This window comes from Xyrauchen texanus, chromosome 44, assembly GCF_025860055.1.
Source record: "Xyrauchen texanus isolate HMW12.3.18 chromosome 44, RBS_HiC_50CHRs, whole genome shotgun sequence".
Lineage (NCBI taxonomy): Eukaryota > Metazoa > Chordata > Actinopteri > Cypriniformes > Catostomidae > Xyrauchen > Xyrauchen texanus.
The window spans coordinates 5,154,705-5,226,793 of record NC_068319.1 but is presented as its reverse complement, the minus strand read 5'-3'; the positions used below and the strand labels follow the sequence as shown (position 1 = coordinate 5,226,793).

Genomic DNA, 72,089 nt, shown 5'->3' with positions numbered 1-72,089 from the left:
TTGCAATATTGTGAAGGAATCTAAGTGCAGCATCAGCTGGAGTATATTGCAAATCAATTCAGTCAAGCACTTATAGACAATTACTGACAGCAGAGGAGAGATTGTGCTTTTACAAACAATACTGAGGTGCAAAAGCTGGTAAATTTCCACAGTGTGTAGAACAAAAGCAGTTCTTGTATTTCATGAAATGTCATGCTCTACTGCAGTCTTTCTCTAAAGCATAACGTTCCCTCATCCTGATACTGTGGCTAAATTTACAAAAAGCATATTCACTCTCTAACTCTAAGCCTAAAAGGTTTTATGAAAGTGAACATGACAAATAAAACCAGTGTCATTCAAGACCGAAATACTGTTGTTTTAGCATGTCGATTGGTGTTAAGTTTGTTTGTTTTTATATTGTTTGATTATGTTTATATATTTGTGTACTCTCTTACACTTATCTAATTGCAAAGCACATTGGTTCAACTTTTGTTGTTTATAAATGTGCTTTAGAAATAAAGTTGACTTGACATGTGAATAGATGCTGTTGCTTGTATAACCTTAATGTAATAGTACACTGGGACCATTTAGATCATGGAACTGTTGGTGTCCGTGATGCCAAACGTTTATGTTATCGGATCAAAAGAAGAACATATGTTGTGCTGTCAGAAGCATTTGGGAACATTTGGAAATGGTGAAATGGTGTTTTGATTGAGTGAACGATCTTGACCAGATCTGCAATGAGGTTTATTCGTTGATTTGTTTTGTTTTGGTCCTACTCCATGCACCTGTCCAGACCGTCCCTGGTGGCGGCAAGTGTCCAACCAAATGAGAGTTATCAGTAACGACAGCAGGGAAATGGAAATTCAGTTTCACACGACACCTGCTGCCCACTAGAATACCAGAAAGTGGGTTAAGGAAAACAAGAACATTACTAATATCCTTACCACCTAAACGTTTGAGATGCTAAACTGCAGTACAGTAAAGTATTATAGTATCTTTGTATAACATTACCAGACACTACTCAACAATGTAAATATCTTGCATGGACTGTTCACTGCTTGACCCTGGAGTCATGTTGGGGTAATTGAATTTCAGAGAGGTTGGTTTGCAGAACAGTTATTCTGAATTGCCTTTAAGGCATGCAAAGAATTAATAAAGAGATTTCCCCTCTATTCATATTTAGCAATTGTTTTTACCAATGAGGCTCTTAAACATTGACTTATGGGCATAGCGGTAACATAGACATTTAAAGTAAAGGCATTTTCTCATCATTAAATTGTAGGAAAAAATACCGCATTAACACTTCAAATCAATAATCAAATTGTTGACCTGTGACATATGTGAAGCCTTATTGCATCAAAGGAATATTCCGGGTTCAATACAAGTTAAGCTCAATCGACAGCTTTTGTGGCATAATGTTGATTACCACAAAAAATATTTTCAACTTGAACCTCCTTTACTTTTAAAAAAGCAGAATCTAAGGATACAGTGAGGCACTTACAATGGAAGTGAATGAGGCACATTTTTGGAGGGTTTAAAACAGAAAAATGTTACTATTACATCAGAAATCAGCATAATTAATTCTGATTATAATTAATGGCCAGTATCGTCCAATCTCTGCCAACCATGTTAAAATACAATTATCATAAATTCTGGATTTATGTACTGATTATCATTATCCCATGTCTGCCAAACATGTTGAGTGGTCCAAACATCATCTGCAGCCTGAAAATGAACTTTTGATCAGATTTTAGGAGTGAATACACTTAGCTGCATAGAGTGCTATAGGATGCTCCCTTGCTCCCTATTTAGTGAATTACTTAACCTCCTGTGTGCTGTCTGTCTACACTGGTTGAAATGCACCTTATATTCATACTAACTCCATATAAAAGCAACTTTTTTCAGCTTTTAGATGAACCCATTAATTCTCAATGTGATAATGCACAGTGAATATAAAGGAATGCATTTACTAATGTTAATGCATAGAATCGTATCAAAATAAAATATATACAAAATGTATATTAAAATGAAACTATATTACCCACAGATGTGTTCATGTTTGAAATGTATTCAAAATAACTCAAATGTTTTTCAACTTTTGAGGGAATAATGTCCCAAAATCCAAGTATGTGGACATCATGTTAAAATGTAGTTTTTTTAAAGCGGCTTATCAAACAAAATGAGATGCTAATCTTTACACCCAAACAAGTTTCAATGAAAAAACTTTAAGACGTTTCTTACCAGAGGCACTTATGTTGGCTCTACACCCATAGACGTGCTTCACGGACATCAACGTCATGTTGTTGTGTTACGTGACTTGGTGCGCCTGAAGTTTAACCCGTAAATGACAGCCTAGAGTCTTGTAAACAGTATTCAGTCGGTTTAAAGAGTAGTGCCAAAAGCAAGTTGTATTTGAAGTCAACTGGAATGCATATTCTATGAACTCCACGCCCTTACCCAAACCCCAACCGTAAACCTAACCGACACTGCAGTGCAATTTTAATTTCTAAACTGAAATAACCTCCGAATCACACTTATCATTGTTTATGTGTACGTGATTACTTCCTGGTTCCCATGGGATCAGAGCCAGTGTCTCTGAGGTTGCTCGTGCAACACGCTGTCAGATGCCACTTGTCAGTAATTTGGCTGAATGGGGTTGATTTCATGGTACATGAACTGTCTGAAGCTACATTGAGTTTTGCATGGGTAATAACCACAAAATGTAATATCTACCTTATATACTGTGTTCAAATCATGTTTGGACCATTTTCAGTGAGACAGAATGCATCACATGGACAAATGCAGCATGTGTCTTTGAATATCTTTGAAAGCAGATATATGTATTCAGATGTATGTATATATTCATTCATTTTCAGGTTGATCTCTAAGGAGCTCATGGCTCTGACAGGTGAGGGTGACGTGTGATACAGCAGGACCAGGTGAGAGTTAACAGCCTGCCATTCACACACGATCTCCAGTAATGAAATGACAATTCCAATTTCATGCAGTAATAGGATGTACATGCTTTATATCAGGGTTCACACAAATTGATTTGGATTTGAAGTGATCTCTTGAAGAATGAAACCAAGCAATCGTTTCCGTCTCAGTGAGTGAACAAATAGATACAATTAATAGCATTCTCATCACAAACATAAAACCATCTTCTGCTGGTAGGTGTTTTAGTCTTTGTGAGAGTTTTCTGTAGCATAGTTGGAGAAACTTATAGTTGCTTATCTAATGTTTTGTATGTCGGTGGCACTTGCAAAGGCAATTTGAATCTGTTGCAAAATACCACCTTCACAATTGGATGTAAAAAAAATCCTCCAATCAGACTTTTGCCAGGAAGTTTTCTTCTAACTGTGTATAATTTAGCATTTTAAATTCAGGTTGTGTTTGAGGCCTAATTACTCTAGATACAACTGGATTCAATACAGTGTAAGAGCAGCCTCTCTACACTTGCAAAGAGGGGAAACTGTTAGGACTATTACAAACAAGATGTGAATAAGACTTGGATAATTAAGATGATCAGGGAACTGTGAATTTGTTGACTTGTTAATTTTTTTAATGAGCTTTTGCAAAGGCAACCAAACAGAAGATACCTCGAGGGAACTCGCTTGTTGGTGGCCTAAAAGGAAGAAGTTTCAAAATATTTATCTTTTAATTTCCCACGTGAGGACATTGTAACTCTTTTGTCACTGTCACTTATTTTCTAACGAATTTCAATTATTTCTACAAAATCTTTTGGTCTTGTAAATGTCTGCCCTTTTGGAATGAAAATGTTATTTACTCACCTTCATGATCTTCCAAACCCATACGACTTATTGTCTTCTGTTTAATTCAAAAGGAGATATTAGGCAGAATGTTTGCCTCAGTCACCATTCACTTTCAATGCACTTTTTCCCCCATACAAGTAATACAAGTGACTAAGGCAAACTTTCTACCAAATCTCTTCATTTGTTTTCCACGGAAGAAAGAAAGTCACACCAGTCCAGAGAACACGGGAAAATGCTTTTATCCATTTATTACAGTGACAACCCCCCTGGAGTTAAGTGCCTTGCTCAAAGACACAATTGTGGTGGCTGTGGTGATCAAACCAGCAACCTTCTGCATACCAGAATGTGCTTTAACTCACTACACCACCACCACTCTTAAGTGATGGTATTAAGACAGTTCCTGTGAAACATTTATTTTGGATCTCTTCTCTTTCTGGCAGATTGACTCAAAACAGGTGCTGGTCTGCTGCTGGCGGGACAGATAAATGATGGTCGATTTAATGTGCCAACAAGATTAAACAACAAGTTCTCTATTATCCTGTGGCTTGCTGGCAAGAATGATAGCCCCAAAAGTTCCAGATATGCCATAAAACTCTGCAACTAAATGAATAATATTATAGATTATCATGAAGCAGTGTTGAGCTCCAATGCAAATGTTTGAGTTTCTCCGTTACTCGTGTCAACAAATTTAATTAAAAATATTAATAATGTTGTTAAACAGGTTTCTTGAACATTCCAGGTTGTCTTCCATTGGTCTGCCAAACAGAATTGTTATGCCCCATTCACTTCCATTGTAAGTGCCTCACTGTAACCCAGATTTTTTTTTTTAAAGAAGGGATGAGTCAAAATAAATGTTTGTGGTAGACAACAGTATGCTACAAATGCTGTCGATTGAGCTCAACTTGTGTTGAACCTATAATATCCCTTTAAAGGTCCTTTAAGTATCACCTTAAACACATATTGTTGTCTTGAGGCTGTACTTTTGAAACGGTGAGTATTTTAATGTTTACAAACTGGCCCCATTCACTTCCATTGTAAGTGCCACACTGTAACCCAGATTTTTGTTTTTAAAGAAAAGGTGAGACATCAACATGAAGTCACAAATGCTGTCGATTGAGCTTAACTTGTATTGAACCTGGAATATTCCTTGAAACAAAAACTGCTCTCCATTTAATCTCATTGTGAGTTAGAAGAGAAACTTTGCAAAATTTTTGGATCTCATTTGGGATTTTTCCTTCTGACGGGTTTGAAAATTGTATTGACCACTAGCAACCAATTACGACAGACTTGGTCCACAAAGACCATAATAAACATAATTTTTATGACTAAAAAGAGTATTGTTAGTTACAATGACAAACCCACATCCCAAATCTGTCCACTAAAAATGGAAATTCTGGAATGTTTCCCAGTTGGCTGAATATAAAAGGGTGTTGTGGCATGTACTGTACCCATCACAAGACAGTCACATGACCCAATGTTGTTTGACATTTACACAGAAGCAGATGAACAAATACTCATCAATTCAGGAAGCTGTCAGTCTTTGTCTCCAGTGAAAACTGGTCCATATTATCGGTTTGACTTGTAGACAGCTAAGATGTGAGTATGTCTACTAACAGGAGAATAATCCTACTTTAGGATCTCTTGTCATTGAAATGGTCTGGTACTCATTATCCCGTAATCGTCATGCCATGAATGTTGCTCTGGCTTAAGTTTACCTCTAATCCCTGATTATTATGTCTCAAGTGAGTGGGTTTAAAGCAGACTTCCTTCTCACAAATCGTAGAACTTGGCCATATTCATTTGGAGGGACGGTCTTATCCTCTCCCTCTGCTTATCCACAAAAACATCTCAAACTTACAAGGTTTTTAATTTATTTTGTTCCAATAGAGAAAAATATATCTGTGTAGCACTCAAGAACATGAGTCTAGATTTGATTGAAAGGGGACATCATGATATTTTATTGGCAGTTAACTGGTTTACTTGAATCGCAAATCTCGATAATATTTTCTTATATGACCAATCCTTACAATTAATTTGATCAGTGTGTTCTAACAGACTCACCTTACTATACCAAATTTTTTACAAAAGGACTTTTACGTGGCTCATTGTACATATCGCGACCGTTTCTTGGTGAAATGACCACTAGAGGCGCAACAACACAACTTTTATTCACCTTCACACAAAGTAAAACAGCAGTTTTTCAGTTCTTAAACACTTGCTTTTGGTAAATGGTCTGCACTTATATAGTGCCTTTTTAAGCCTTAACGGTATTCAAAGTGCTTTACACTGCGTCTCATTCACCCATTCACACACACACATTCATACACCAATGGCAGCAGAGCTGCTATGCTAGGTGCTAGCCTGCCATTGGGAGCAACTTGGGGTTCAGTGTCTTGCCCAAGGACACTTCGGCGTGTGGAGTCGTGTGGGCCGGGATTCTAACCACCAACCCTGCGATTAGTGGCCAACCCAGTGACCAACTGAGCCACAGCCACCCTGTTCCTCACATGATGCTTTCATAAGACATCTAAACATTTCCCATTGCGCATGGCTTGTAAGGTGATATATCTTAATGTATGCATTACATATACAACAACATTTACAAGCTTGTTTCAACTGTGATCAAATTGCACGATAGCTCGACTGATAGAGCGTTTGCTCTTGCGATGCATTGGACTGGGGTACAAGTCCTAAAGAGCACATGAGTCGATACGTGAGCAGAAAGCGTCATAGAAGCACCACAAAGGGCATGGTTGCTGCAGCAAGTTCATGGAATGAACCACATAATATACTTTTGCAAAAATGTCACCAGTCACATCATTTATTCACAAACATCTTTAGGTCTGGGATTTGATCAAACCCTTAACCCCAAGGATTAAATATCTCATCCGGTGTCCTGAAAATAATGCTACCTTTCAGGATTAGCTACCAAAGCTATAATCGCATAGTTTTAGTGTTAGGGTTTGTGTTAGGGTTAAGGTTAATGTTAACCCTATTAGACTCACACCATGCCACACTACATGGTTGTTATGCTGGTAGCACATCCTGATAGGTATTATCTGCCTGAAAAGATGTGCTACCCATGTTTTTAACACTTTTCACACTGTTATAGTACATACCGACAGGCTCTCCCATGCGTCCTGACATTTTCTACCCATGTTTTAACTTTACATATCACTGTTGGTAACCCACCTGAGCAGGTAGCAGAACATCAGAACATCAACATTATTTGTGCTACAGAAATGAATAACACCTCGAATCGTACTCCTTGATGTGGAGAGGTGCACTCTTACTTTCTAAATGATTAGACTTACAATTGTTGCATGAAAGACAATAACACAGGCCTGAAGTGAATGTGGGCTCCGAGCCTTATAGGAACCAGAAGTTGTTTTTATATCTTTTGTCATTCCATAGAGCGTAACATTCGTTTAGAAGTGATGGAATGCTTCGACATTCTCTGTTTTTGTGAATGATTGAACTGCCTCACATTCAAACATTCATCAACATGGAATTGTTGGTTGTAATGATATAAATCATTTTGTTGTCAGTGTATTTACATATTCAATTCATATAGCAGATGTTTTATCCAACGTGATTTAAGGAACCTTACATGTTTATAGTTGTAGGCTGTTTTCTTTTTATATCTTCTGTTTTCTGAAATTAAAAGACATCAGTCATCAGCTCCACAGACTGTAGTCTGAAAGTCAAAGCTGATGTTTAGATGTTTGTCTCACATAAATGTATTATGAATCCTATAAAGAACATGAGCTCCAACACATTATCATGACACACGATTCTTTCTATGTATCACAGCAGCCCAGGCAGAATTTTAGGACTAGTTGATTTGCAGATTGCAATGTGGTGTTAGATGAGTTTGTGTTGCCATCTAGTGGCTCAGATAAATTACGTAGCCTGTTAAACAACTTTAATATATAGTGGTACTTATAAGGTAATCAAGGTAATCTAAAATCTAAATCTAGTTGTTTAGTGTGACACTATTATGTCTACTGTGCTAGTATTTAGAGTCCTTTTTCAAAAAGCCTTGAATAATTTACACATTAGGACTGTTTAAAGATATTTACGTATGCTGTGTTGGGTTGTAATTGGGCACCTGACCTACACTTTTACCTCTGCCAGCTAATCATGTGTAAGTTTGTACATTTTATTAGACATTTATTGATTTGTCCTTGTACATTAACCATACAGAGGTCTTCGGATCATTAAAGTTTACAACTCTCTCAATCAAAATGTAATTATGTTAATATCCACAGTAGTTTTCCCTCAAATCTGAATAGACTGCATTAATTGTGTATTATTGATTGTGGCCTTAATATGTATTTCTGTCATATTTTTCTGTTGCCAGAGGTCAAACCCTCAAATGAAAACTGTTCCATCAATGAATTATATATTTTGCTGCCATTTTAGCTAATCAATATTTTGGCTTGAATATTAATTCTATCTGTTTTGCTCCACATGAGACTCCTGTAAGCAACAAAATTATCTTTGAATCATGCATTCAGTAAAAAAATAAATCAAACAGATATGCACCAGAATAAAGAGAGATATATATATATATATATATATATATATATATATATATATATATATATATATATATATATATCCCTATCTGTTTCTTTCTATTCATCCTTTTTCCTCCATCTCTCTGTCATATCTGTCTATCTATTTATATATATATATATATATATATATATATATATATATATATACACTCACCTAAAGGATTATTAGGAACACCTGTTCAATTTCTCATTAATGCAATTATCTAATCAACCAATCACATGGCAGTTGCTTCAATGCATTTAGGGGTGTGGTCCTGGTCAAGACAATCTCCTGAACTCCAAACTGAATGTCAGAATGGGAAAGAAAGGTGATTTAAGCAATTTTGAGCATGGCATGTTTGTTGGTGCCAGACGGGCCGGTCTGAGTATTTCACAATCTGCTCAGTTACTGGGATTTTCATGCACAACCATTTCTAGGGTTTACAAAGAATGATGTGAAAAGGAAAAACATCCAGTATGCGGCAGTCCTGTGGGCTGAAAATGCCTTGTTGATGCTAGAGGTCAGAGGAGAATGGGCCGACTGATTCAAGCTGATAGAAGAACAACTTTGCCTGAAATAACCACTCGTTACAACCGAGGTATGCAGCAAAGCATTTGTGAAGCCACAACACGCACAACCTTGAGGCGGATGGGCTACAACAGCAGAAGACCCCACCGGGTACCACTCATCTCCACTACAAATAGGAAAAAGAGGCTACAATTTGCAAGAGCTCACCAAAATTGGACAGTTGAAGACTGGAAAAATGTTGCCTGGTCTGATGAGTCTCGATTTCTGTTGAGACATTCAGATGGTAGAGTCAGAATTTGGCGTAAACAGAAGGTTGCTTAGGAGACCTGGCTGGAGTCACTCCGCACGTCCTGGACTTGAACTCACGACTCCAGGGGTGGTAGCCAGCATCAATACTCACTGAGCAACCCAGGCCCCCACCATGGTCCCTTTTGTTACTTTGGCAATACCATCATACAATTATGGTATCAGATACCTTGGCACTTGTTATTTTTTATTTATTGATTAATGATTTCCATTATCATATTTATGTTCATATACCATGCTATTTACATGGTACTCAAATGGTACTTCAAAGAGTATCATTGTTCATGTCTAGAAAACACATTATTATCATGGTACCATTTTTTGTTATTTTTATTACATTCTATGTACATTTCTCATATGAAAATAACCATAAAAACAAACCTGACTTTATCAGTTGATCTGTAGCCATTCTCTTCCAAATATGCATGTAACATCAAGCATGGATAAAATGCACAATTACACTTTGGAATTATTTTGTTTGCAGAACTATCACAAAAGAGCCTACGGGATGTTCACCGTGAATGTGATGTGTGCATGTTATTGAATGCTCTACTGTATGTCACATGTCCACACCACCATACTGTGTTTCAGTTCTCATGGCCTGCAGCGTTTTACTGTTCAACCAATCACAAGTGACATGGAGAATGATGAAGGATCAGTGATGTTCTACTGTCTCTGAGTGTTTGATATTTTACAGAGAAAATAACCCTGATCAAAGCTGATACAGACAAATGCTCATCGCACTGCTTGAATTGTTGACCTCATCTCAACGTAACGTCTGCAACAAGGTAAGATCCGGTCTTCATTTCCTATTAAAGCTCTTCCAGAAGAGCAGAAAGGCTGCGTTTCCAAAAGGCTGTAATACATGCTACAATCTAATTGTTTTTAATGGTATTATTTACTATTATTAACTGTAGGAGTGGTGGTGGTGGCGGCGTGTAGAATTTTGGTGGTGGCGTAGTGGGCTAAAACACATAACTGGCCATCAGAAGGTTGCTGGTTCAATCCCCACAGCCACCACCATTGTGTCCTTGAGCAAGGCACTTAACTCCAGGTTGCTCCGGGGGGGACTGTCCCTGTAATAAGTGCTCTGTAAGTCACTTTGGATAAAAGCATCAGCAAAATGCATAAATGTAAATGTAAATTTTCTTAACTCCAGTAGTATTTAGTGTGCTTTTCCAAAAGTCTCTAATAAATGCCATTGTTTATTATGGTATTATTTAGTTAACCATAGTGGGATTTAGTGTGTTTTTTTTCCACATTAATAAATGCTGCATTTGGACTGTTTTAGGCCCTCAAGTTTTCCTCAACAGTTCTCAAATTTACAGTACAAACTACATTTAAAACGGTCTTTGAAATCAGACAGTTTTGAACTCTTTATGTGTGAGAGGCCATGAAAGTGTAAATGTGAAAATCTGTGAACATATCCCCCAATTTCCACATCATATAGACACAGTGGCATTTCCCAGTGGATCAATGATGCTGTCAGTCCTGATTATCTGTTTGTCCTGGAGTTGTTATTCATCTGGTGTGAAGGACATTGATCAGAGAGTGTTAATTGCACTATTATTGTACATGTACTATAGTCAAATATTAAAGCACCTAGGACTTGGGCGGCCATTGCTAAAAACGATTGCTCAGCATTCCATAGTTCTATATCTTCATGCTTTAGTGATCATTCAAAAAAATAAAGTTAATATTAAAGTTCAAAACACGATTAACTGGCTTAATAATTGTTCTCAGTGACACTGCCTCATTTAGCAAATTTGAATTTCTTGATCCACCAAATGCTAAATATCCTGCTGAGACAATAATCTTTTCAAGGCAAGTTTCATTATCAATGAACGACTTTTAAAATTGTATTAGTACATGTGGTCTTGTTTGACTCTTAATATGAAGAGAACTCTTTGCAAACTTGATGCAGTTTTTGCTTCTGAAGAAAGTAACTTATTGCAAAGCCAGAAGATGTGCAATACTGTAGTTTTATACTCTATAAGGAAAAAGACGAGCTCTGAACATCACCACACAACAAATAACTAATAGTGATGTAACAACAACAACAGCAGCTTAAATAAAGTCAGCAAACAGTAAAACAATCTTAGAACAGTAAACACAATGTTTATTCATTGTTGGGGCGGCTGTGGCTCAGGTGCTAGAGCGGGTTGGCTGCCAATCGCAGGGTTGGCGGTTCGATTTCTGGCCCACACGACTCCACATGCCGAAGTGTCCTTGGGCAAGACACTGAACCCCAAGTTGCTTCCAATGGCAGGCTAGCATCTTGCATGGCTGTCATTGGGGTGTGTGTGTGTGTGTGTGTGTGTGTGTGTGTGTGTGTGTGTGTGTGTGTGTGTGTGTGTGTGTGTGTGTGTGTGTGTGCTCACAAGCCATTAACAAATCAGCAACATTCTCCCGATAACTCTTTTAGATAAGTTGGGAAACCAATTGGGGGAATATGTTTGGTCTAATAGCACTATGTAGTTTGTTGTAAAATGCAAATAATTGAAAGTAAATTACATTGCGTAGTATCAGTGTCTCCAAAATCCCTGTTGCGAATTAGCATGAACCAGAGAGCAAACAAATCTTAACTGAAGTCACTGAAATGAATCTTTTTGGATTAATTTTTCTCTATGTTTAGTTAATATCTCATTAATTATTTTACTTTTATGTTACTTATTGGACTTTTCACTTTTAATGGATGGTACAGTGGAGAGAGGGGTTAAGAGGGACGTGACATAGGCCAACTTCGAACCTGAAGCCTCCTGAGCACAACTGTTGCAAGCATGTCTCACTCTGTCACGGCTTTGAATTTTAATGGAATATATTTAATGCAGATAATGTGGGACACTTCTCTTGTTTCTAAATGAATGATTCGATCAATGATTTTGGCAGCTTTACACTGTGTGACATAAGAGAGTGGTGTGCTTGTGTGTGTGTGTGTGTGTGTGTGTGTGTGTGTGTGTGTGTGTGTGTGTGTGTGTGTGTGTGTGTGTGTGTGTGTGTGTGTGTGTGTGTGTGTGCTGACGGTGAAAACCCTGCCGTAATTATGCCTCTGCATTGGGTTTTCCTTCCCCGTCAGCTACAGGGACATTGATCTAATGGAGCCGCATGTCCACGTGCTGCATCACGCTGGGGTTACTGAGGTCCTCTCACGGTCACTGAAGCAGAGACACTGAGACACAGCCTGTGACCATCCTGACATTGATTTCATTGACTGCTATAACTACTCAAAATGAATAATATTTCTAGTATGTACATTTGCATTAAAGGTATAAATTTTTTAATTCTCTAGAAAAGTTCTAAAAGCTTTGCAGGAACCATTTGTGTCCCAATGAGTAGCATTACCAAGGCCACCCTAATTTTTAACACTAAATTTATAGTTTACTGAATTATCGCTCTGTTTTTCTGGTCATCAGAATGGACCATGACTGGCATGGAAGCAGGAGAAGTGGTCGTCGCAGCAAACACTATGATGATGAGGATGGTGAGAGATTAGTTATATTTTGACATTTATTTGTTGGCAGATGTACACTTTATTAGCTACAAGTAACTCATAATTTAGAATATTTTATTTAAAGTCAAGATGCTATTTTTATAGCAATGACAGTTGTAGTGGACTTTAAGTCATTTATGTGATGTAAAACAAATTATATATCAGAGCAGTATTTGCAGTGTCTATCACAAAACAATCAAACTTAGCCTACTCAAAGATAACTATAATTTATATAACTAAAAAAAGGGATAGTGAAACGTACAATGCAGGGATGGCAGGAAGAATATTGAGTGTTGAATCATAAGTCTATTAATTGTTTTTGAACCAGCTCATTTGAATGAGCTGTCAGAACGAACTGATTCGCTGAAAGGAATCAGACTTGGGACGCTCAAGGTAAAAAAGTCCAAACCAACCAATTCCTTTTTTATCATAATTAGGAGGACATCCTATAAAAGATCAGCCCGAAGAAAGTGATTCGCTGAAAAGAATCATAATTAGGCTAAGACTTAGGAAAGAACCGATCGAACAAACCAATTCAATTAAAGGTATAATTTTTTTTTTTTTTTGAACGAACCGTCAGAACATACTGATTCAATGAAAGAAATCATAATTTGGAGGAAGTTCCTATAAAAGAACAGCCCAAAATCATACTAAAGACATAAGAATCGTTTGAACAAACTGATTCACTCAAATGAATCATAATTAGACAATAGAAAGAACTGTTCGAAAGAACCGATTCACACAACAAATAAAGTTTTTTTTTAAGGTTATAGAATGAAAGAACCATTCTATAACCGTTCAAACTGATTCGCTCAAAAGAGGACGTTACAGGGAAAAAACATTACTTAGACATTACAGGTAAGAACCGTCGAACCGTTGAACAACGGCTCATCACTAAAGTAGGTCATGAAATAATGTAAAGCTATATTATTTTGAAATTCACTGAGCTACTGTCGGACTGCTAAAATGTAGTTACGAAAGTGCCGTTGCTAACTGCCGACACCTCATAAGGCGATTAATCAAAAAGTGCAACTATTGGATGAAAGAAAAAAAGACCTTTGGATGACGGTTGCAGACATAAAAATTGGATAAAGCTAATATATATAATTATATATAACAGTGTATATTTAGGCCTATACTAGACAATACATATTGGGAAATTGGGATGATTTTAGTGGCAGGTATTGACAAGTTTTGTTTTGTTTTTTTGAAGTCCAGGGTAAAATAAGGTTAATGAGTTCATCGTATGGGTTAGAATAGGGGCAAATCTGAAAAACACATTATTTTCACACAGTAAACCTCTAGCAGGTTTAATGATTGACTGACTTGGCCTTAGAGTAAAAAAAAAACAGAAAACCTGTTGGTAACTATCGGCATAAATATTTAAACGATCATTCCAAAAAGCAACTACTGGCACAATCAATCGTAAAACTGATATATTGGTCTACCTCTAGTACCTACACCTACAAAAATACTGTGTTGGTATTGTACCATGGTACATTGATGATATCAGATGGTAGTACCATAATATCTTGATTTATACCATGATGCTAAATGATTACCTTTTTCATTTAACATGGTATTTATAAGTTATTCCAAATGTGCTTCAAAGAATACCATGGTGCATGTCCTTAACAACATATCCCATGGTACTTTTTGTTAGTGTAAGCACAAAATGCTTTTAAATACCCCTTTAAACTTAGGCAGAATCAATTTTATGATGTTTTAAAAAGTTGCATTTCACTTGTATTGAAAGGAAACTCAAAAGTCTTCCATTGTCTGGTTGTAGAGTCGGTCTTCGTTGGCATTCCAGTGTCACAGGGTTACAGAAGAAAGCGCAGACGTCGCAAGCACACGTCACGGCATTCCCATGACCACAACGGTCAGGACAGACACCACAATCACCATGACCAACAGGATCGAGAGAAACTATGTGACCCAGATGAAGAGGAGCAGGACTCAAACGAGCAGTTATCCAACATCAACTCCAACAGTGAGTAATAACGGTTTCTCTTAACCAGTTATTGTTACGACAACATGGCTCACTGCAGTCCTATTGAATGGAATATTCATGTCTTTTCACTAAATGCATGAAACATGAGACTTCCTTGGTTAACCAGCATTACCAAAAAAAAGCATATGGGACAACCTGCTGGTAAACAACAAGGCTTTGATGGTCCATAAGCCATTCGAGCACAAAAACAGCACTTGCTAATTTCAACCAGCCTAGATCGTTGAAAAGCAGAAACCATATTCTTGAAAGGTCCCTGAGCAGTTTTAAGCCTGTAAGCCTGTAAACTGCATACTTCAAACTCCATTTTCACCACCTACAGTGATTTGTTGTCAGGGGAACCTGCCTTTAAACAAATTTACCATGGTAACCATAGTTTCTGCCAATTATAGCTTCTACTGTAAAATCACTTCACCTGGAAAACAGAAACCAATATACTGATCTCATGGACTTAGAATAATATAGGATGAACAAATGATTGAGTCTCCAAAGAATCGTATAGCAACTTAAGAACCATATACAGTGAAAAATTGTTCTTGATAAGAAGATTAAAATGCCTCAAATAACTTTTGAAGACCCTTTATTGTTTTTAAGAGCAAATCAGTGATTGTTACTGGATGCAGAAGCATTCATTTTACCTTCAAACACCATCCATCACTGTGTATTATTGATGGAAACATCTTGCATAACATTTTTTTAAAAGCCCTTGAGGTTAAAGACAGAAAAATAAGAGAGAGAAAGGGAGGGATCAGTGAATTTGGAGGAGGTGAAAAGCTCTTGTTGGGCCTTTCATGCGTGAGGTACTTTGCCCTGCTGTAGTTTCAGCTCTGGAAAGAACAACCTTACAGACAAGAGAAGTTCAAGATCAAGAGCACTAAGTAGCATGTTCATAAGAAAGATGCATGAACCATGTAGAGCGGAAAGGAATATCACAAAGAAATAAATTGAAGGTTGAGCTTAGGGAACTGTAGGAGTAAACAGGGTCATTAAGGAAGCTCTGCAATTAGACATCTTAGAAACATTCTTTCAGACCTTTTTCTTTCAATGAAAAACTAAGCGTTGGAGTATCTGAAGGATGGAGCAGAAACACTGTGGTCTGGTTAGGTCTTCATTTAATATTCAGGACTCTATGCAGTCGTTGTCGTCTAGTCTGGGTACTCAAAGCACTCTACTGAGCAGTTGCACAGGTAAATTCAAAGGTCTCAAAACTTCTGTTTGTTCTTTGCTAATTTCCTTACTCTTTCCAAGAATTATACCATTTCTTCTTTCTCACACATGCACAAGAGAGTTTTGGTCTGTGATTTTTAATCAGAGCGCATTTGGTTTAGCTGAGTATAAATTTGTTTTGGTTAATATTTGTAAGGGAAGGCTAGAGTTAGGTTTAGGGTTCGAGGTTTGGTGTTGGTGTAGGGTGTCTGTGGGACTCTATATAAAACAGTAAACATTCAGCAGTGATGTCCCTATAATGTGTGTTAGTATTAAATTAAGGGTGCAAATAGTATCTGCCATTTTTTGCACTTAGTCCATAAGCCTCTACCATTTTTTAAATGCTATATATATATATATATATATATATATATATATATATTTTTTATTTTGTAAAAATATGAGCCATACATATTTTTAATAGGTTTCTTAAGATTAACCCAATAAGCCTTTTCTAGCTGAGATTGGGATTTGCATTAAACCTTGTCACATCAACTGGTCGAAAGTGTTGATATTAGTCTGATGTTGCGTTAAATGCAGGTATTTAATTGTATTCAAGGTAAAGCCACTTTTAACATATGACTGCATTGTGGAGTGATGCGGTATTTAAGATCAAATGTCCGACAACGTTATCTACTGAGTTTAACTGACTGACCAAAGTGACAAAATACTGAAATGCATGAACTAAAAATAAGATGGTGTAATGTACAGTACCAGCTGCATTCTACAACCACACATTTTTGTGATTTTTACTCTGGGATAAGAAGGATTACTTGAAGAAAAACACCCACGTGTTAATAATCTGCTGCGGCCGGGCAAATCTGAAATCCAGAGGAATGTCACAACAAGACTGTCATGCTTGCACCTACTAGTGCCTTGAGTTCTAGAATTTATATGATCTGTAGATTGCTCTAAATTGTCAGATTTAATGTGCATGACATAGGTGCAGGTTAACAGCTTTTAGCAGCCCCCAGTGGAGCTTATGTAAGTAGACCATGATTAAGATATAAGCTCAATACATTTGATTGAATTAGTAAGTTTTTTTTTTTATATAAGATATTGATTCTGGCATTATGCTTCAGATTAGAATAAGCCATTGTCACATGGTTATTCTAAGCTGATCTATAAAGCAAATTCTTTTGATATGCTTCCTGATATTTAGCTTCTTTCTGTAGAGATTTATTCACAATTATAATAAGATATTTATCTTCAAAGAAAAATACTAATCTTCGAACAGTACTTGGTGATTTGATTCAGACCCCTTACGTATACAGTCTAAATCTGAGACCACACTGAAAATATAAGACATTTGTTATCATTATTTAAACCTGGAAATAATATTACATGGCTTGCGGATATACTTTTGAAGAGGTTTGTATTTCAGCGTTATGGACTGGCCCCATTCACGTCCATTGTAATGTACTCTAAGTGCCTTACTGTAACAAAAATTGGAGTTTTTCTTAAATAAGGTACGAGTCAAAATTATTTTGTGGTGATGAACATTATTCCACAGATGCTGTCACTGTAATTTAAGTTATCTTCTGATGTTCTGGAGGAATATTGCAAAAAAAGAAGTGTCAAGCTAAATTTAGAGATGTTTTTTTGAAAGGTCTTATCTTATATCAAATAAGAGAAAAAGCTTTTTCATTTTGCTGCAAGAAACCAAATGATCATTCTGATTAGATATACTGTATGTATGGCTGAGAATGATGGCCTCAGGAACTGTAGATCATAATGGCTCTAGTCTGTCATATTCAGATTTCATTTCAAAGTGGGTCAGAGCTGGGTCAAATCAGACTGAGCCAAAGGCAAAACATAACACCCAGACCTATACGTCATATAGTCCAATGACCTTCTGTTTAACTCAAAGAATTGAACTCATTTTCACAATTAGGATGTATTGAGCCACAGGCGATTTTCACTCTGTTTTGCATCACACTTTTGATATCAAAAACAGAGCGACTGTTTGCACCCAGGTGTAAATAGCACCTGCCACATAGCACGGCTATTTGCACCACAAAAGTCTGGTGGTTCGTACCAGCGAGCCAGGTTCGAATCCGCCTTTTGCCCCACTCTTTTTCCCATCCTGTTCCCTGTCTCCACTCTTAATATTTCCTTTAATACAACTATTAATAATAAATAAAAATGAATATAAAGGTATATTTCCTCACAGTGATTTGGTCATTGTGAAGGTTGGGGAATTGGAAGAAAGGTTTAACTTTCTGGGGTGCAAATAATATTTGCCAGTATTTGGACTGGAGTGTAAATAGCATCTGCCTTTAAAATAAATCTTGAGTTTTATACTGTGTCTAAAGCAAGACTCACTATTATTATTGCTCATACGTTAGGGTTAGGAATTTGTTCAAAACCTCTTAACCAAATGTATTAGGCTAAACTTTGGTGGGTACATTCCTTCAATTGCATTTTAAGGTAAATGCTTGACTTTGCATTTGGCCAAACTATCTTAAGCTTAATTTTTATTCATTCTTATGTGTGTTACAGTGTCCCCCGCTGCAGAGAGACTGCGGCACATCCTCAGTGAGGAAGATGAGCCTACACCCACAATCTTCACTGAGATGGACACACTGCAGCATGAAGGTGGAGAGATGGAGTGGAAAGAATCTGCCAGGTAACACAATGATGATAACACACACAAATAACACACTCTTCTTAAGCTCGAAATAAACTTCCCTTACACGATTATTTGCATTATGAAAACCATCTCAGGCTATTCTAAGGATGTTTGATGCTGATTTCCGTACTTTTGAGATAATATAACATTTGCCCCCTCCTCCCACCCATGCCTTGATTTGACCCCTCAGCTAATTATTCCTACACCTTCCAGTAATCCCTGAATATTCAGCTAAAGATTTATTCTCAAGGTGGCTGGTTTTACATGGTTTCTAGATGGTCCAAGTTTCACGATCATTTATGGTCATTATCTGGTCCAGAAGAATCAGTTTGAATGGCAGGGTGGGAGGACACTTTGACCTTTATTGTTTACTCATTTACTCACCCTCATGCCATCTCAGATGTGTGACTGTATTTCTTCTGCAGAACAAAAACAAAGATTTTTAGAAGAATATTTCAGCTCTGTAGGTCCAAGCAATGCAAGTGAATGGTAACCAAAATTTTGAAGCCCTGAAACGCACATACGGGCAGCATAAAAGTAATCCATAAGACTCCAGTGGTTTAATCAATGTACTGTGATGTGATCCTATTGGTTTTGGGTAAAAACAGATTAAAAAACTCCTTTTTCACTGTACATCTTGCCTTTGCAGTCTTTAGGCATGGTCATAATTTCACACTCAATTACACTTCCTAGTGCTTGATGCATACACGGAGTGCTAGATTGCACTAGCAAGTGTTATCGAGCGTGAAATCATGGTCGCCAAGGAGACTGCAGATGTCAAGATGTACAGTGGAAAAGGAGTTATATATATATATATATATATATATATATATATATATATATATATATATATAGACTCAGTTTTAAGACACACCCCCTCTCCCAGGTCCCACTCAAAGGCGATGTAAGACGGTCTGTCATTGGACGGCTATTGATAAGAGGTTTAGGTCTACAAAAGAAACTGACACGAGGCATATCAGAAGTTAATGGTCACTTGTCACTGCTGCAGTTAAATGCCAAGCACTGCCATTCTTGAACATGCACAGGAAGGGAGCCAGTAACCGTGATGCCATCAACAGAACCGATCTCATCCCGGAGGTCCAGTGTCTTTCTCCAGCTGCTCTGTACCTCACACCAGTGGAGCACGAGCATGGTGGCCACGTGCTTTCAGTCAATGGCACCAATCGGTTCTGTTGATGGCATTGCGGTTACTGTCTGCCTTTCTGGATCCGTTCCACTGTGCACATTCAGGGAGGGCCACGCTCGGCATTTAACTGCAGCGGCGACAAGTGATCATTAACATCTGATATGCCTCGCGTCCATTTCTTTTGCGCAGGCTTCGTAGACCTAAACCTCTATCAATAGCCATCCAATGACAGACCGTCTTGCATCTCCTTTGAGTGGGACCTGGGAGAGGGGGTGTGTCTTAAAACTGAGTCGAAATTTCTTTGGTTGCTCCCAAGTGTCAGCTGTCCAATGGCAGTTTTAAACTCAATTGTCAAAAGGATAAAGAAAAGCCATTGGCAAATAGACAAAAAAAGCAACCGGCAAATGAATGAAGAAAAGCAATTACCAAATTTGTAACAAATGTAACTTTGTGTCTTCTTTGTCTTGTATCAGGTGGATTAAGTTTGAAGAGAAGGTGGAGGAGGGGGGAGAGAGATGGAGCAAGCCGCATGTGTCCACACTGTCCCTGCACAGCTTGTTTGAGCTGCGCACCTGCCTCCAGACGGGCTGCATACTGCTGGACCTGGAGGGATACTCACTGCCACAGATAGTGGGTTAGTACACTGTCAGCCCGAACAACTACAGGACATAAAAAGCTGTTAGATTTGAGAATGTGCATTTAATTTTAATACTCAAAGGTTGCACTTTCAAAGCCTAGGACTCTTTATAGAGTTCTGAGTTGTCCTTAGGAAAAGAAAGATCCTTAGGAGAACTAAAGATAGACATAAGTGAGATTGACACAAGTGAAGATTATGTAGCTATAAAATAAGTGTGTATAGAATTGTTCATACGTTTTTCTGACGTTTGACTGCACACTTTGGTATCTTGATAAATCTAAAAAAGTTTGAGACACTGTTGAGGTCTCTTTTGAAACTTTTGAGACACCTGGGGTCTTTTTCCTGGAGAAAAAACTGAAAAACACAAGACTTCAGCTAAAATTTTAATTTAAGCTTGATTTGTAAGTGTTTTGTGTCTGTTTTTCCAGATGAGATCATAGAGAAGCAGATAAAAGAGGGTCTTATAGCTCCAGAGATCCGTGAGAAGATCAGTTTTGTCCTCCTGCGGAAACACCGTCACCAGACCAAAAAGCCGATCCACCGCTCGCTGGCCGACATCGGCAAATCCAGCCCCTCGAGTAAGTCCAGTCAAATGTCTTACACCTAAATGAGTGCTTTTCTACACTGCAAAAGATCATTAGTTAGTTTTTCTTAACCTATTGGCAAATATGTTTTTCTTGTTTTAAACCTGATTCAATTTTGTTCCGTTACTTTGAAAACAAGACTCAGTATCTCATGTCTTTTTGCTTCTCAAGTAAATGTATCTTGTTTCAAGGATATTAAGATATTTTATTGGAAATCAAGACAAAAATAATGAAAAAAAAAATGTATATTCCTGTGTTGTACTCCTGTTTTTTTTTGGAATATTGCATCATCATTGAGCACAGTTCTATCTGGTATCTGTTGTTTTTGGTTTTATGGTAGTAAAGTCAGTAGTTACTTCTCTCCCAGAGTTCCTAGGCTCTTTGACATTTTCTATTCAAAAACATTTCACTGAATTATTTTGTCTATCCTACAGCCTTATTTCCCCCTTTTTCTTTCTTTCTCTCTGTGTGATCTTGGGTCTGAAACAGACCACATTCCGAGTCCCAGTTCTCGAGCTGGATCTGGTTTCCACCGTTCCACCGAGGACTTGCGAGCTCATCAGAGCGGTGGCCTCAGCAGACTGCGTGAGTCTGGGTCTCGGTTTCTTCCTCCCTTGTGCACTAGTACCAGTCAAAAGTTTGGACACTCCTAAATATTTGTAATATATTTTATTATTACATATATATTTTTAGTTTGTAAAGAAGTTCATATGCAGTCACAAGTTATATTCTACAAAAATTAATTCCAAGAATTTAAGCATAAGCCTTTTTTTAAGATCATGAGAAGCATGTTGAAACTTTTGACTGGCTGTGTATATATTAATCATCTATTTCCAGACTTCTTTGTCTGACTTTATGTGGCAACATTCACTAACTACTTGTAGTCACGGCAAACATAACTTAAGGAGATTTTCACATTTAGTGTGTGTTGTGTGTGTGTGAGGTGAACAACATTTCTTCAAGTACGCAGCATTGCATTTCTACCATTGTTCTAAGGATTAGAGATTATTAGAAAGTACTTTATGCACGTATTGACCAGTAAAACAGAAAATGAAAAGAAACTTTTCAAATCCCTTCAAATAAAGTACCATTGGTATTACTATAATGTTTTTCCACGGTACATACACTGATCTGCCACAACATTAAAACCACTGACAGGTGAAGTGAATAACATTGATTATCTCACTACATTGGCAGCTGTCAAGGGGGTGGGATATATTAGGCAACAAGTGTACAGTCAGTTTTTGAATTGTATGTGTTGGAAGCAGGAAAAATGGCCAAGCTTACGGATCTGAGCGACTTTGACAAGGGTCAAATTGTGATGCTAGTCAACTGATCAGAGCATCTCTAAAACTGCAGGTCTTGTGGGGTGTTCCCCATATGCAGTGGTTAGTACCTACCAAAAGTGGTCCAAGGAAGGACAACCGGTGAACCAGCGACAGGGTCATGGGCGCCCAAGGCTCATTGATGCACGTGGGGAGCGAAGGCTAGCCCGTCTGGTCCAATCCCACAGAAGAGCTACTATAGCACAAATTGCTAAAAAAACATAATGCTGGCCATGTTAGATAGGTGTCCATCAGAACTGGACCATGGAGCAATGGAAGAAGGTGGCCTGGTCTGATGAATCACGTTTTCTTTTAGATCATGTGGAGGGCCGGGTGCATGTGCTTCGTTTACCTGGGAAAAGATGGCAACAGGATGCACTATGGGAAGAAGGTAGGCCAGCGGAGGCAGTGTGATGCTCTGGGCAATGTTCTGCTGGGAAACCTTGGGTCCTGGCATTCATGTGGATGTTTCTTTGACATGTACCACCTACCTAAAGATCGTTGCAGACCATTTACATGCCAACGGTGTCCCCTGATGTCAGTGGCCTCTTTCAGCAGGATAATGCGGCCTGCCACACTGCAAACATTGTTCAGGAATGGTTTGTGGAACATGACAATGAGTTCAAGGTGTTGTCTTAGCCTCCAAATTCCCCAAATCGCAATCTGTTTGAGCATCTATGGGATGCGCTGGACCAACAAGTCCGATCCATGGAGGCCTCATCTCACAATTTATGGGACGAAATGGATCTGCTGCTAACATCTTGGTGCCAAATACCACATGACAACCTCAGAAGTCTTGTGGAGTCCATGTCTCAACGGGTCAGAGCTGTATTGGTGGCATAAGGGGGATCTACACAATATTAGGCAGGGGGTTTTAATGTTGTGGCTGTTCTATGTATAATATAGTCATCAATATAATCGATTAAATTCATAATTAAAGTGTATAATATTTGCATTCCAGATCCTTCCCAGTGCCGCAGTATGAATGATATTTCCGACACGCCCAGCACTGACCAGGTACGACAGTCTCTGTTAGTATGTTATGTGATATTTTTACATGAACACAGTGAAATACAGCAAGAATGGATTTTTATCAGGAAAGGGTAAATGTTGGTGACCGAAAGATTTTGCAAACAAAAGCTCTGATTCAAGGACCTCGGCTCATTTCTGTGCAATTATGCAGACCAGGTGAGGTGGAATTATCTATATTTTATGCAGGGAACTAAAGGGATAAATTCTTTCGGAGCTGTATAATCTCTGCATATGTCACTCAAATGCATCCATTGTACAAAAATGGAAACTGACAGACAGATGGATGGATGGATGTTATATTGCACAAGAACCATAAATGTAAGGTAATTAGGTAAATCTCAAGCCAATTAAGGCATTTATTTTTTCTTTTACCTTGGAGCTATGCAATTTTATATGAGATTTGGGGTGTGGGGTCAGTGGTGGAACTTTATAGCTACTCTTGGACTTCAAAGCAGAGGTTATCCCCTCCCTTTCTGATACTTTCTGAGTCGACTTTAATGAGTTTCTCCATAGAGTGACACCCATGGCTCACTTTAATGTGCCGTCCCCGAGATTTGTCAGGGCCTACAGCAGTGGGCTGACCTTGAGAGTCAGCAATCTTGCCATTCTGCCTAGCATCTCGTTTTTTGTTGTACATAAAAACGAAAGTCACACAGGTTTGGAACAACATGAGGGTGAATGCTGATAACAGAATTTTCATCCATGTCCAAGTACATTTTGGGGCCTTGAATACAGAACTTCGCCACCTTTATACATCAAAAAAGAGGTAAAACTGGGTCTGTACGTGAGAAATGTGCTTGTTTATTAGTGGTGGTAAGTGAAGTGACTCTGAAAGTAGCATTAAAAGATTACAAGGCGATTTTGACCATAATCACAGACCATTCCATAGCCACATGTTCTTTCAGGACAACGTTGCAGATCCGGTGTTGTGATTGGTTTGTGTGTGTGTGTGTGTGTGTTTGCATGCGCGTGTGTGTGTGTTTGCATGCTTGGTGTCCCCCAGTGATTGTGTAACTTTATTGATCTGCTATTGGAAAAAATGAGAGCTGATTGCCATTTCCGTCACATGCGGGCACATCAGACATTGATAATGGAACTCATATTGATACTTATATTATGAATGAGGCTGCACAATGTTCTGCTGTCGTGTGAGCACAAACTCTGACTGCACAAGCTCTAATTTCCAACATGGAAATTTCATGACCTAGACATTGCAGTGCTTATATCTGATGCAAGCCATGTGGTCTAATTTTAAACCCACTAACACATGGCACAATATATGACCTAAGTATATGGATACCTTAACACTATACCCAATATGTGTGTGTGTTGTTTAACATTTAATTCCAAAACTAAAGGCATTAATACTTTTAGCCATGTTGTGTACCTAACCACATTGTTATGTCGCCCACCAGCTAAAGAACAAATTCATGAAGAAGATCCCCAGAGATGCAGAGGCATCCAATGTGCTGATTGGAGAGGTTGATTTTTTAGATAAGCCGTTTGTGTCGTTTGTCCGTTTGGCTCAATCTACAACGCTAGGAGGCCTTACTGAAGTCCCCGTACCAACCAGGTGACAAATTGCATTTGTTTGTGAATCTATTTATTAGTCATGTTTAAAGACCTCATGACATGGTTTGATGACTGCTATTTCTGAGACACACTGTTATTGTAACCTCCCGAGACCCCTGCGTGACTGCTGTGTGTTTTTTTCCACTGCCCTTTTTTATCTGTACCTAGTAGCCCCTAAGGAACTTAAAAAACAACTTTTTTTTTAGACCAAATAGTTTCCCTAAAATTTGATGTCCACATATGTGTACAGTAGGGCTGAAACAATTAGTCAATAACAATTTTTTTTGTTGTTGAATAATTTGATATCTTTAAACGTAACATGAGATCATAAGAAACTCTAATGATGTGCGAGAGCTCCTGACAGAGGAGAGGAAGAAAACGCAGCTAACAGTCCAGATGCTCTCTAAACCTTCACAGCTTCAGGTGACGTAGATTGCAAAGTATGAGGGAATTATACAAAAATACCAAATAAGTAAATACAGAAGCACTCTCGTTGTGGAATAAGCAGAGCTGTAGCTGCTGCTCCGCTGAAGCAAAACTTGCATGTCGAAAAGTAAACACCCCGGCGTTACATCTTATATGGAGTTATATTTAATCTGTTATTGCTTTATTAAAGTTCAAATAATAAGGAAGCAGGTCATATAAATAACTACAAACTCCGAAACTGGCATTTCTCTGTGTTTTCAGCCCCTCTTCTATGATTTGCGCAAAGTGTCCCGATCTAATGGGGAGAGATTGAAACTGCACCCGGCTAATACACACTCACACCCCCCTCACGCACGCTTGCCGCAGCTGGATTCTAGCGTGATGCTCGCAACTGATTGTATCATAATACAGGATATCTGTTACTGTGCATTTCTTATCGTGAAGAAAATTGGCAATACGCAGCTTTATTAATAAGAGAGAGTTTGTTTTGTTAAAGATGGATTGAAGTGAACAGAAAGTTGTGAAAGGTGAAGTGTTCGCCCCATTATACAAAATATGTTTGTGATATAAATATTTAAAACTCACATGTTTTTAGCAGCTATACTGCAGAAGAACAAATTTTTATCTGAGAATGTTGAATATAATATTAAAAATACAAATATTTTAAAATATCTAAAAGTCCTTTAAAAAAGATGCATTCACATGAGAAGCAGCGAAACAGATATTTAGACTTGCTTTTAGAGAATAGATCTTAAATATAAGTATATTTTGTCTTTACTGCACTCACAGAAGTATAAGCAAGTAAAAAATACACATAAACAAAATACACTTATAGTTAAGATACATTCTCTTAAAGTAAGTCTAAATATCTTATATGTTGCTTCTCAAGTAAATATATTTTTAGACTATTTTAAATGAAAACAAGACAAAAACATGAATTTTTACTGAATTAAACTCAAAAAATATTTTTCCCTTTTATTCAGTGAATGTCATTTAGAGGTATTTTTAAAAGATAAGTTTTTTGATTGTTAGTAAGCACGTTTAATACAACCTTTTAAGTCTGGGCACAAGCTAAATAATCAGTTAAGAGCTAATGATTAATCGTACTAATAATGACCCAAATAGTTGAATAATCTTTCTAATAATCACCCAAATAGTTGAATAATCATACTAATAATCACCCAAATAGTTGATTATTCATTCTAATAATCACCCAAATAGTTGATTAATCATACTAATAATCACCCAAATAGTTGAATAATCATACTAATAATCACCCAAATAGTTGAATAATCATACTAATAATCACCCAAATAGTTGATTATTCATTCTAATAATCACCCAAATAGTTGAATAATCATACTAATAATCACCCAAATAGTTGAATAATCATTCTAATAATCACCCAAATAGTTGAATAATCATACTAATAATCACCCAAATAGTTGAATAATCTTTCTAATAATCACCCAAATAGTTGAATAATCATACTAATAATCACCCAAATAGTTGAATAATCATACTAATAATCACCCAAATAGTTGAATAATCATACTAATAATCACCCAAATAGTTGATTATTCATTCTAATAATCACCCAAATAGTTGAATAATCATACTAATAATCACCCAAATAGTTGAATAATCATTCTAATAATCACCCAAATAGTTGAATAATCATACTAATAATCACCCAAATAGTTGAATAATCTTTCTAATAATCACCCAAATAGTTGAATAATCTTTCTAATAATCACCCAAGTAGTTGAATATTCATTCTAATAATCACCCAAATAGTTGAATAATCATACTAATAATCACCCAAATAGTTGAATATTCGTTCTAATAATCACCCAAATAGTTGAATAATCTTTCTAATAATCACCCAAATAGTTGAATAATCTTTCTAATAATCACCCAAATAGTTGAATAATCTTTCTAATAATCACCCAAATAGTTGAATATTCGTTCTAATAATCACCCAAATAGTTGAATATTCGTACTAATAATCACCCAAATAGTTGAATATTCGTACTAATAATCACCCAAATAGTTGAATATTCGTTCTAATAATCACCCAAATAGTTGAATAATCATACTAATAATCACCCAAATAGTTGAATATTTGTTCTAATAATCACCCAAATAGTTGAATAATCTTTCTAATAATCACCCAAATAGTTGATTAATCTTTCTAATAATCGCCCAAATAGTTAATTAATCTTTCTAATAATCACCCAAATAGTTGATTAATCTTTCTAATAATCACCCAAATAGTTGAATATTCGTACTAATAATCACCCAAATAGTTGAATATTCGTTCTAATAATCACCCAAATAGTTGAATAATCGTACTAATAATCACCCAAATAGTTGAATATTCGTTCTAATAATCACCCAAATAGTTGAATAATCTTTCTAATAATCACCCAAATAGTTGAATAATCTTTCTAATAATCACCCAAATAGTTGAATAATCTTTCTAATAATCACCTAAATAGTTGAATAATCTTTCTAATAATCACCCAAATAGTTGAATATTCGTTCTAATAATCACCCAAATAGTTGAATATTCGTACTAATAATCACCCAAATAGTTGAATATTCGTACTAATAATCACCCAAATAGTTGAATATTCGTTCTAATAATCACCCAAATAGTTGAATAATCATACTAATAATCACCCAAATAGTTGAATATTTGTTCTAATAATCACCCAAATAGTTGAATAATCTTTCTAATAATCACCCAAATAGTTGATTAATCTTTCTAATAATCGCCCAAATAGTTAATTAATCTTTCTAATAATCACCCAAATAGTTGATTAATCTTTCTAATAATCACCCAAATAGTTGAATATTCGTTCTAATAATCACCCAAATAGTTGATTCATCTTTCTAATAATCACCCAAATAGTTGAATATTCGTTCTAATAATCACCCAAATAGTTGATTAATCTTTCTAATAATCACCCAAATAGTTGATTTAATCTTTCTAATAATCACCCAAATAGTTGAATAATCGTACTAATAATCAACCAAATAGTTGATTTAATCTTTCTAATAATCGCCCAAATATTTTAATAATCAATAATCGTTAGATTATTTGCAGCCCTAGTGGACAGTGAGACTTAAGTTGAGAAATGTTGAATAATATCAAGCTATAAAGAGTCAGATTTTTTTTAAATCAAATTGTTTATTAGGTTTCCAGGAGTGTTGGTTATTCATGTTTTTGAGATGTTACAGACATTACATCAGAAATTAGCATAATTAATTCTGATTCAAAGTAATGGCCAGAATCATCCAATCACTGCCAACCATGTTAAAATAAAATGATACATTATAAGTTCTGAATTTATGTACTGATTATCATTGTCACATGTCTGCCAAATATGTTGAGTGATCCAAACATCATCTGCAGCCTGAAAATGTACTTTTAAAGGAAAGTTTGGATTGAATGCACTTCATAGAGAGCTATAGGATGCTTCCTTGCTCCCTATTTAGAGAATGACTTGACCTCCATTGTGCTGTCTGTCTGCTCTGGTCTCCGAACAGTTCGAAATGCCCCTTATGTTCATCACTCTTATTTTCATCACTCTGAATGCAAAATATTCCAGTTTTTGGATGCATCCATTAATTCTCAATGTGATAATGCAGAGTGAATATAGAATATTTTAACTGAAACTGAGCATACAGTCCACGAACGTGCTCATTGTGTTTAACATCACGATAAATCGCTCAAATTTAACTAGATGCTAGACTCTAATCTTTCAACTCAAACAGGTTTCAATGTAAAAACGTAATTAGGCTTCTTACCAGATGTAGTTTTGTTGGTGTTTCTCCCAAACACAAACTCCAATGTGTTCGACACCATATTGTGTTCGACACCATATTGTGTGACCACATGACTCCGTGCGTCAAAATTTTAACCCTTTACTGACAGCCCAGTGTCTCCTGAACTGAGATCAGTCGCTTTATATTAAATTAAATTATGCATTGTATATAGCGAAGCCAAAACGTAATGTTCATGCAGGTGGACGCGGGGTCTCAGGAGGTTAACTAGCCAGTAGCCAGCAGGGCATAACCACACTTGACCACTTGTAACATGGGTGAAAGCTATGAAAACTCTATCGAAATGAATAAATTCAAGCCAAATAAAAGTATGAATGTTAGCACAACTGAAGACTTTCATATTCATATTTCATATTCATAAATCAAAAATATTTATTTTAAATGCGTATTTCAGCTAAAACTTTTTTGTCAAAGGTTTAGGAATACACTAGCATATTGATGATCTCAAAGCTAACAGACATGGACTAAAAGCCACAAAACGTGTAACTTTATTCAAATAAACGGTATGTAACTGCTCAGTCTAACAAGTAGTGTCTTTATCTCAGGTTCCTCTTTGTGCTGCTTGGTCCCAATGGCAAAACCAAATCCTACAATGAGATCGGTCGTGCCATGGCCACTCTCATGGTTGACGATGTAAGAGAAAATATCTTGTTTAAACATCAGTAATTCAGTATCTTACACTTAAGCATCGTCATTATAGAATTACCCAAAACTGTCTCCATCTGTAGCTGTTCAGTGATGTGGCCTATAAAGCCAGAGACCGTGAAGACCTGATTGCTGGTATTGATGAGTTTTTGGATGAGGTCATAGTTCTTCCACCAGGAGAGTGGGACCCCAAGATCCGTATCGAACCACCAAAGAAACTGCCTTCAGCTGAAATGAGGTATGAAATCATGGCGTTATACAGTATAGTTTTGGTATGGCACTTTTGGGTACTTGCCTTTTAGCAGATATTTTTCCTTCAAACTAACATTCATTACAGTAATTGCACTGGCAATTTTTCTGGTGCTTCGGGGGCTTACAGGGTTAATTCACCCTAACATGAGAAATTATGTAATAATTTATTCACTCTCATGTTGTTCCAAAGCAGTATGACTTTCTTTTTCTTCTGTGAAACTCAAATGTCGATGTTTAGATGAATGTTCACACTGCTCTTTTGCATGCAACGAGAGTAATTGGTGATTTGAATTACGTGATGTGTACGGATACTCGGTCACTCACACTTTGAAACGCCTCTGTTTCAATACCAAAATCAATATTCGTTTATTCTACGTGTGCAATAGTGGTCTGAAACCCGGTGGATTACGATGAACCGTCGGGTTTCAGGCCGTGTTTGGGTCCGTTTTTTATGGATAGAGCGAGTTAGGGGCTGTTCACAAGTGTTTGTGCATGCTTCTCTGCTGTTTTTCAATAGTTTTTAATGTAAAAGTGATGGATGGACGTCTTTGGCTGTTTTTCGGTGTCTCGCACAGGACCATCGCATTTTTAAGACACTGTGTCAAGTTAAAAACAATGTCAGTTTTTTGAAAGTTTGATTGTTTTTGTTTGACTTTAATGTGAGTTTTATCAATTGAATATCTATGTATTTTTCTACTTAGGCTCTGTGCACTTTATTTGTTGCTATTTTGAGTAGTGTTTAATGCATATCCATTGCAATAAACATTCTTTATTCCAGAGTCTTGACTCACGACGAATAACCGTTTGTGAACCCTCACGGTTATCCAAATATTATATACTGTTACAATGCAGATCCCTAATTTGTACCAGCCAAAAAAAGGACAAAAAGTTAAATAACAGTACCGTAAAAGAAGTCCATATTACTTTTGCACTGTATTCCAAGTCTAATAAAGCCGTACGATTTAAGAAACAGTCAGAAATTCCTCTGTTGTTGTTTTATAATTTGTTATTCACTGAAAATCTTGCTTTCTTGAAGCACCATTGTTATTATTCTCACATGTAAAGTAGTATTTTTGTCTGTTTTCCCAGTAAAAAATATAGATTTACTGTACAGATGGCATAAGATATCAAAATTTGTAAACTTTATGCTTAAAACAAGAAAAGAAATCTGCCAATAGGGTAAGAAAAATAAACTTGTTTCCTAAGCATAAATGTAGTTTGATTCTTTTAAGCATGAATTTAGTTTGATTCTTTTAAGCATAAATGTAGTTTGATTCTTTTAAGCATGCATTTAGTTTGATTCTTTTAAGCAAAATGTAGTTTGATTCTTTTAAGCATGAATTTAGTTTGATTCTTTTAAGCATAAATTTAGTTTGATTCTTTTAAGCATGAATTTAGTTTGATTCTTTTAAGCATAAATTTTGTTTGATTCTTTAAGCGTAAATTTAGTTTGATTCTTTTAAGTGTAAATGTTGTTTGATTCTTTTAAGCATAAATTTAGTTTGATTCTTTAAAGTGTAAATTTAGTTTGATTCTTTTAAGCATGAATTTAGTTTGATTCTTTTAAGCATAAATTTTGTTTGATTCTTTAAGCGTAAATTTAGTTTGATTCTTTTAAGCATGAATTTAGTTTGATTCTTTTAAGCATAAATTTAGTTTGATTCTTTTAAGTGTAAATGTTGTTTGATTCTTTTAAGCGTAAATTTAGTTTGATTCTTTTAAGCATGAATTTAGTTTGATTCTTTTAAGCATAAATTTAGTTTGATTCTTTTAAGCATAAATTTAGTTTGATTCTTTTAAGCGTAAATTTTGTTTGATTCTTTTGAGCATATATTTAGTTCGAATCTTTTGGGCGTAAATTTAGTTTGATTCTTTTGAGCATAAACTTAGTTTGATTCTTTTGAGCGTAAACTTAGTTTGATTCTTTTGAGCGTAAACTTAGTTTGATTCTTTTGAGCGTAAACTTAGTTTGATTCTTTTGAGCGTAAATTTAGTTTGATTCTTTTAAGCATAAACTTAGTTTGATTCTTTTAAGCATAAATTTAGTTTGATTCTTTTAAGCATAAACTTAGTTTGATTCTTTTGAGCTTAAATTTAGTTTGATTCTTTTAAGCATAAATTTAGTTTGACTCTTTTAAGCATAAACTTAGTTTGATTCTTTTGAGCTTAAATTTAGTTTGACTCTTTTAAGCATAAATTTAGTTAGACTGTTTTAAGCATAAACTTAGTTTGATTCTTTTGAGCATAAATTTAGTTTGACTCTTTTAAGCATAAACTTAGTTTGATTCTTTTAAGCATAAATTTAGTTTGATTCTTTTGAGCATAAACTTAGTTTGATTCTTTTAAGCGTAAATTTAGTTTGATTTCTCTGAAAACAAGACAAACTACCTCATGCCAGTTTGCTTGTCAAGTAAATGTATCTTGTTTTAAAAATTTTTAGATATTTTTACAAGGAAACAAGACAAAAATACTCAGTAAGAAAAATAGATAATTAAACAGAGGTCATTAACATATAGAAATCTAATGTGGGAGGACAAAAGGTACAGTCTGTTTAATTTTAAAGGCCAGTGAGCAAAACAACTTGACCAAAGTGGACTTAATTTAAATGCTACAAAAGTATAAAATGTGGCCCATTTATGGCCCATATAAGATCAAACTAAGAACCAATCAAAAATTATCTGTCATCATGTTTTTGGAATATGCTTATAGTGAACTACTTCTTTCTGCAGGAAGTCAGTTTTTTCTCTAAATGAACTTGGGCAGCCGAATGGGACAGCAGGAGGAGGTGGAGTATCTGCTGAAGATGACGATGTGATGCCGACTCCTCATGAACTTGGAGAGGAGCTGAAGTTCACTGGCCGGTAACATTCTGTCAATGTCTAGTTAGAATAGTAGATTTACTGCACCTGAAATTGAATGATGTTTCTGTTTGTGGTAGATTTTGTGGAGGACTCTGGCTTGACATCAAGCGGAAGATGCCCTGGCTATTCAGTGATTTCTATGATGGCTTCCACATCCAGTCTATCTCCACTGTGCTCTTCATCTACCTGGGCTGCATCACAAATGCCATCACCTTTGGTGGACTTCTGGGAGACGCTACAGACAATTACCAAGTAATTTACTTGTCAATGGCTGATGCTGTTTTCTAGAATGCATAGTGGCCAATAGCCGATAATACCGTTGGCCAGAAATGAATACTATTCAAGTATGTGAATATATTTATTATTTAAATAGTGTACGGTATTTAATTATCTGTTATTTTAAGCAAGGTAGCGTAAAACAAGCAGAACCATCACACTATTGGCATCAGCAGATGTTTTTCTAAATTATCAGTTTTCTGTATTTTGTATCGGTGCATCCTTATTTGAAGAAAAAAAAAATCCTTTATCTGTTGATTAGGTTTGCAAGAGCAAAGTTAGTATATAAGCTGATAATATATGATCTCAAAATAGTCAAATATCAGCTGACACATTTAATTGTTTTACAGGGTGTGATGGAAAGCTTTCTGGGCACTGCGTTGGCCGGTGCGGTCTTCTGCTTGTTTGGTGGTCAACCGCTCATTATTCTCAGCTCAACAGGACCCATACTGATCTTTGAGAAGCTGCTGTATGAATTCAGCATGTGAGTACAACATCCTGTGATTTAGTAAAGCCAAAATGCTTATATATGTATCTAAACTTAAGTGAGGTGTCATTTAACAAGTGCTTTTATCCAAAGTGACTTCTTAAAGCTTTTACTCAAATGACAATGGTGGTATCTCACAGAGAGGCTTGTAGATAATATGAGAGATTGCCTCTTTTGACCATAAATTATCAAATAATAAAAAAATCAATTGATGACATTTAGAAATAAAATTTTGAGTCAAGAGCATTTCACTGAGTTTGGTCATTTAAAGGGATAGTTCAAATGATGTCATCATTTACTCACCCTAATGCTGTTCCAAAAAACAAGGTTTTTCCTTGTGGAACACAAAAGGAGATATAAAGTAGAATAGCAACCTCAGTCACCATTGACTTTCATTGTATGGAAAAGAGATGCTATGAAAGTGAATGGTGACTGAGACTGAAATTCTGCCTAACATCTCCTTTTGTCATACAGGTTTGGATCAACAGGAGGGTGAGTAAATGATGACAGAATTTGCATTTTTGGGTGAACTATCCCTTTAACAGTTTAAGCATACCTCGGGTTTTTAGTGACCCGGGACCTCATTCCACCCCCTGTACCTTATCCATTTTTTGGAGTTATGCCCACACCTCTTTAGTACTCCTCAACCTTTCTCTTCTGAATAGTGTAACAAAACAAACATGTCAAAACTGCAACAAAAATAAATAAATATATATATATATATATATATATTAAACTTAACCAAAAGTGTATAGGGTCTTTAAATACCCAAGATATGTAAGAGTTTAGCTTTTTTCTTTTGCTCTTCCTTAAATAGTATTTTTATGGTTATTTCATATCTATATAAGTTTACTATCACATGATATATATTTATTTGTTTGTTACAAGATAAATGAGTACTATAGTCATACAAATGATTACGATATCACATTGATTTTCTGTGCAACAATGGTGAATTATCAGTTTTCCATAGGCATCTCGTGAAATTTCATTGTTGAAGTAATGAATCCTGTTTTATATTTGTTGCATCATTTCTTTAATATGTGAAAAATAAAACATCAAACTATATCAGAATATATTCTTGAAAATGTTTTGAATATTTTACACTATCTGGACTTTTTGTAGATCCATTTGTAGGACCTGAGTACGTAATAATTTTTTTCTGAAAGACCCGTGCATTTAAGGGTTACTTAAGGGTTGTCTCTGTTTAGAAACAATGAAATTGACTACATGGAGCTTCGGCTTTGGATCGGGCTACACTCATGCCTGCAGTGTTTGATCCTGGTGGCCACAGATGCCAGCTACATTATCAAATACATGACACGCTTCACTGAGGAGGGATTCTCCAGCCTGATCTCCTTCATCTTCATTTCTGATGCCCTCAAAAAGATGGCAGGATCCTTTAACTATTACCCCATTGATCAAAACTTCAAGCCAGAGTACATCACTACCTACAGGTGTGACTGCCAGCCTCCGGATCAAGGTGAGTTTGACATCTTGACCCAAGCTGACCACAACCTCAGCCAGTCAGGTTTGGTGGTGTCTTGAGGGATTTTTTTCTGATGAACGTAAAACATGAATATTGAAATCGACCCTCTTAACTTTCTCAAAAAACATTTCTGGTGCTGTTGTGCATGATTCTTCAGTACTTTTTATTCTAAATAATAAAAAGTAGTCTTTGTTGTCTTTCATCAAAATGCAATAAAATGTTGTTCCACCTCTAAAAAAAACTTTTCTATTTGACTGACGTCACCTAGGCCATGCAGGTGGGGAAAATGATGTTAACCTCGAACCAAATAGCTGTTTAGTCATTGTTATACTTAAAGAGATAGTTCACCCAGAAATTACAATTCTCTCATCATTTTCTCCCTCTCATGCCAGATGTGTATGACTTTCTTCTGCTGAACACAAATGAAGATTTTTAGAAGAATGGTGAATGGTGGCCAGAAATTTGAGAAAAGCTCCAAAAAGCACATAAATGCAGCATAAAAGTAATCCATACGACTCCAGTGGTTTAATCCATGTCTTCAGAAGTGATATGATAGGTGTGGGTGAGAAACTGATACATATTTAAGTCTTTCTAACTATCTTTACTTTATCTTTCACATTCTGAAAGTTTGGATTTATAGTAAAAAATAATTTAACCCTCCTTTTGCATTCAGGTCATTTTTGACCTGGGAGGGGTATATAATAATCTTTAAATAAAACATAGTTTTAGTATGGGAACCAAACTTTGTGACTTTGTCAAGACTATCAAAATAAACATATTAATTAGTTGTTGTTGTTTTTTTTTCCAGATTTTTTTATTACATTTTAAAAAAGAAAAGAAAGATGTCACAGGTCAATTTTAACCTGGGCATCAATTGTGGCTTCACATGATATTATGTAAAAGAAATTGTACATTTATGAATAAGATTTTTCTTATAAACCTTTTTGTCTTTTTCCTATACTCTCTCACACACATCTTTTGTCTCTCACTGGGCCTGCAACTTGTTTACAAATATTCTCATACACATACAGTCACACACTGACACACACACACACACATTCCTGTACAAAACAGACATGACAGGTGTAACAAACATAACTAAATCAAATGTACTACTGCCTAAATGGGGTGTGGCAAGAGCAATATTTCATGCACACATTAGTCTGAATTGGGCTTGAAAGAGAAAATTGTCAGGTTTTACTCTGCAGCCATCTGATGCTGAACCAGCTTACAGCATATTCGCTTCATGCATGTAAATAGAAAAGATTTAGCTTAAAAACATTGTGCAGAAGTATTACTGTTGTATACTTGAGTTGCACGGTTGTTTTGATGATGTTTAGTTGAAAAAGAATACATTCGTTTCATAACTTTTGACCACCAAGTTGTATAGAGCAGTTATGAGAAATAGGAAATGTATTCAAATTACTACTAATTCTCACATTAGATGTTAATTAAACAGTATATTATTATGTTATATTTCGAAAACCATTCACAGAAATGTTGATAAAATGATGTCTTCATGTGTACTTCATCACACTTGTTTTGCTGTAGTTAATGTATATTTTACATTACATTACAATTTATAATTTCTATAATGTAATTATTAATTTATAACTTTTATATTTGTCAGTTAAAATGCCAAAAATATCAATTTTTTACATGTATGAACAGTTAAGAACTTAAAACCTTCAGGTTATATATGATCTATGAGCAAAATTGACCTGTGAATGCAGATTTTGAATGAAATATGAGGGTTAAATATTGATCTGTTTCTCACCAAAAGTTGTTGCATCACTTCTGAAAACATGGATTTAACCAATGGAGTCATGTTGGTTACTTTGTTCTTCCTTTATGTGATTTTTGGAGCTTCAAATTTCAGGCCACCATTCACTTGCATTGTATGGACCTACAGAGCTGAAATATTCTTCTAAAAATCTTTGCTTGTGTTCAGCAGAAGAAAGAAAGTCACACACATCTGGGATGGCATGAGTGTGAGTAAATGACATTTTTAGGTGAACTATCCCTTTAAATGCTTTAGTGTTGTAAGTAACAAGCATTAATTTGTTGTGTGTTAACACTGTAACTTATTTGTATCATATTTGGTTTTGTTGCACACATTCGAATTGGCGGCTGTCTGATCCAAGTAAGTATCAGCATGTGAACATCTACATTATGATGTTATTGTATGTTATCATATTTTGGGAGTGATAGTTACTCGGGTCAATAAACGTATACACAGTGTAAATGTTTGTTTATTTTCTGTTGTAGTGAATTCATCGGCGCTCAACACATCTATTCCATCAGGTCTTGAGAACATCTCTGATTACACTTTGGTGAGCTGAAACTGTCACAAACAAATCCATTTTGTGTTTAATATCAGATAAACCGAACTGATTTATCTTATCTGTTAAGAAACGTAACTTGCTCTGTTTCTTTATACACATATGACCTCACTCTTCCACTAAGTTCAACTTCACAGCTCTGGACTGGAGTCAGCTGAATAAGAAAGACTGTCTGAAGTTCGGTGGTTCCCTGATGGGCAAATCCTGCAAATATGTACCTGATCTGGCGCTCATGTCTTTCATCCTGTTCTTTGGCACTTATTCCATGACCATTTCACTTAAGAAGTTCAAAGCCAGCCGTTACTTCCCCACAAAGGTTGGCCAGGATAGATTTCAGAGGGTTGGGACAGGCACAGATTTTTCCCACATATTCCCATATTTTCCTGTGTATTCCCATGTTTCAACAAACCACATTGTATATTATCTGGTATAAATCGTATAGAGACTTTACTCCTTGTCCATATACATGTTCTCCTCTCCCGACTTTCTTCTGGTTCCTTCTTTTTTCTCCAAGTGCCGCACCTTGATAGCAGATTTTGCTATAATTATATCCATCCTGGTCTTCTGTGGTCTGGATTATGTGATGTCATTGGAGACTCCCAAACTGCATGTGCCCACCCAAATAAAGGTCCATAATGTGTCTTCCTGTCTGTCTTGAAGGGATAGTTCACCCAAAAATGACAATTAATTTACTCACCATCATGTTGTTCCAAACCTGTATGACTTTTTTGCTTCTGTGGAAAACAAAAGGAGATGTTTAGCAGAATGTCCAGGATGTTTTCATTTTATGAGATTAAATGGGGATGGATGATGTCCACAAATTTGTGCCATTGTATCTCTTCAGAAGACTTGGAATATAGCGCATGAGTTTGAAATTATTTAAATAAAATCATAGGAAGTTATTTGGGTTTGGAATGACATGAGGGTGAGCAGCTGAATTATACACGATTTTCATCATTATGTTATCCTCATGAGACCCTGCATCTACATGCGTGGACTTTACATTTTTGCGTCGCTATATCCTATATTCATAGGTTTTAATCTCCTACAGTATATTGACTGTGCATTATCACATAGAGAATCAATGGATGCTCCCAAAACCTGGAAAATTATGCTTTCAGGGGCTGTATATGGAGTTTGGATGAAAATCAGGTGCATTTCGGACTGTTCTGAGACCAGGGCAGATAGACTGCACACTGGAGATCAACTCATTCACTAATTAGGCAGCAAGGGAGCATCCTATAGCTTTTGTCCGGTAGTGTGTGTATATACATATACATATATTATTATTATTAGTAGTAGTATTTTGCCTATATCTTAGGGGCACACTGCAGTCATGTTTGGGTCTCAGGAGGTTAATGTCGAATCCATTATATTGCATTAAATTGTTACTTCTGCATTTCAAAATCTACTTTGCTTTTGATTTGATTAGAAATCTTTGACTCTACTGCTCTTTCTAGTTCCTGTATGTTTCTGCCTAGTTTTCCACATCTGTGTCCATCTTTCTTTTTCCTCTGTAAATATGCAGCTTCGGAAGCTCATCAGTGATTTTGCAATCTTCGCATCAATTATGACATTTGTTGGTCTTGACATGTTAATGGGACTTAAAACCCCTAAACTGATTGTGCCAACTGAATTTAAGGTACGTTGTGCTGTAGCTACACACGTGTCATATTTCCCCTATAACTTCCTGTTGATTTATAATATTACTTTTCTTCCTAATTATATACTAACATAACTCATCCACAAAACATGGCATGTGATCTTTGATTTCAGTGATTTTGATTTTAATCTTATTTTTTAGTTTTTAGCAGACAACCATTTCCCTGTTGAAAAAAAACTAAACAAAAAAAAAACAGCTTTAACCAGCTTAATGTGGTTTGCTGGTCATAGCTTGCCAGCATGTAGGTTTCCACCAGTCAGGCTGGTTTGGTTTATATTTTTTTAGAGGGATTTATGCACTTGCCAGCTTAAGCCAGTTTAGACCAGCAAACCACCATAGGCTGGCATATGCTGGTTTTTCAGTAGAGTTGTAAGTGCTATAATAGCTTTATCCATTCTGTTTCTATAGCCCACACGATCGGATCGTGGTTGGATTGTCATGCCTTCAGGGAAGAACCCTTGGTGGATATGTGTGGCGAGCTTTGTGCCCGCACTGCTGGTCACCATCCTCATCTTCATGGATCAGCAGATCACTGCTGTCATCGTCAACCGCAAAGAAAATAAGCTAAAGGTGCACGACTTCACCTCACAAACTCTCTGGTCTTTAGCAACACTTTACAATAGCACTAACTGTACAACAATGAAGCACACAAATACAGTTAAACAGTCTTATATAGAATTATTTACACACACACACACATATACACTCACCTAAATTATTATTAGGAACACCTGTTCAATTTCTCATTAATGCAATTATCTAATCAACCAATCACATGGCAGTTGCTTCAATGCATTTAGGGGTGTGGTCCTGGTCAAGACAATCTCCTGAACTCCAAACTGAATGTCAGAATGGGAAAGAAAGGTGATTTAAGCAATTTTGAGCGTGGCATGGTTGTTGGTGCCAGACGGGCCGGTCTGAGTATTTCACAATCTGCTCAGTTACTGGGATTTTCACCCACAACCATGTCTAGGGTTTACAAAGAATGGTGTGAAAAGGGAAAAACATCCAGTATGCGGCAGTCCTGTGAGCGAAAATGCCTTGTTGATGCTAGTGGTCAGAGGAGAATGGGCCGACTGATTCAAGCTGACAGAAGAGCAACTTTGCCTGAAATAACCACTCGTTACAACTGAGGTATGCAGCAAAGCATTTGTGAAGCCACAACACACACAACCTTGAGGCGGATGGGCTACAACAGCAGAAGACCCCACCGGGTACCACTCATCTCCACTACAAATAGGAAAAAGAGGCTACAATTTGAAAGAGCTCACCAAAATTGGACAGTTGAAGACTGGAAAAATGTTGCCTGGTCTGATGAGTCTCGATTTCTGTTGAGACATTCAGATGGTAGAGTCAGAATTTGGCGTAAACAGAATGAGAACATGGATCTATCATGCCTTGTTACCACTGTGCAGGCTGGTGGTGGTGGTGTAATGGTGTGGGGGATGTTTTCTTGGCACACTTTAGGCCCCTTAGTGCCAACTGGGCATCGTTTAAATGCCACGGCCTACCTGAGCATTGTTTCTGACCATGTCCATCCCTTTATGGCCACCATGTACCCATCCTCTGATGGCTACTTCCAGCAGGATAATGCACCATGTCACAAAGCTCGAATCATTTCAAATTGGTTTCTTGAACATGACAATGAGTTCACTGTACTAAAATGGCCCCCACAGTCACCAGATCTCAACCCAATAGAGCATCTTTGGAATGTGGTGGAACGGGAGCTTTGTGCCCTGGATGTGCATCCCACAAATCTCCATCAACTGCAAGATGCTATCCTATCAATATGGGCCAACATTTCTAAATAATGCTTTCAGCACCTTGTTGAATCAATGCCACGTAGAATTAAGGCAGTTCTGAAGGCGAAAGGGGGTCAAACACAGTATTAGAATGGTGTTCCTAATAATCCTTTAGGTGAGTGTATATGTGTGTGTGTATATGTGTGTGTGTGTGTGTGTGTGTGTTTTCTTTCCTTCTTTTATGTTTTAATGCATTTTATATTTGTAGCTGTATTTATTGATTTTTTTATTATAACTTGTACTTACCTTGATATAGCCCTTGATGCTGATATGGCACTACATACCAAAAACAACAACAACTATTGAGGCCTGTTCATGAAAAATTACAAATCTTTATTATGTCAACTGTTTCTCCTAGACACCAGTAAGATACATGAGATCAAATTGAGACTTTTTGAAAGTCTCCTGATTTTCAATAGAAATAAATACAGTAATATTACCAAGATCAGATTTGCCAGCAACTTCAGAGTTTTCAATATGTACATTTTTTGTCAAATTCTTCCAAGACCAGATTGTCTGAGATATTGTACGTTAACAAGTGACCCGTTTGTGTCTATTTTTATTTCTCCAAAGAAATGTTCAGAGAAACATCTGAGTCAGAGTTGATACTTAAATGAGCCACACAGTAACTACCATATGAAGCCCCTTGAGCTTTAACCTCCTGAGACCCGAGCATGACCGCTGTGTGCATTTTCCATTTCCTTTTGGATTTGTAACTAGTAGCACCTAATAAATCTTTTTCATGCAAAAATTTAAAAAAAATTATTATGTTTCTGGGAGTGTTGGTTATTCATGTTTTTGAGATGTTACAAACATTACATCAGAAATTAGCATAATTACATCTGATTCAATGTAATGGCCAGAATCAGCCAATCACTGCCAACCATGTTAAAATAAAATTATACATTATAAACTCTGAATTTATGTAATGATTATCATTGTCCCATGTCTGCCAAACATGTTGAGTGATCCAAACATCATCTGCAGCCTGAAACCTGAACTTTTGGTCGGATTTTAGGAGTGAATGCACTTAACTGCATAGAGAGATATAGGATGCTCCCTTGCTCCCTATTTAGTGAATGGCTTAACCTCCAGTGTGCTGTCTGTCTGCACTGGTCTCAGAACAGTTCGCAAAGCACCTTATTTTCATCCTAACTTCAAATAAAGCTCCTGAAAGCCAAATAGCTTTTGGATGAACCCATTGATTTTCTATGTGATAATGCACAGTAAATGTAGGATTTCCAAAAAAAAAAAATTATATGTGCTGAAGTACACATTAGTGTACATTGTGTTTACAATAAATTGCTAAAATTAAAAAAATAGCATATTAGCTAATTTTAACTAGAAACTAGAGGCTCTTATCTTTTGACTCAAACAGGTTTCAATGTAAAAACGTAATTAAGTTTCTTACCAGATGTAGTTTTGTTGTCGTTTCTCCTAAAGACAAATTCCGTTGTGGTCAGCACCATGTTGCTTTGTCACATAACTGTACGTCGAAAGTTTACTCTTTACTGACAGCACGGAGTCTCCTGAACTGAGATCAGCCAGTTTAAATACATTTAAATTATGCATTGCGTATAGCCAAGCCAAAATACAACATACACGCATGGATAAAAGAGCAACATCCGAGCAATATATTTTCCTCTTTGTACAGTAAGTATTCCACAGACAAAAGTTTTTTGTTCCATGTGACATTAATAAATATCTTTCTCTCATTTTCAAACCCTACGCTTGAGAAGAAAGGTTGTGGTTATCACCTGGATCTGTTCTGGGTGGGCATCCTCATGGCTGTTTGCTCCTTCATGGGTTTACCCTGGTATGTGGCGGCTACCGTCATCTCAATCGCACACATTGACTCTCTGAAGATGGAAAGCGAGTCCAGCGCACCTGGTGAGCAGCCACAGTTCCTCGGTGTGCGGTAAGTCAAAATGAGAGTTCAGAACTATTTCTCTGTGTTGTTATGAGGATGGCACATTATGCTGATGTCATGTTTGTGTTTATTAAAGGGAACAACGGCTAACGGGAACATTGGTGTTTGTCCTTACCGGAGTGTCAGTTTTTCTTGCGCCAGTACTGCAGGTATTGTAATAATCAAAAATCATAAAATCAAACTTGTTTATCATAGTACAATATTTATTTAGAAGCTGTAAAAAAGTTATTTTGTGGTTTTCTGTACAGTACATCCCTATGCCTGTCTTGTATGGTGTGTTCCTATACATGGGTGTCGCTTCGCTCCATGGAATTCAGGTACACATTTGTACTGCATTTGCAAAAGTATTTTTGGACACTTTTGCCACACTTATAAATGTCTGAATGTTATTGCATTAGATACAAAATATCAAAGCTAGTATCATCTGCCAAAAAATTATGCTAGATGCTTTTCTTAAAGGTAGCTTGACTTTGTGACTGTTAATCCATGTGTGTCACGCTGATTTTTATGTGGATGTATGAAATCATTTCCCCTCAACCAGAAAGTGTCCAAATACATTTTGTCTTCATTTTGAACAGTTTATCCATTGTTTTATCTCTTGAAATCAAATGTATTTTTGTGATTAAAGTGTGCTTTCTCTTCAGCTCAGTGTACATTCCTTGATTTCACAAGAATTCCCATTTTGTTCAGTTTTGGGACAGGATAAAGCTGTATCTGATGCCAGCCAAACACCAGCCTGATTATGTGTTCCTGCGGCACGTACCCCTTCGCCGTGTGCATCTCTTCACACTGGTGCAGATCACCTGTCTAGCCATTCTCTGGATCCTCAAGTCTACCGTGGCTGCAATCGTTTTCCCAGTGATGGTGAGAGTTCTCCACTAGAAGGTTGCACGGGCCTTAATCTGAAACCGTACCCAACCCATACCCATAATCATGAGACCCGACCCTACCCGACCAGAAGAGTAACATCAGATTTTATGCTCGTACCTCACCCCAAAATTGCATAATTTCTTCTCCAAGCAAGTAATGTGCCAATAGGCTTTATTCTATGTAAGCATCGTAGGCAACATTGTAACAGTATTGTTATCAAGTGCCAACACTTTGTTTGGTGCAGAACCATCTGGAATCATGAGTAACAATGTAACAGTCACATAAAGTCTCGAATCTTTGTGACACCTGCGCTAAAAGATAGTCGAATGAAACTGAACGCAGTGTCACGGTATGCGTTTTTGAAACTTGGAAGTTCTAGGAAGAAACAATGAGATGCAGTGCAACCATCAAAGATGTCCGTCCAGTTTACATATTTACATAGGAAACAATGGAATGCATAAACTCATTCGGTGTGAACGCCCCCTAACTCGTCTGTTTGCACGTGTCTCTATGGAGTGGTGGTGGCGTAGTGGGCTAAAGCACATAACTGGTAATCAGAAGGTCGCTGGTTCGACCCCCACAGCCACCACCATTGTGTCCTTGAGCAAGGCACTTAACTCCAGGTTGCTCCAGGGGGATTGTCCCTGTAATAAATGCTCTGTAAGTCGCTTTGGATAAAAGCATCTGCCAAATGCATAAATGTAAATGTAAATGTGTCTTAGTAAGTAGTAGGTTATTTTTTCATTAATTACGAACCTGAAGTCATACTTGAAATCCTGACTGTTTCTCGGGTCTCAAGTGAATTGCAGACCTCTATTCGCCACACATTCTGGTTCTTTACACCAAACTAGACCTAGGATTTTTATGTCTGTGAAAAGGTTTTTGTTATTATTGCATTTAGATGGACCAAAAATCTCATTAGAAAGTCTATAAACTCTTTCCACAAATGTGTCTGTGTTTTCTGTACAGTAGTTCACAGAGCCTGCAATCATTGTATCATTTGAATACATTTTTTGACACTGGTCTATTATTGTATAACCTATTTCAGATAAACCCACCCCTAAATGCCATGCAAAAAGAATATGAACTGTGGTTGGTTGGTTAGTTTACATGCCTGGTCTCTTCCTGTCCAAGTGGGTGATTCTACGCCAGAATAAACTGCAATCTGGACCAGGCTTAATGCCGTTTGTCAAAATAAATGTATCTAAACTAGTTGTGATGTATGTATGTAGTGGACCCAGACTGTTGGCATGTGCTTTATTATTGAATGTTGACAATGCTTACGTGTCACTTGACTTCCTCTGACAGATTCTCGGTCTGATGGTTGTGAGGAAGATGTTGGATCTGGTCTTCTCGCAGCATGATCTTGCCTGGCTGGACGACATCCTCCCTGACAAGGACAAGAAGAAGAAAGAGGACGAGAAGAAAAAGAAAGAGAAGAAGAAAGCAAAGGCAGAGGAACACAACAACAGTGATGAAGAGGTGAGGAAGACCATCAGTAGACACGTGAGACAGCTCACGATTGTTGACAGGTTCTTATGTTGTTCAATTGTTTTGTGTGAGTAATTGTAAACATCTTTTTCCTTTTGTTCCAGTGTTGCTGAGAAGGTACTGTATAAAATGTATCTGTTATTTGTGTCTCCCTTTATTTTTTCTGTTGTGCAACCTCTGCATGGTCCACTTAGTAATCGTTCTCAGACTGATGATCCCTTAGACTTGGTTGTAGGGCTGGGAAAAAATATAGATTTTTCAGATGCAGCACTACCTTCATTTGAATGATCTCTTAAAGGGATAGTTCACACAAAAATTAAAATTACTGTACTTTGTTTGCATTGTTTCGAGCTACTAAGCTGAGTTATTCTTCTAAAAATCTTTGTTTGTGTTCAGCAGAAGAAAGCAAGTCATATACATCTGGGATAACATGAGGTCGAGTAAATTTAATTTTGGGGTAAACTATTCCTTTAAATCCCAATCAGTCATTCACTCCGGGCGCAGCCCTCTTTAATGCAAGTAGTAGGTAAAGATGTTCAGCACCAAGATCCTTTTAAAGTTTGGTTTGACTCATTTCGTTTACTGCGTGTCCAAAGACGAGATCCACACAATCCATTTGCTATTTAATAATGTCTCTAATAATACCCTTAATTTACTGTCAGTTGATGATCGATAAAACAACAAAAATAGAAACATTTTATTCGAATCACACTTAGGACAGATGCGGGAAAGAGACCGTGAGACTCCTCTCTTAACCAGAACATTTGACGCTCATTGATCTGCCGATATTCATAAAGAGACAGTACCAGTTTAGCACTTGAGCATGTAACCAATAAAAATTTAACAATATATGTACGTATATAAACAATAATGTATATGCAATGTAATATAAGCCATTTTAAGGTATATTTATTGATGTAATATATGGATTTATATATTTTTAAACAGCTAAAATGTGACCACAATGATAAAATACAATTTCTGAAATTAATATCTTTGAAATGTACCAAGTTAAAAGGCCCCCTGTACAATTAACTTTCTTAATTGAAAATTTCTTTCATATGTAAGCAAAGTGGACATTATAACTGAAATATACCCAAAATGAATCAGAATCAAGTTAAGATCTTGTGAATCAAAATTGAATCGGGTAATCTGGATCAATACCCAGTCGTACATGGTTGTAATGTATATTTGTCCTTTACTATAACCTTCCCATATTGTAAACATTGTCATTTGTTGTCATTTGTACAGTGCTGTATGATGTGTTTGCTTGAATGAAATACTTGCATCTAGCATCCAGAATTAATGCTTTGGCAGTTCATCCCCGCTGGTAGATGTTGTAAATACACCATTATATGGACAGAAAGCATATTTTCTCCATTAATGGCCATTTTAAAGTAGCCATGTTGACTGAATAATGAAATAATGTGGTAAAAAAATAAATAAAGTAAATATAGGATTTGAAAGAAAATAAGAAAATATGTGCACATACACACACACACACACATATATATATATATATATATATATATATATATATATATATATATATATATATATATATATTATTTTATTTTGTTAAAGCTAATTTTGGACCCTGGTTACAACCCCTTCCGAAATGTACCTGCATGCTAATTGTTTGTTGCAATGATGTCTTTTCCCCCAGTCAAAGTGTCCCAAAGAATCTCCTCCCTCTGTGAAGATTCCTCTGAAGCCGATGAATCCATCCATGCAGCCACAATCTTCCCCAAACGCCCCTAATTCTGACCCCTCAGGCTCAAACTGTGAGTAACGGATAATACACCATCCATCATGTACATGTTTATGTCTATATACAACCAAGTCCTTTGATCCAAACAAAAGCTTGCTCTAGTATAAGCAAATGGTTGTTCTGTACTTTTATGCTGGCCGTTGTATGTTTTGTGTTCTTTTCATTCTTGAATATTTGTTTTAAGCAGAAGTATGACCCTTACTCCACCTGCAGCTATAGTGGGTTTGATGCAGACGACAGATTCAACAACCTGAAGCGTCTACCAGATACCTAAAGTACTCCAAAATCAGTGGATCCAACTACATTAACACTCACTGAAAGCGACACTAACCATGTTTGTCCTCAATCTTCTAATGGCATATAATTTGAGTCACAACACACAGATGTATGATATTTATATGTACATTACTGACGCAGCAATTGACGCACATTTCCAAACCCACATTGACCATATTGCAGGCGTGTCTTTAAACCTTGGATTTCTCTCAAAATGCTTCCGTTTGTGCTGTGCCAGTTTGGCATGAGAACTGCCAAGCTCACGCACACAGAACATTTGCTGTATGTCTGAGTCAACAAAAGAAAACATGAACAAAAAGGGTTCACGTACAATATGTATATTATGTTTTAAACAGTAAGATTGATTCAATTGTTTTGGAAACTCTGCTAAGTGAGAACCTGGAAAGAAAAATCTTTTAAACAAATTTGAAGTGGAAGAGGATTGAATTAAGTTTATGATTTCACATCATATTGTATAAATATATTTGCATTGTATGATATTAAATATACATGTCATAGAATCTAGAGCAACACAAGCGCAATTGAATTGAATTATTGTTAGAAACAAAGGTGTATCTAGATAGTAGAATTGATTTGAACAACTTTTATTGAATTAAACATTTTAAAATATCCCAGTTTGAATTTCAATATAGATTTTGAGTTATTTGGGTTATTGTTATTATATATTTAAAAATCAGATATGTGGAATTCAGAAATGTTTAAATTTTTTTAGACATTTGTAAAGCAGTCTTTGTCGATGTGTCCATGAGAACAATACACGGGTTTTGTTTCATTGAGATTCTGTTTGTTCATTTGTGTTTTGTTCATATAAAGAAAGAAAGAGGGCTGAATATGATGTCTATATTCTCTGACTCATTGTACCATGGTAACATCATACTACTTTTTTTGTAAGGGTGGCCACCACATCATTAATATAGAAATTAAAATTACACAAGGCTTAATTTAATTCATTTACAATGATTTTACAGCAGTAACACAAAATGTGGAATTTTGATGGAAACTGCTAACCATTGATTCAATAGTAAAGATTAAATAATAATATCATCCTCCAATGTTTATATATACATATAAGGAATATGTATTAACATACAGTAAATATTAATTAATTCTATGTATTATTTCTATTGATTTGTATATCAATATTCAATATTTACATATACAAATGGGAATAATGTGTATTAATATGAATAATAGATTAATACAAATTTACTTAAATAATATAAATAATACATTAATGCAAATTAATGACAAAAAATATTTTTGGCAGAAAGAAGCTTACTATGGAGTCAATAGAAAAGATTAGACAAATTATATACAGTACTTTGTCTTAAACAGGATTTTAGTGTTTGTAACCTTAAAGTATATGTGTGAATTTCATTTCACAATAGAATTTGATTTAAAAAGAAACAAGTAAACATTTATATAATTTAAATCATATATCAATATCCTCAAATATATATTTATTTATTTGAGGATATTAATCACACAATATGTGTGTAGTGTGTGTATGTATATGTATGTATGTATATATATATATATATATATATATATATATATATATATATATATATATATATATAAATAAACACACACACACACAAGAGACAATAAATAATGTTTATTAGCATAAATAATACATTGATACTAATTAATTTGAATTATTTCAGCTGATTTATATATAATAGAATATTTATATATACATATGGAATTGATATATATATATATATATATATATATATATATATATATATATATATATATATATAATACAAATTAATATTTAATAACCAGTTATATACACATTTTCTTAAAATAACATAAAAACACTTAAGTCCTATTTAAGCAGGCTTTCCTTGTAAGTTTTACAGCAGAATTTCTGATTTACATAAAAAGACATAAACATTTATATAACATATATGTATATATTTATATCCTCCAATATTAAATATTCTTACAAATAATAATTTTATTATTATATCTGCATGAGTGAAAGTAAATAGAATCGTTAAAAATAGATCTGTGATCCATAAATGGCCCCTTGACGTCGCATAAACGTCCATGTGCGTGACGTCACGTCCATTTACTCACGCTGACTTAACGGGAATTACTCGTCTTCCGGTCGAGGAACAAACACTAAAGGCTTCCTGCGGCAGCGGAGAGACACAATAACAAACGCCATGGGAGAAATGTCCGGCTTTGAGAACAGATTTAACACTTATTCCACCGCACAGCTGAACGAACTGCTGGAGGACGATGACAAGCTCCGCGAAATTGTCCGGGAAATGGATGAGGTGGGTGTTAGCCATGAAAGACTCATTTATATCCGGGATTATAAACAGAATTTCCTTCCCACCATTGACAGTGAGTGTGTAAACAGTGACAGGTGTCTGGGGTTTGACATTTCACTGTTTTCATGAGAATCTCTTGTTTTATGTTACTTGGTTGTGATATGAAATAATAAGAACTGAACGTTTGACTATAACTATTGATTTATTAGAAAGTGTTGTAGAAAGAGTATAGGTAGGAACGTATAAATAGTGCAATACTTCATAATGGAGGCAGTTTTAATCTTGTGCTCTTATATAATAAAGATAAAATGCTGTAAATGTGATATGGAGGCTGGTTTTATTTTGAGCATAAACAAACAGGAGTGAAGCATGCTGATCTCTTCTGTACTGACTGGCAAAATCCAGAAGCAATTCAGCCATTTCATTATTGGATTTACAAGTCCTGATATTCCTGTATGATAATATGATTTTAGTGTTGCATGTACTATAGTGTATTGTTTTGCCCCTCTAGAAACACTTTGTTGTAAAAAGCGATGAATAAGACACATGTGGGATTTGTTTGTATTGTTGTTTATTTATCATTTATACATAATTTTATTCATTTAGAAAAACGTGCATTGTTTGACAATTATTGTTTTAATTTTGTTTGGAGAGGCTTTGGGACACTAGGAGACGTTTTGCACACTATGATAAATTAATATTGTAATGCTATACATTTTGACTGCACTTTTTGTCATTTTATTCGTTATTTGTTTCAATCATATTGTTGATAACACTTTACAGTAAGGTTCCATTTGTTAACATTAGTTAAAGAGCATCTATTATGGTTTTTCAAAAATGACATTTCATGTAGTGTGTTATATTTAAGTTAAGTTATTTGTGAATGTAAAAAAAGTCTGCAAAGTTTAAAAAATCAAAGAGCACGACTAAATGGATTTATTGACTTCCAAAAGAATGAACCGATTCTGAACACCTGAAATGTGTCGTTAGTAATTCCAGACTTACTTTCTGTACTAACCTACGTAATTTGGTAGCAAAAAACCCACCTCTGGTCTTCATTGGCTGCTCACAAACAGCTTTGACCCGCCCTCAAACGAGCTGTTTTTGACGCTGGGGAAAAAAACGGTAATGCTGTAATTTAAATTATGAGCAAATGTAAGTGTTTTTTGACCTTGGATGCATGTAAATCTGTTGTATGAGAACTTGTGCCTAATTTAGTTTAAGTTTCAAAACCATAATAGGTGCACTTTAACATGAAACAATGAACAAAACGTTTACAGCATTAGAGGTCGACTGGTATATCGGTTTTGATGATTAATCGGCACCAATAACAGATATGTTGATCTATCGGTTATCAGCAAAAACCCATACTGACAGTTTATCCCTGTTGCATCTGGTGCTGGAGTAGCTGGGAAGGGTCCGCTCTCATTATAAAGTATTAGAGCGGTCTCTAGAGATGAAATAAAAATCACTTCACTGATGCCTTGTGGTGTTTGTTTTGACACGTGAGACTACATTCTGCATGGAGAGGAACATTTAAGATGCGTATTTAAAACATCAACAACGAAAATGTATGTATACAGTACACGTTGTCATATCATTATAAAGTAATTCATTTGTTGACTAGATGTTGCATTAGTAGAGAACAGCACTATGTTTTCTGACAAGGCTGAGAGGACACTAACATTAAAGCTAACCTCGAGCTGTTAGAACAATGTAACAAAAATACAGGCAAGTCCTACCCAAATGTTTAAATGTCAAGATTGTTACCATCTATATGTATTCGTTTATATCATCTGGTCACATTCATTAGCCAGCTATGTTGCATATTTAAAGCTAGCTTAAGCAAATTCATATCTTCATGCAGCCCAGAGAAACGTATAAACCAGAAACGCATCTGATTTCAATTAAAAAAATTTTTATCCTCACTGTATTAAGATGACTTCAGGTCAATCACATTTTTATGCTAATAAAGGCTAGACACTGTGTAACAAATACAGTTTAGCAGAAAGCAGGTGTATCAATATACTTTTAAAATTATTTTTAATTAGACATATCATCTAACAAAACAGCGCTGCCGCACAAGATGCTGAATAAACAAAAACAAAAGGAAACAAAATGTTCGTCTAGCACACGTTTACATAGAAAAAAAAATGGATGGTTGCAAAATTGTTTGGTTTGAAGGTGGAGGTCTTTGGCCATAGCATCTTGCTCTCTTATAAGCGTTTCTCAGATTAAGCAATGAGTTGTTTAAATTCTTTGTCAGGAAAGACGTTCAACTTGGAAATGTGTCTAACACCTGTTTCTGATTGCAGTAAGCACTGGGGAGAGCGAAATGAGGAACCACGCCAGAGGTGATGAGAGAGTCACGCTTCAACCGCCAAAGTTGTTTGTGTGAATGCTGAAAAGCTATTCTTGAGTTATATTTTATTAAAGACAAACCTTTTGAGTTGAATTCTCACGTTTCTCATTTCCTCCTTTCACACCACAATGAACTCCTATACGCTGGTGATGAAACCCAGGATTGGAGGAAATATACGCCAGCATGGAGTCCTCACCGTGGGCGGAAGTCATCAAGTCCCTTGCCAGTATGCATCACGTGCAACATCAGGCCCCGCTTGAGCTGCGCCAGGACCAGGAGGTCCATGCGATCTGGAGCTTACTGCATCAGCAGAAACCCCTGGCCGTGACCCCGGACACAGCAGCCCCCATGCTTCTGGTTGCCCTCATGAAAATGGGGGCAGAAGATGATCCGGAGGCATTCTTGGACCTGTTTGAGAGAACGGCTCAGAGCTGGCCGCATGCTCAGTGGGCAGCCAGACCCATTGTTGTCCAGGGAAGCCCAGCTCACGGTGCATCAACAACCGGCGGCAAGTATCCTGGTGTATGATGATCTGAGGAAGACCATCCTTCAGCGGGTCAGGTGCAGCCCAGAACCGCTACGACAACACTTCCGTTCAATGAAGATGGACGTGCGCGGTTGCAATTTTGCCTTCATTCAACAGCTCCAGGATACCTGCCGGAAGTGGCTCTTGGCTGAGGACTGTGAAGCCGAGGGAGTCATTGATCTTGTGGTGCTGGAACAGCTTATCCGTCATCTGCTGAAAGAAACAGCGGAGTGGGTCCAAATGGCTGAGGACCATATGTTGGCATATCAGAGTTCGGAAGAGCCCTCCCACTCTCTCTCTCCTTCTCTCTTTCCCCCTCCTCTCTCCTCTCACTCTGTCCCTTTGTTACAGCCAATCCCGGTTCCCCAGAAGCGTGGAAATGTACCGCCGAAGCTGGCTCCCCTTTCAGGGGGGATTTCCTTGCCGCCAATGGCCCCGATGTCTTTTCGCTCTCCCCCTCAGGTGGTTCAACCCGCTGACACAGGTGCGGGCGTAATGGCTGGGCCAGCCTGCTGGAGTTGCGGGAATCCAGGCATTTCCAGGAGCTGGGAACATTGATCCGGGTCCCCAACACTCCATGGGCTGCCCGAGCCAGAGCATACAGAATACCATGAGCGTCAAGAGGAGTTAAACATCAGTGTTTAACTCTAGTGGATACTGGCTGGAATCAGACCACTTTACACCAATGTTTGGTTCAAGACGAGGCTTTGGGCACAGGTAAAAGGGTGAGGTGTGTGCATGGGGATATTCACAATTATCATGTATTGACAATCATCATTATATTTCGAGGGCAAAAGCATAGAGTGGAGGCTGTGGCTATTTCCCGCCTCACACATCCACTAATTATGGGAAATAATTGGCCAGAATTTAAAACTTTATTATAGGGAATTTGTAATGATGGGTCCTGTGAGAAAATTGCTAGATGTGAAATGTGTGATACCTTGGCAGGAGAGGTTGTATCGAGTGATGCAGGATGTGTGAATTCTGAAAGAACACTATGCGCATGTGCGGCCAACACAAAATGAATGAATCACTCTCTGAGACTACTCGTTCTTCTGAGCCATAAAAGATTCGTTCAAAATGAATGACCCATCACTAAGAGACATATAATATCAAAATATATATATATATATATTTTTTTTCCAGCAGTTTCTAAGGCTGAGAGTATCAGAATTGATTATAATCTATATATCATTAAAAAATACAAAATACAATTTTCTTTACAATGATATCAAACACTTTTTTTGGGATATGCCATTGAAACAGGAAATCTTTCAAATCACCTTCAGAGCTAAAGGGTTAATGTTCATTTCTGCCTATGCTAATACATTTTATCTTTATGTTACCACTTGTTAATGCATTTTGAATGAACATGAACAAACAATGATCAACTGACCAAATGTAAACTTACATTGACCAAGATTAATTAATGTTGTAAATGTTTTATATATATGTGTGTGTATATATATATATATAAATGGTGTTCTTTGTAAGTTCATGTTACCTAATGCATTATCTAATATTTACAAAAAGGTACCTTATTGTAAAGTGTTACCCAATTTTGAAATTAAGCTTGTTACCCCTTTATTCATATATCATTTCATTTTAGAATATGTAAAATGTACATTTCTATATGTATTTTTCTTTATTTGTTATGCCTATTAACTTGTTAATTGTTATGCTTATTTTAATAATAAAAAAGTACCACTTTAAGATTACATACTAATATTAGTTAATGAGCTAATCATGAACAATTTATTTTTAGAGCATTTATTAGCCTCTGTTAATGTAAGTTAATAAAAATACAATTGTTCATAGTGCATTAACTAATGTTAACTTACACTGATTTTGATTTACAGCATTTATTAATCTTAATGTTCATTTCAACATATAGTTAAAAAGTTTTGTTCAGTGTTAGTTCATGTTAACTAATATTGCTAACAAATGGAACCTTATTGTAGTGTTACCATTAAAAACATAATAATTAGTGTAATTAGTGTAAGCAGAACCCAGTTTCCATTGGTTTCCTTTATATAATTATCTTGGTGTGGTCAGGATGAGTCAAAGCTGACACAAGAACATGAGTGCATTTTAATTGAAGCTTTATTTAGAAAGGTTATATGCCTAATTATTTCCATAAAAGAGCAAGAGTCCGTTTCCTCACATTTTGATTCATGTTATTGTGATCACAGATGCAAGAAATGCAACAGAATAAAGAGTTGACGATTGCCAGTAATCGTAGTCTGGCGGAGCAGAACCTCGGCCTGCATCCCGAACTTGACCATCAGAAGATTCAGCTGACCAAACGCTACAGCTGGTTACAAGAGCTACATGAGTCCTATCAGCTCCGCAAGTCTACGCTAGGTGAGATGTAAACTTTAACCATGACCTTTAATTACACAATCGATTAGGCATGAATACATATGTTTATTATTTAGTCAATTCAAACTATTACAAATATTACAGTAGAGGTGGGAAAATAAAGTAGAACATTGCTCTGTAATCCAAACTTTTTGTTGTTGTCTTTGCAAACATGCCAGTGAACAGGTTTGGTCACGTACTGTAGCACCTCCTTTCTAAATTACACCATTCTAGGCCAACACGTGGCCGCACTATGATGTCATCATCAGAAATATATTTATCAGCAGCCTATCAAATCTGAGTTGTTTACGCTAGTTCTCTACATTGCTGAATCACGGTAGATAGGGAATTCAACTGCAAGCGGATGTAACAAATACATTTACAACAACAAGTATTTTTTGAGCATGTCTGATGTTATGAGAGCGGCGGTCGGTCAGTACACGTGCGCACAGGCGCGGTCTGTCAATCAAATCATCTCATTTGAGTTACTCAACACACTGCGAATCTGTCCAACCTCTTAAATAGCTCATCAGAGATATGTTATCGTCATGACAACAGTATTTACAGTATAACAAGAAAAAAAAATCCTGCGTTGATAAGCCTTAACGCAATGCTTTTCAGTGGTCCGTGTTACTCCGGCGCTAAACACATCTATATAACTCGTCACTGAATGACTTTGGTGCTAATACTCTTGATTTTGAACACATCTCTGGTGTATGTGATGTTGAACAGAACTGCTCTATAACAGAAAATCAAACCGTTATGTCTAAATAAATGACTAAATGGGAGAGTTCACCCAAAATGTAAATTCTCTCATTATTTACTCACCCTCATGCCATTTCAGATGTGTATGACTTTCTTTCTTCTGCAGAACAAAAAATAAGATTTTTAGAAGAATAGCTCGGCTCTGTAGGTCCATACAGTGCAAGTGAATTGTGGAAAGAACTTTGAAGCTCAAAAAAGCACATAAATGTAACTCATCAGACTCGCATGGATAAATCTGTCTACAGAAGTGTTATTTTAGTCCTTTTGTACTATAAATCTCCAATTTAACATCTGTAACACGTGGCACCTGCTCACATCTAAAAGCCAAGAACTTAAATATTGATTTGTCTCTCATCCACAGAGCCTAGATATTTTTTTCTAAATAATCATAATTTGTCTTCAGCAGAAGATAGTTATACACATATAAGATGGCATGAAGGTGAGTAAATGATGAGAGAATTTTCATTTTTAGGAGTATTTTTGAACTATCCCATTAACTAACATTCCTACATTCTTAATATAAACATGTTAACTTCTAAATGTGATATAACACACACACACTTGAAGTCAGAAGTTTACATACACTTAGGTTGAAGTCATTAAAAAAAATGTTTAACCACTCCACAGATTTAATATTAGCAAACTAGTTTTGGCAAGTCTACTTTGTGCATGACACGAGTAATTTTTCCATCAACTGAAGTTTACATACACAAGTTAACTGTGCCTTTAAGCAGCTTGGAAAATTCCAGAAAATTAGGTCAAGCCTTTACAAAATTAGCTTCTGATAGGAGGTGTACTGAATTGGAGGTGTACCTTTTGGATGTATTTTAAGGTCACCTTCAAACTCTGTGCCTCTTTGCTTGACATCATGGGAAAAAAGAAATCAGCCAAGACCTCAGAAAAAAAAATTGTGGACCTCCACAAATCTGGTTCATCCTTGTGAGCAATTTCCAAATGCCTGAAGGTACCACGTTCATCTGTACAAACAACAGTATGCAAGTATAAACACCATGGAATCACGCAGCCATCATACCTCTCAGGAAGCAGACTCATTCTGTCTCCTAGAGATGAACGTAATTTGGTGTGAAAAGTGCAACTCAATCCCAGAACCACAAAAAAGGACCTTGTGAAGATGCTGGAGGAAACAGGTAGACAAGTATCTATATCCACAGTAAAACGAGTCCTATATTGACATAACCTGAAAGGCTGCTCAGCAAGGAAGGAGCCACTGCTCCAAAACCATCATAAAAAAGCCAAACTACAGACTACACTACCTTGCAAGTGCACATGGGGACAAAGATCTTACTTTTTGGAGAAATGTCCTCTGGTCTGATGAAACAAAAATGTAACTGTCTGGCCATAATGACCATCGTTTTGTTTGGAGGAAAAAGGTTGAGGCTTGCAAGCCGAAGAACACCATCCCAACCATAAAGCATGGGGGTGGAAAATTGTGTGGATGTATTGAAGCAGCATCTCAAGACTTCGGCCAGGAAGTTAAAGCTCAGTCGCAAATGGGTCGTTCAAATGGACAATGACCCCAAGCATGCCTCCAAAGTTGTGGCAAAATGGTTTAAGGACAACAAAGTCAAGGTATTGGAGTGGCCATCACAAAGCCCTGACCTAAATCTGATAGACAATTTGTTGGCAGAACTGAAAAGCATGTGCAACCTGACCCAGTTACACCAGTTCTGTCTGAAGCAATGGGCCAAAATCCTAGCAACTTATTTTGAGAAGCTTTTGGAGGGCTACCCAAAACGTTTGACCCTTTAAGTTAAATAATTTAAAGGTAATGCTACCAAAAAATAACAAAGTGTATGTAAAATTCCGACCCACTGGGAATCTACGATTAAATGTAAGGAATTTAATGTTTTTTTTTAAATGTATTTGGCTAAGGTGTATGTAAACTTCTATATATAAAATCATACAAATTAAGAGTGTGGCCCTCGAGGGTACAGGGATCCAGGTTTGTGGCCCGTAACCTTACAGAAGTTGAGAAGCCCTGAACTACACACTGATTATGTGCTTGGTTCATATCACTTTGTAGTTTGTATCATGCTCCATATTTATCCAGTGTTCTCCATACATTTAGAAACCATGTATTTGGTCTTATCACATTTTATCCCTTGACAACTAGATGAAGTAAAGGGAACTGAGCAAAGGTTTAAAAGCAAGTATGTTTATCATGGTCAGTAGGGTACAGCAGATAGACTACAGTTACTCTGATAAAAAAGAAGACCTGAACAACTACAAAGAGAAATTAAACTCATGAATTAATATTAGAAAGCACATAAAGGTTTACTCACTACTTCACAATGCAGGGAGTGTTTTAAGTTTCTAAACCGGCTGCCTTTATGGTTTTATTTGGTTGCCATCAGGGACAGTTTACAATGACAGTAGTGTTTTTATAAAACCAATGCAAAATGTTACTGTTTACAGCAGGGTCTCAGATTTCTGCTGTCACGTGAGTAGGACAGAAAGTATTAAGTTATAAATAGTTTATGGTGATTTCTTTGTTTGACAGTGAGCCCATTAGAGTCAATAGAAATGTTTAGAATGTTGTATTACTCATACAATTTATGCAATATGTACTGTATATGGCAAAATATGTTATATATAAATATCCACATTTTCTGTATGCTTTGAATACCTGTTTTCCTACTACATATGCACAACTTTCAGTGTGAAGAATGAACCAGACATGATATGAACCTTGATTTTTAAAATCTTTTGTGTCAAATAGAATTAGTTACAAAGTAATTAGTTACAGTAATATATATATATATATATACCTTTTAGTCAAAAGCATTACATTTAAAATTATTGTAATCAGATTACAGTTACTGACTTTCAATGAAAGTACATGACTTGCACTAAAGTTTATGTATAATAGATTTAAAATATTAAATCATATGAATGTCTGTTAGTGTTCCTATGACAGGTGATGGAAGTGTGACAATGAATGAAAATATACCAGTAGATATTTAGAATTTGAGCGGAATTACAAACACTTTTAAATTGGATCATGTTTCAGGAAGCAGTTCACTGGACACGTTGCTGGCTCTTTTGCAAACTGAGGGAGCCAAGATTGAGGAAGAAACAGAGGTAACGAAACCAAATTCTTAAAAAGCAAACGAAACAAAAAACATATTTTTAGAATGTTTGGGGTTCAATGCAGGTTAAGATGAATCAACAGCATATCTGGCATAATGTTAATTCCCACAAAAATGATTTTAACTCATCCCTTGTTTATTAAATTTTTTTATTTATTTTTTTAATTCAGGGAGGCACTTACTATGGATGTGAATAGTGCAGGTCCATTTTAAAAGTATAGTCACAGGACAAACATTTTGCAGGTTGACATAATTTCAGTATAATAAAATCACTTATTACATGGCTGCCTGGAATACTCTATTCTGATTGTTCAATGATGCCATCTAGCGGTCTGATATTTCTCTGGAACCACCGCACATTGTCGTATCGGACCGCTCATCTGGGTATCTGACCCATTTTTCCTGCTTTTTGCATCACTCTGCGATCTCTACAAGTAAGCTAATAATATAATTTGAACTCAAATAAATGTTTCATGTGCATTTTATTTATTTGGCAAGTAGTCTTGTAATAAGATGCATACTAAGCCATCAGAATTTAATTAATTAAAAAATAGACAACTGAATTACACATTTTAATCCAAATCAATATTTCATTCCCATCTATTTGTTAATTTGGCAAGTAGTCTTGTAATAGGCTGAATAATGAGGAGTCAGATTTCATAAAATAAATACCAACAGAACGACGCAAACCTCAGGTGGGATTTAGCGGTTCAGCCAATTCTTTCTTCTCAAATTCCATAATTTCACCACAAATCAATTATGTATTTTTCATGTATTTATTTTTTTGGTTAGTAACTGTGTAATAAACGGGATAAAGCCCTTCAGAGTGATTAGGATCCTGACGCGAAGCAGACTTTACATTATCGCTTACATACTAACCCTATCTGTGTGAAGTTATATCCAATAATGGAATTTACACATAAGCGATTTCATCACACTAAAACCATTTTAACACGTATATGGTTTATGTCTTGTGGCTATATTTTTAAAACTGTGTGTATTTGACTGTTTATGGACTGGACCCATTCACATGCATTGTAAGTGCCTCACTGTAACTTTTAATAAAAGACGAAAGGATGATTACATTTTTTTTTTTTAATTTGTGGAAATCAAAATTGCTGTCGATTGAGCTCAATTTGTATTGAACCCGGAACATTTCTTAACACCAGTCATTGAAGCTTTTGCAATGCCCAAAAAATCCTCCTTTGTTTCGTAGAACATGGCTGATTCGTTCTTGGGTGGAACTTTATCTCTGGATAGCTTTATTGATGACTACCAGAGCAAGAGAAAACTGGCCCACCTGAGGCGTGTGAAGATTGATAAGCTACAGGAGACAGTGTTAAAAGATGTCCAGGTTCCTCAGGGATCCTCTAATGGTTCTTCACAACCTCCGGAAACTTCCAGCTCCTCCACACCCTTCCAAGGCCTTTCTAATGGTTCTCCAGCCCATGTTAAAGCTACACCAACATCTCAGCCATTGCCTTTGTCCTACCCCTTGCCAAACATGGTACCTTCATATTCATGTCCATTCCCACCACTCCCTCAAGGACCTGGCACTGGTCTTCCCCCAAGGGCGGGTTTTATAATGCAATGATTTTCTGTTCCCTAAACCTTTCCATTAGAATGTGAAATGTTTTTTGTTTTTTTCATTAGATGCACTTTGATCTGATACAGGTTTGGGTTCTTGACCTATTTGCTGGCCCACACAGAATATGAGCTCGCAGTCTTCTGCAAAACGCCTGTCATTCTCAAAGTTCACAACATTGTCTACAACTTGTGAATGCTTATTTAATAGTTTGGCCAATTTGATCTTGCCTTCAGCTATCAATAAGAGTATTACTCTCTGCTCGAACACTTTTTGCCATAATTAAAGTTAAATTGTGTAATATTTTTAGATGATAAATAATTTCTCCTATCCTTGTTAATATGCAGCGACTATAAGTAAGCCATTTGTAGGTTGATTTCCCTAAAAAGTGTAGACACTTTGGCTCTGTTTGTTTGAGCATCTCTACCAACCTGATGTAACAATGTTGACTAAACCAGTGGTGTGAGATAGTGGCGGGGTTATCAGTTTGTCTAAACAATATCAGGTGGGAGAGGCATCTGGAAACTTTTTAAAAATATATATTTTTGAAATTCCATTTGGTGACGCTTGTGTTGCGGAAATTACTCGCTTCATTTTAGTTCACCAAAAATTAAACTTCTCTCAGCATTTACTCATCCTATGCCATCCCAGATGTGTATGACTGTCTTCTGCAGAACACAAACACTTTTCAGATGTGAAAGTGAAACTAAAAAGGCACCGCATGTGACTATCTGATGTGAAAGAGGAGATGTATAGCAATAAAATATATATATAAAAAAAAGATTATAAAAAAATTAAATCTTGATCTGTTTCTAACCCACACCTTTCTCACATGCTTTTGAAGATATAGATTTAGCCACTTGAGTCTTATAAGTTACTTTTATGCTGCTTTAATCTGCTTTTTGGACCTTCAGATTTCTGGCCACCTTTCACTTGCAATGTATGGACCTACAGAGCTGAGATCATGGTTTGCATTCAACAGAAAGAAGTCATACACATCTGGGATGGCATATAGGTGTGTAAATGTTTAGAGAGTAAATTATCCCTTAAATTTTTGCAGATTTTCCATCATAATCAGAGCAGAAAACATGGTAAAAGTGTGCAGGTTCCATTAGGGCTTGCCAATTTGTTAACAATGTAATATTAATGTCAGTGTTTGTTTGAATAACATAAATATGCAGTTTAACTTTAATATCCATTTCAGATTATGATGATAACTTTATAATTTTACAAATTTAAGACATCAAAACCTTTCATTTAAAAATAGTATTGTAAATAACTTACATTACAAAATGGGGAATATTGCATTTCTCTGTAAAAATGCCTATATTTGATCAAAACGTATAGCAAAACAGATGTTAAAGGATGCAAATAGTACATATGCACATGCAAGACTGAGAACTTATTGTGTACTTTTGTATTTGTGTGGAAACCTCCTTTTGTCATTGGAATGATAAGGCTATATTGATATTTTGGATTTCTGGTTTAAAACTAACCAGCAACCAAAGATGCACTCCATCTTTTCCATGAACACTCCGTAAAGGCTGTTTTGGGACTAAAACCTTAAATTACTTAAATAACAGTTTTTTATTTTTCTTTATGTAAACATTCAATGTTTAACTATACCTGTGGCATTAACAGACCAGCCTGACAAATAGGTCAGCCTTTCTTAGTTATAATCAGACTAGTTATCCAATCCTTAAACCTTTTCACTGTTTTCTTGGAAAAACAACTACCACATTAAATATTATAAGATATTAATATTAAAATAATTTGGATGCTCTTTTTACAACATTTCCAACATGTGAAGTCAACTATTTTGGCATTTCTTGTTGGAATCTTGTCTTTGCAGAAAAGTGCAGGTACTTTGATGTAAAACTGTTGTCATGCTGGGCTGTGACAATTCTTGAGCATTTTTATAAGAAGGATGTTATTATGCAAGTTTGCAAAGTTAGGAAGTCAATTACACTGCTGTAAGTAAGGGTAAAAAAAAAAAAATCAAATGTGCCTTGCAACGAAGAAAACAAGTGACATTTATTGAAGAAGAAAGCATTTAATCATGCTTAACTTTGTTTGAAGCCATCAACATCTTTTTGTTACTGACGAAAATTATTTTGAACAACTGTTTAATCTATAGTGTAATATCCTGTAACACTCCTTATGTAACGTATATTGTAATTGTTTGATTAGTGGTTATTAGTGTGTAGATTTTTTAAATGCTGATTAATAAATGCCTAAAACACTTATAAAAGCAAGTCAACATTTGTTGCTATATTCTGAACATTTAAAGAGTAAATGCATATTTATTCCTCTCCCTCCTCTGCTTCTCCATCGAGAGAGTCGACACCGACCTCTTCATAATCTTTCTCAAGAGCGGCCAAATCTTCACGAGCCTCGGCAAACTCACCCTCTTCCATACCTTCTCCGACATACCAGTGCACAAAGGCTCTCTTTGCATACATTAGATCAAACTTGTGATCCAGACGGGCCCAGGCCTCAGCAATGGCTGTGGTGTTGCTCAACATGCATACTGCTCTTTGAACTTTGGCCAGATCGCCTCCTGGAACCACAGTTGGTGGCTGATAGTTGATACCAACCTGATTAAGGTAAAAAAAAAGAAAGTAATTTAGTGAATGTGGCAACAGGCTGACATACAGTGCTCCTAAAATTATTTGGACACTTAAGCCACAATAAAATGAAAATTAATGTCATAGCATTAGATAACAACATGATTTTGTAAATATTTTGTTTTATAATTTAAACCAAACTTTGTTTTTTGAAATGTTTTGCTTGAAAAGTGTGCTTATGCTATCTTTCTTTAAAATAGTTTACACTTTGGTTGATATTTTGTGTTGAACGCAATGACAATCAGACATTTGGAAGTGTAGCTTAAAGTAATATTCAGGGTTCAATATGAGTTAAATAAGTGTATCACTGTAACTCAGATTTCTGCTATTATTATTATTTATTTTTTTTAAATTTAAGAAAAAGAGGGACACGTTTAAATAAATGCTGTCGATTGTGCTTAACTAGTATTGAACCCTGAATGTTCAATCATCCAAATAATTTAGTCCACTGTACAATTCAATGCATACTAGATAATTAATTAAAAGAGATCAAAAATAGCTTTAATGCTAAGATAAAACAGGATTTATGAGCTAAAAAAAAAAATATCCAAAAAAAGACTAACTTTGAACCCCGTAGGACACCAGTCAACAAACTGAATGGTCCTCTTGGTCTTTATGCTTCCGATGGCAGCATTGACATCTTTAGGAACCACATCTCCACGATAAAGCATACAGCAGGCCATGTACTTTCCATGCCGGGGATCACACTTCACCATCTGATTGGCTGGCTCGAAGCAGGCGTTGGTGATCTCGGCAACGGACAGCTGCTCGTGGTAGGCCTTCTCAGCTGAGATTACTGGGGCGTAGGTGACCAGAGGAAAGTGGATGCGAGGGTAAGGCACCAGGTTGGTCTGGAACTCCGTTAGGTCAACATTGAGCGCTCCATCAAAGCGTAGGGAGGCTGTGATCGATGACACGATCTGACCAATGAGACGGTTGAGGTTGGTGTATGTGGGACGCTCTATGTCCAGGTTACGACGGCAAATATCATAGATGGCCTCGTTGTCCACCATGAAAGCACAGTCAGAGTGCTCAAGGGTGGTGTGTGTGGTCAGAATGGAATTGTAGGGCTCTACCACAGCGGTGGAAACCTGAAGAAAGATCACAACAACATTGAAACAGAAAACTGTTAAAATCTGAATATCATGAAAAAAATTTGCAAACACAATGTTTCCATTCCATCAAAATCAGAACAAAATCATCAATTCTAGGGAAATTAGCGAATAATATAAATGAAAAGTGAGTTGAAGCCACTGTGGCTCTTTTAATAATTTGTAATAATTTACTTCCAGTTTAGAGTGGGCAGACAAAATGCTTAAAAAAAACTTAATGTTGACAAGCATTCAACAGAAAATGTCTTCTGTCTGGGAGCTAATAGTAGCCAATCATTTTGATTAGGTATGCCCCAAATTTTGGCCGCAGAAAATGGCATAAAATTATATTTTCGGTCAAAATAGAAAACAGCCCGGAAAATGTAACCCAAAACCTTTGCTTTAATATCCGATATGAAACACAGACATAAAGAAAATATATCATTTATGTGGAACAAACTTGTTTTAATTTAATGTAAGCAGCGACATTTAAAAAGGTTGTGCTAACAGCTGAGATACGCGCACCTCTGTGTACATACACCGTATGTGTGTGGTTTGACTATTGTGGAGAAATCCACATGAACAAGCGCAACAGCATAAAAGAACTCGTGGAAGTTCATGAATGCATACTGAGGTATGCCTCCAGTTAGTTTTTGCATTTCCTAGTTGCACATTAAATTCCACATGCCCAGAAGTTAAGCTATTGCTCTCTTGGTTATTACCACATTAAAAAGTGTTTCCCGTGCTTGTGCCAAGGCTGGGAGGCTGTTTTGTATGACACAACACTAAACGCAGCACTCAAATATCACCACCTACTGTTCAAAGTGCTCTACATCTGTAGTGCCTAATACAGGGAAGAGTCCAATATAAGCCGCTCGACATCCAGCACTTGCGATCCCACGCATACCCACACTTCACACTTTTCACCGGAAACTGGATCAATGAGTGACACTGTCACAGAGAAACCTAGCCAAAAGTCAGTTTTGACACCTATAGAATTGAGCAATATTAAAAACTATTATCCAATATTTTCAAAGTAGTTTAAGCCTAAATTTTATGGTAGGATAATAAGTGTAATCACTTACAAAAATTATATATATTATTTATAATACATACAGTATATTATAATAATGTTAAGTAATATAATGTAATATAATATTTAGAATTTAATAAAAATGTGTCCAGGATTTTCCATTTCGGCCAAGAATTTTCATTTTGATGCAACACTAATTTTGATGACAATCTTTGGCTCTGGCATTTCAGAAAAATCAGAGCAACATTTGAGATGCTATGCGATGATATTCTATCTATTGGCTTGTTGAGGCAAAGTCACTTGACTTTTTTGATGCACACTATATACCTATATAAATTCTATAGGAATTTACACACAGGAATATATTGGCTAAATGTGTATCCATACTCAAGATCAAGATCATCGCTTCCATGAGATTCTCAGAGCTCAAGCAGAGGACAGTCAGGCGATTCGGAGCCTCCTCTTCCAGGAGAAAGCCCCGGCTGCAACCCTGGACAACAGCAGCCCCATGCCACCGCCCCCGGTTATGAAGATGGGTCGGAAGATGACCCAGAAGCCTTCCTTGACCTGTACAAGCAAACCACCGAGATCTGGGGTTGGCCGCGTGCTTAGGGGACGGCCCGACTCATCCCTTTGCTGTCTACCGGAAGGGATGGCAGTATGGGTCCACTGCCATCGACCGGCGTCGTTGGAAGCGGTCCAACTGGCAGAGGATCATATGGCAACATACCCGTGGGCAGAAGAGCCCTCCCACTCTCTCTCCCCTATGTTTTCCCCATTCTCTTCCCTCTCCCCTCTCTCCCTAGAGACCGTTCCTGCCCCACGGAGGCAAGGAGTCCCGCCACCGAAGCCAGTACACCATGTGCAGAGGTTTACACCTACCGCCCCCAGTAACTACAGTGCCCCGCAACTCTCCCTCTCAGGTGGAGGTGTCTGCCGACACAGGTGCAGGCGTGGAGCCTGGGCTAGTATGCTAGATTTGCGGGGATCCAGGACACTTCCAGGACCAATGGCCTGTGATGGAGCTAGGGACAGTGGTCCAGATCCCTGACACGGCTGCCCCCGATCGTGCCAGGGCATACCGGATACTGGTAAGAGTCAAGAGGGGTACTCACCAAGCCTTGGTGGACATGGGTTGTAATCAAACCACTATCCACCAATGCTTAGTTCAGCACCAAGGTGAGGGTGAGGTGTGTGCATGGGGATATTCACAATTACCCCGTGGTGACCAGTGTGATCAACCACTCCCATCCTCAGGGGATTTCCCTTTGGTGCAGTCGCAAAGTCGAAATCCTCAAGCATGCCTTCAACCAAGTGAGAGTGATCGATGTTCAACATCTCCGGCCAAATGTTGCACTTTAATATCCCAATTTCGCTATTATAAACGAGCAGTTGTATAAAGTAACGCAGGTCGCTCAAACAAAGGAAGACACAAGCAACTCTTAATACGGCAGAGCCGCCAGGAAATGGTGTTCCAGGCAGCTCATTATAATCCAGTGGCGGGTCACTTAGGCCAAAGAAAAACACTGAACCAACTAATAGCCCGTTTTTTTTGGGAGGGCATTGGCTGCGATGTTCGCAGGTGGTGTGCGGCATGCCATGAATGTCAGCTGGTGAATCCACCGGCCACCTCAAAAGCGCTGTTGCGCCCCCATCTGCTAATCGAGGTCCCCTTCGAGAGAATTGGCATAGACCTCATCGGGCCATTAGAGCGGTTAGCACGCAGACATTGCTTTGTATTAGTCCTTGTGGACTATGCAATGTGATATATGGAAGCAGTATCTCAGCACATAGTGTTGCAGAGGCACTCTTCGCAACAACGTTTACCATCCACAAACAGATGGCCTGGTGGAGCGATTTAATAAAACCCTTAAAAACATGATTTGTATGTTCATACATGATGATGATTGAAATTGGGACAAATAGCTCGATCCCTTGTTATTTGCCGTAAAACACCATGCAACGTTATTATTGTAAAGCTGTTGAGTTATTGAATTATTGTGAAGCCGTAAACCAGAAAAGTTGCCAATTAAAAGAGCCTTACCTGTGACTGAAGAAACACAGTTTCCTGTGTCCTCCTTCCCACTTACTGTGAAGTCTTTGTCAAGTTATGTGACAAATTGTAATAATTAGGGCTATGGGTTTGTTTAAATGTTGCCTTTAAAATAGACCAATTATTTAAACCTGGCTTACTTATTTAAGTTAAACATTATAACATTCTAGTACCTGAGGTGCAGGGTAAATGGCAAACTCAAGCTTTGATTTCTTGCCATAGTCAACGGACAACCTCTCCATCAACAGTGAAGCAAAGCCTGAACCAGTTCCACCACCAAAGCTGTGAAAGATGAGGAACCCTTGGAGTCCAGTGCATTGATCGCACTTCAAGAAAGACAATCACAAACATTATTGATTCATAGCTAAAAACTGAAAATTAGTACAATTTAATACTGCTGAGAAAAAATCTTACCAATTTGCGAACACGGTCAAGCACCAGGTCAACAATTTCCTTGCCAATGGTGTAATGGCCTCTGGCGTAGTTGTTGGCAGCATCTTCCTTCCCGGTTATAAGCTGCTCTGGATGAAACAACTGCCTGTATGTTCCCGTGCGAACTTCATCTAGACACAATAAAACTAATGAATTCACTTAACAGCAAATGTAGGCTCTATTACATTTTCTTAGTCAACATGAAATGGCATTCACAACCAATTTTACATTAATGTGACACTTCAGGTTGAAACAGGATTTAAAAAATTGTATCTCTCTGGAATCGATTGGATCATTAAAAGTCAGTGTGTCTCAAAAGAATGTAGCAGGACCTGAATGTGGTTTTGCCATCATTTGTTGAGGACTACTCACCTCCTGAAACACTGCTGGCACCCACTTTGAGGAGGCTTTTTGACCAGTACACAGAGGCTGAAGGTCAAGTTCATGCCCAGGAGTATCTAAACATTTCCTAAAGGTAACACTTCCATTTTTTTTTTATTATTATTAGTTATTATTGCCATTACCATTGTTACATTAACTGCCATTTATATTACTGGATTATGACTGGCAAGACTTAAGAAAGGCTGCTTTACCTACAACAGTAGACTAAAAAGCTGTATTGGTTAACTTACTATCTTTACACTTGCAAAGGTGCAGAGATGGGCCACTTCTATTAAAATAAATGGGAAAGAGTTGAACGCCAAACGGTCAATGGATGTAGATATGTAGACCTGGCTTACATGTAAAAGGGCCAACCACTTTTTAGATACAGACATTGCCTGTCAATCAACGCGAGAACATGCTGGGAAAATCTATTTTTTTTTTTGCATAATCTGAGTTAAAGCAGGACAATTAATAAAACCAGTGTTGTCAGATTTTACTGCTGATTTGAAATATGTTCTTTGCTCGTAATCTTGAACAACTGCTTTGGAGATTTTGGTAATTCCTCATTCAAGTAAATAGCAGCTGCTCTTTTATGCCGCTGGTTTACATAGAAAAATAGCTGCCTAGCCTGCCAAAGAGCGTTTTAAAGATAGCCACCATGTTGACTAACTTGCTAAAAAGACTTTGAAAGGTGGCACAGTAGCTGGATCTGAAATGGCATATAGGTGTATATTACACATACTGATTAATGCTGCTCAGAGTTGGCATAAATTAATTTACATATCAATTATAATTGCATAAATAATGTTTTGAGAATAATGTTTTAAATATGAAATTATTAATGTAGAAATATTAAATGAATAAAATTATACTTTTAAATATGAAACTTAATTATGAAATATACAGTATGCTCTATCGGGATGACAACCAAGTTTAAGGCTGCTCTGATGCAATATTTAATCTGTATAGAACCAAAGCAGCCTCAGAACTGCCTTTGATAATATAAGGACTGAGGTGGGTTGGAGCAGGCATAATTTAGTCTGGCTTTTATGTGTAATTTTAAGGAGGCACAAAGCAGCTTTAACTCAGCTGTTAAAAGATGCCTTAAAACCATTAGCTCGTGAGGCCTAGGTTGCATCAGCCAAAAAGAAATGGCTGAATTTGTAATCAAATACTTCCATACTACTCTAACACTGCTGTTTAAAATAGTTAAAATAGTAAGAGTAGTATGGTAGTATCAATGTTCAAGTCCATTTTACTATAAATTCTCCTCCCTGCCCGGTAGGTGGCGATATGCTCAAAGAATGTGAATCGCAAAAAACTAAATAAGGATGCGAAAGTGGAGATTTTTAGTTAAAAAAGGATTAAAATATTGATGTTTCTCAACCCACACCTATCATATAGCTTCTGAAGATATGGATTAAACAACTGGAGCCTTAAGGCCCAAATCTTCATATGAAATCAAAGAATGAATGGGTGTGATGTCATTTAGAACTAAATCTGGCCAAAAAGACTGTGTTTGTGCATTTGTTTTGGTGGTTCATAACAGCTCGCCTGGGCAAACTTTTAGGAAAACTTCTAACCGACTGCTAAACACCTTCTTACTGCCATTGGTCTATGTTATTGTTAGGTGTGACCTGGAGCTCCACCTACCTTGACTCTGACAGCTCATTCTGTTTATGTTGTTCAGTCAGTCAAAGTCAACAAGAACACACCGGCGTGTATCCTTATTAGTGTGCTGGTGCAAATGTACCTACATCTGTATGATCGTTAATGTAGAGAAATTTTCAGACCACGTCATGCGATTTTATTTATTTTTTTAGTTTTGTTTTGTTTAATCAGTCTGCAAAAGGAATCAAATCTACTCAAATACCCTTATGGCCCATCTGCAGTGAAAGCCATTTACACATCAGCCCAAAGTAAGATATGCCTATCATAATACTTTTGACTGTATTCTGCACATTAACACTTTTATACGCTCATCTTAGCATGTTAGCGATTTAGCACCATGAATTTAAAATGTAAACAAGATTAATTAAACATTTTCTATGGCATATATTACTTTAAATCAGCAGAGTGGTGAAAACAACTTTTACTGTCCTCATGTGAATTATAGAATGATTGATAACACAATTTATAGTTACATTATTTAAGGTTTTACATGTAGCATCCTCATATTGAAATACTCCTGTAAATGCCTCCCACAGTGGTCTGCGGGTGTCTGAATGTTCGCAAACAGTATACCATTGCTCGGCTGTTTATAACTTCTTTTTACCTCTGAACGAATAAGAACTTCTCCAGGAGTATATTGAGGACTTTATGGATTACTTTTTTGTTGCCTTTATGTGCTTTTTGGAGCTTAAAATATCTGTCCACCATTCAATTAAATTGTATGGATCTACAGAGCTGAGATATTCTTCTAAAAATCTTCATTTGTGAACTGCAGAAGAAAGAAAGTCATACACATCTTGGATGACATTAGGGTGAGTAAATTATGAGATCATTAAAATGTTTGGGTGAACAATCGCTTAAGCTTTGTGCAAGTAATTACATTTTGATCAATTTTGATTTCATGTTGCCATTGTAACTAGTTCCGCCAAAATTCCATCGTTACAACATTTATTACAATGAAATTGGGAGATGTAAAACCTAATATTAGCTAAAACTGTCATGTAATATATATATATACATGTCAAATATTATGAAATCCTGTTACACTGTTTGACTGAGACCCATACTCATTTAGTATGGTTTTACAGTGCAATAAACAACTGTTGTGAGTAACTGTGGGACTTTGGCGGAAACCATATGAATTCCATGGTCCATTTGTGTTTGGGTCTGACTCTGTGGTGGTGTACATGCATGCTGACCAACAACAGTGGGTTCAAGATCCACAAAGACAGCTCTGGGTACATGTTTCCCTGCTCCGGTCTCACTGAAGAAGGTGTTGAAGGACTCGTCGCCGCCTCCGATGGTTTTATCGCTGGGCATGTGCCCGTCCGGCTGTATGCCGTGCTCGAGACAGTACAACTCCCAGCATGCGTTACCGATCTGAACTCCTGCCTGACCAACGTGAATGGAAATACACTCGCGCTGTAGAAATAAAAGTGATTAAATCACATAAATTAAAATTAGCAGCAATTTCGTGTCAAAATCACATTTTTGCTAATTTAAGTATTAAACATCACAGTACTGATAATATAAAATGTAATATGTTATTACCACGTTACAGAGAGAAAATATCAAAACTACCGTTGGTCGGCTAACAACAACAAAGAATAGTTGAAATAGTTTTTGATAGCAACACATTTTCTTACCATTCTAAAGAATAGTACAAATATGTTTGATATAAAACTTCGTGGTCACTGGAATACAAATTGATTAATATCAATTTAATTTGTCAGCGTACGCCTCAGAAATCAACCGCCAAGTTTTTTGAAATAAATAAGAGCGCGATTCAACGGTTATTTATCTGTTTGATCCCGCCCACGTTGTCATGTATTGGCTTATTTATTATGCTAATTATCATATATTTGTCAGTCACTTGTTGGGGGATTACTATTGGTCCATACATAAAATATTTAAATATTAGCCTGACGTTACAGACGTTATGCGCGAGATAAAGAGTTTTTAAATGTAAATAATGCATAAATACGGCTCGTGCGGCCAAATAAGCATCAATCAATTAATTATCTTCCTATATCAACTATATTATAAGCAGAATAAATGTAATAAAATAAATAAATTAGATAACCGTTATATTGGTTATCAAATTGACCAGTCACTTGATAGAAGGACGGATGGAAACGGTAGGTAGATAGATAGAAATTATATCATTATAAAACATTTTATAACTGCTCCACAGATTTCATATTAGTAAACTAATGTTTTAGCGTTTAGGACATGAGTAATGTTTCAAAAAGTGTTTACAGACAGATTGTTTCACATTTAATTGACTCACAATTCCAGTGGGTCAGAAGTTTACATATACTAAGTTAACTGTGCCTTTAAGCATCTGATAATTCCAGAAAATGATGTCAAGCTTTTAGAAGGCTAATTAGCTTCTGATAGGCTAATGCCAGGTGTTGGGGAGTATCGGAATACATGTAACGGTATAATGTATTTAAAATACTAAATATTAGTAACTGTATTCCACTACAGTTCATATTTAAATCATTGGTAATCAGAATACAGTTACATTAAAAAAATATTTTAATTACTGAAGAGATT

General features: G+C 36.6%; 3 protein-coding genes across 4 annotated transcripts; 2 read left to right on the top strand and 1 right to left on the bottom strand.

Moving 5' to 3' along the window:
* Positions 1–12,367: 12,367 nt before the first annotated feature.
* LOC127636633 (electrogenic sodium bicarbonate cotransporter 4-like) lies at positions 12,368–48,124 on the top strand. 2 transcript variants are annotated; one of them, XM_052117288.1, is made up of 26 exons: positions 12,368–12,418; positions 12,566–12,633; positions 14,432–14,635; positions 18,362–18,488; positions 20,112–20,272; positions 20,704–20,853; positions 21,349–21,444; positions 23,146–23,201; positions 24,632–24,789; positions 29,612–29,699; positions 29,795–29,949; positions 32,693–32,824; positions 32,902–33,076; positions 33,451–33,584; positions 34,799–35,070; positions 37,345–37,409; positions 37,543–37,734; positions 38,947–39,060; positions 39,490–39,651; positions 42,623–42,801; positions 42,890–42,962; positions 43,062–43,130; positions 43,504–43,677; positions 44,992–45,165; positions 46,841–46,958; positions 47,133–48,124. In XM_052117288.1, coding segments are annotated over exons 2-26 (3,297 nt in total). In that variant the 5' UTR covers positions 12,368–12,418; position 12,566; the 3' UTR covers positions 47,135–48,124. The 2 variants fall into 2 exon arrangements, with proteins under 2 accessions (XP_051973248.1, XP_051973247.1); XM_052117287.1 differs by lacking the exon at positions 38,947–39,060 and adding an exon at positions 37,933–38,046 and having other exon boundaries at positions 12,371–12,418; positions 47,133–48,123.
* A 1,244-nt stretch (positions 48,125–49,368) lies between these two features.
* Positions 49,369–62,471, top strand: LOC127636655 (vacuolar protein sorting-associated protein 37B-like). Its single transcript, XM_052117314.1, has 4 exons — positions 49,369–49,533; positions 54,611–54,782; positions 58,576–58,646; positions 59,871–62,471. Exons 1-4 carry the CDS (start codon positions 49,420–49,422, stop codon positions 60,246–60,248), a joined length of 735 nt encoding a protein of 244 aa, XP_051973274.1. The 5' UTR covers positions 49,369–49,419; the 3' UTR covers positions 60,249–62,471.
* A 59-nt stretch (positions 62,472–62,530) lies between these two features.
* On the bottom strand, positions 62,531–71,288 carry LOC127636654 (tubulin alpha chain, testis-specific). The gene is made up of 6 exons (XM_052117313.1): positions 71,177–71,288; positions 70,730–70,952; positions 67,458–67,606; positions 67,217–67,369; positions 63,430–63,957; positions 62,531–62,836 (listed from the first exon to the last, which is right to left on the bottom strand). Exons 1-6 carry the CDS (start codon positions 71,177–71,179, stop codon positions 62,543–62,545), a joined length of 1,350 nt encoding a protein of 449 aa, XP_051973273.1. The 5' UTR covers positions 71,180–71,288; the 3' UTR covers positions 62,531–62,542.
* Between the last annotated feature and the right edge of the window lie 801 nt (positions 71,289–72,089).

Bases quoted from the DNA above. Each gene is read 5' to 3' on its own strand.
- LOC127636633 (XM_052117288.1), top strand. From the start codon at position 12,567: ATGGACCATGACTGGCATGGAAGCAGGAGAAGTGGTCGTCGCAGCAAA. The intron at 29,700-29,794 runs GTAAGAGAAAAT...CTCCATCTGTAG, and splicing joins CCACTCTCATGGTTGACGAT to CTGTTCAGTGATGTGGCCTA. The intron at 37,735-38,946 runs GTTGGCCAGGAT...GTAAATATGCAG, and splicing joins GCCGTTACTTCCCCACAAAG to CTTCGGAAGCTCATCAGTGA.
- LOC127636655 (XM_052117314.1), top strand. From the start codon at position 49,420: ATGGGAGAAATGTCCGGCTTTGAGAACAGATTTAACACTTATTCCACC. The intron at 49,534-54,610 runs GTGGGTGTTAGC...TTGTGATCACAG, and splicing joins TTGTCCGGGAAATGGATGAG to ATGCAAGAAATGCAACAGAA. The intron at 54,783-58,575 runs GTGAGATGTAAA...ATCATGTTTCAG, and splicing joins GCTCCGCAAGTCTACGCTAG to GAAGCAGTTCACTGGACACG.
- LOC127636654 (XM_052117313.1), bottom strand. The intron at 67,370-67,457 runs GTAAGATTTTTT...TCTTTCTTGAAG, and splicing joins TTGACCGTGTTCGCAAATTG to TGCGATCAATGCACTGGACT. The intron at 63,958-67,216 runs GTACTAGAATGT...ATCTTTCTTCAG, and splicing joins CCATTTACCCTGCACCTCAG to GTTTCCACCGCTGTGGTAGA.